This window comes from Benincasa hispida, chromosome 9 (assembly GCF_027475165.1).
Source record: "Benincasa hispida cultivar pf3 chromosome 9, pf3_genome.v1.1, whole genome shotgun sequence".
In the NCBI taxonomy this organism is placed as follows: Eukaryota; Viridiplantae; Streptophyta; class Magnoliopsida; order Cucurbitales; family Cucurbitaceae; genus Benincasa; species Benincasa hispida.
In genome coordinates this window covers 69,575,323-69,647,411 of record NC_143486.1, presented here as the reverse complement: position 1 = coordinate 69,647,411, position 72,089 = coordinate 69,575,323, and the positions used below count along the sequence as shown (strand labels likewise).

Sequence of the window (72,089 nt, the reverse complement as noted above, 5' to 3'; positions counted from 1 at the left end):
CAGGTTCTTCAGTTAAAAAATCTCAACGCGTGGTGCACTTCCTTCAAATCTGAGCCTGTCTTCTCAACAATCACGAAATCAAAATCATCCGCCGTCGCCGGTCGCAATCCCTGAGCCTTCGATCGATTACAGATTCTTCTTCAATTCAATAATCTCTACTTTTACCGAAATCAAAACCATCCGCCGGCTGCCGATTGAGTTCCTACAAATCCGAGCCAGTCGGAATCTTGAGCGCGCATTTAGGGATTTGAGTTGAAAGAAGTGAAAATTGGATGTTAATGGAAATTAGCAGAGGTGGTGTGGAATAATAATGGAAACGACGGTTAGATATGAATGAGTAAGAATCCATAGTCATGGCGATGATGGAGCTTGGATTGTGCAGCTAAATTTGGAGTGGAGGAGAAAGAAAGAGAAAGGGGGCCTCACGTACTTTCGCCATTATTGAATATTAACCACCTGAACCTGAAGCATTGTTGTGTGTGTGTGTGGAAGTTATGGAAGTGACATTCCATTTTCGATTTGACGTTGCTTATTCAACATTTAACATGCATTCTCCTCCTGCTAGCTGCATGGCCCCGTTCTATTGAAGAAAAATACTCGAGTGCATTTTGGGTGGTGTGTCACGTTAATGTCTTTTTAAAAATAGAGTAGGACCCATTAACATTGATGTCTCCTACTAATATTTATGAAAACAATTTTATACTATGAATATAAAGAGTATAGTGCTAGAAGTATTACAATTTCATTTGGGACTGTATGTATGTGCATCCTTCTAATTATTCGATCATTATTTGTGAATTATGAAAGTGGATCCACTCAAGCATTACTTTAGAAAAAATATCTAATTAACAAAGCAATATATACTATGGATGTATAGATATATAAAACTACAACCCAAAATGCGTGTAATTACACTGGGTAACGATATTAGGGATAATAATGAAGTACATAATAATATTATAAAAGAATTACAAATATAACCAAATCTATTAGCAATAGGTGATAGAGTCATATACACGATATGGACTATGACCTCTACTATATAGTTTATTGTGGATAGACTTCAAAAACCAAAACCTACATTTTGCTATATGTGCAAATTATCTTACATTGTGCTATATCTGCAAATACTTTGGGCTAACTACTATATTTGCAACTGTCACAATATTTTTCAATTAACAAAAGGAACAGTTGTAGGTATAACAATTAGACATAAAGTATTTGTACACAACAAAATTCCGATCAAGGTCTCAGAGTCTATTAGTGATAGACCATATCACCAATAGGGGTCTATCATTATAGATTTTGCTATATTTACAATTATTTTAAAAAATTATTGTACACTAATTGTTATGTCTAAAAGTGTTACCCATTGCAATTACCCTTAACAAAATATAAAGGAGTCGTACTTGGATGGTATGTTTTCTTTTCAATTACAATGGGAAAAAGATGTAAAAAAGAACTTCATCGTTTTTATAAAAAGAAAAATTTTGCTAAGTGATAACTTGTGATTGGACACTTTGGTGAACTGCATAAAGATAGATAGATACATCATTAGATGTGCTCAAGTTTTTTTCAATATAAAATAACAAGTTTAGTTCTCAAACTTCAAATTTGTGTCTATTTGAATGTTTAAATTTTGCAAAATGAATAATAAGTCTAAGAAATTTTGAGTTTGTGTCTATTTGACCTATATTTTCTAAAAAAATTTAAATTGTACTTTTAATATACTAAGAATTCTAAATAATGTCCTTCCTCGAAAAAGTTATCAAAAAATATATATTTTTTCCCTTCTAAGTTAAAGAGCATGTGAGATGGTCGTGTAAGCCTTACTTGTTAGGACACTAAATCTACGAGATTTAGGACACTAAATCCAACAATCTCTCACTTGTCCTAAAACGGGTGGAGTGTACAGTATAAAATACAAGATAAAGTACAATAAAATAAATTAGGACATACTTTACACCCATAATACTTCCACTTGCCCTCGAAAAGATGACACATGTAACAACCCAAATTTTCAGGAAAAATTTATTTAATTTTCTTGATTCATATCGTGAAAATTGAGACAAAATTGAGTTAGTGTTTTAATAATTCAATTTTAATTATTTCGTGTGATAAGGGGTTAGGGGTTTGTTTTAAATTAATTGTAGGATTTGGAAAGGTTGGATTTTATTTGAATTTTTAGTAAGTCTTGGTTCAATTGGTGGCTTGTTGTTTGGAATTGAATAGTTGGTAAAGATAATTATATTGCTGGGAATTAAATATGGAATTTGGATTTTGGAGTTTAAAATTTACAAGATTTGAACCTAAGTTAATTTTGGGATTTAATTTAATTGTTAGAATTTTACTTGAATTTATTGTTGGTAGATTTAAATTGTTGAGAGATAGTTGTAACTTAATGTTTAGGGGTTAATTTGAGGTTGGATTTAGAAAGAGTTATGAAATATATATAAGAATATATATTTGAAATTGGACTCCATAGAAGATTTGGATATTAAATTTAAAAAAAGGAATTTATTTTTATATATATTTGGGGGTTCTGGAAATATAATAAATTATTTATTAATATTATATTAATGTATTAATGAAATTAGGAAAAGTGGTATATTTATATTGGATTTTAGGGTTTAACTGGGGAGAATTGTTATAAATAGTTAAAAATAGTTATGTCACCTAGTGTAGCGTGCAGTAAAAAAACAAAGGAAAAAAAAACAATTTCTTTTTTCCCTTTTCTCTCATAAATGCACCTTCAGCCCCCCTCCCCTCGACACATGCCTTTAGACGCGAAGCCCAGACTCGCCATCGCCGCCGTCTCTCTCTCTTTCCCCTCTGTACTATTCCACCGGCCGTTGACTAAGAGTTCCATCGCATCGCCAGGTTCGCCGTCGCACCGACAGGTCCGCCGGTCGTGTCACCAATCGCGCGTCTCTGTTCGTTCGTTCGTTGAAGCCGCCGTCTACAGCCTCGCGTCTGCCGTCGGCCAGGCTCTTCAGTCGTCGATAATCGTCGTTTCTTGCCGAATTTACGATTTGGGATCATAGTTGATTTGTTTTGGACAAGATTTGGGGGTTTTCTTTGAAATCTTTGATGCCCATGGAATTTTTGGCACTAATTGGTTATTGCCCATTGAATTTCAGTTTTAGGTTAGAGTTTTGAAAGGGGTTGAGCTGCTGACCAGCCTTTAAGTTCGGTTTTTGGACGATTTTCCGAATATTTTAGGGTTGGTTGTTGTTGGTTTTGTATGGGTTTTATTTAAACTTGAAAACCCATTGACTTATGCTTTGATTTGCTGTTGTTCATGGACCTTCGACGTTAGACAAGCTTTAGGGGAATTTTGAAATTTTATACTGTCCGACATTATAAAGGGTTAAATTTGGTGACTTGGATAAGTTCTAAGGCTTTGACATCCCTCGAGTTGTTTATTTATGTTTTGATTGGGTAGATTTTTAGGAACACTTTAGAGTGAATTTACAACATGGTTAAGTATCCTAAATGATGAAATAAAATTTGAATACGGTCATTGACCGGGACTTAATCCAAGATTCTAGTCAGGTCGAGAGTAGGATTGAAATGCCTATTATTTGGGTTTAATCGAGGTAAGTGATTTACTACCAATTTGCTTTCGAACCCAAGTTGGTGTTAAGGTTGCCACTGCACTAAAAGCATGATTCTATTTTGTTGGGTTGAATTGCTATAACTTGTTATGATTGAACTGTTGAGACCGTTCTGGAAACTCATGAAATATGTTACTATGATTACTATATTTTTTATGATTTGATATGAACTTGGACATTGTATGTTGCATGTAGATTGATGGTGGTTGTTAACACTCCTATCAGAAGATGTTCATCTCCTGAGTATATTTCGGTGTCCTTATGGGATCGCTACCTATGATTATATTACTGTGTCTTTTCGGAGTCACTGTTTATGAAAATGTGCCTTTGGGTTCGCCCCTTATGCCTATGCCTATGTCAGGATGCTCACCTTTGTCTTAATTGGGATACTAACCTATACACTTAGTGGATCACTTACTAGGTATTTGTGTACTCACTTTCTTTCTAGTTTTTTTAGGTAAAGGAAACGACAAGAGGAATCCGGGCCTTGGGACTTAACATTTGCTTCCGCACTTATTTTCTTGAATTGACATGTTTTGGTTTAGGGTCAACCATTCCTTGTTCTTTGGTCAGTTATTATTTATTCGTTTGTTTATTTGTAATAATTTGTTTCAAACTTGAGTTAGAGGTGCACCGAACAAAGATTTCGTTTTTTTATAGTTTTTATAATAAAATTTATTTCATTCTTTCGAATTTAGTCAAATTTTGTGAAAATGTCATTTTTCACTACCTAGAGTCCCTAAAGTTAGTTGTGTGTGATTATCAGGAAATAGCACAAACTACTTTAAGCAGCAGGCTTCAGAGTCTGGAGGGATAGGCTTGTATACTCATTCAGTGGGAAACGCCACTTGGGGCGTTGTTTGGCTGGCATAGGGACATGTTTTAGATGCAAGCAAGTGGTGCATATAGTTAACCAACGCCCTGGTGTTCAGATTGGAGGTGGTAAGTCTTCAAGTATGCCTCATGGGATTTCGTACAGACAGAAACAGTCGAGTCTATACTACAAGTCAGCTAGAGGCCGATAAGTCAAACACAGTGGTGACAGAGACGCTCCCAATCCTGGGACATTACGTCTTAGTGTTATTTGATTATGACTCATCTTATTCATTTATATCCTTAATGTTTATTAAGCATGTTATGCTAGAACTAGAGCCTTTGAACTATGTTTTATCAATTTCTACTCTGACTGGAGAAATTATGTTAGTAAGTGAGAAGATAAAAGCATGTCAGATTGGAATAGCGAACCATGTATTAGACGTGATTTTGATAGTCTTGGACATGCGAGATTTTGATGTGATAATAGGCATAGATTGGTTGGCTATCAACCATGCCAGTATTGACTGCTCTTACAAAGAGGTGGTCCTTAACCCGTGGAAGCTAGCTTTAAGTTTAGAGGGGTTGGGATCGTCGTCTTGCCCAAGGTAATTTCTGCTATGAAAGCTAACAAGTTGATTAACCAAGGGACCTGGAGTAGCCTGGCCAGTGTGGTTAATACTAAGGGCTCTGAGGGCACTTTGTTGTCCGAGCCAGTGGTGAGAGATTATCTAAATGTTTTTTCAGATGATCTCCTAGGTCTGCCACTGTATAGAGAGATAGACTTCAATATTGAGTTAGAACCAGACACGACTTCTATCTTTAAAGCTCCATATAAAATGGCTTTAGCAAAATTGAAAGAGCTTAAGACCCAGTTGCAAGAGTTGCTTGACAAAGATTTCATACACCCGAGCGTGTCACTAGGGGGTGCGCCAGTGTTGTTCATGAAGAAAAATGATAGTCTGTTATGCATATGCATAAACTACAGATAGTTGAACAAGGTGGCCATCAAGAACAAGTATCTTTTCCTTAGGATTGATGATCTGTTCGACCAGTTACAGAGGTCTACAGTTTTCTCCAAGATTAATTTAAGTTCAGGGTATCATTAGTTGAGGATAAAAGATAGTGACATCGCTAAGGTTGCATTCCGTTCTAGGTATGGATATCACGAGTTCATTGTGATGTCGTCCGATTTGACTAATGCTCCTACGGTATTCATGGATCTGATGAATAGGGTGTTCAAGGATTTTCTTGACACTTTTGTAATAGTGTTTATCAATAATATTTTGGTATACTCTAAAATACAGGTAGAGCACGAGGAACATCTTAGGAAGGTCTTGGAAATGCTTAGGGAGAATAAGTTGTATGCTAAGTTCTCCAAGTGTGAATTCTATATATGGTAGGTGTATTTTCTTGGGCATGTGGCGAAGGAGGGGGTTTCTGTGGATCCCACGAAGATCGAGGTAGTTAGAAGTTAACCTTATCTCACCACAATCAATGAAGTGCATACATTTTTAGGGTTATCAGGTTATTATTGTCAGTTTGTACAAGATTTCTCTCGCATAACCACTTATTTGTCCTTGTTGACTAGAAAGAGAGTTTCTTTTGTGTGGAATAAAGCTTGTGAGGATAATTTTTAGAATCTCAAGCAAAAACTTATAACTGCACCGGTTCTTACAATACTAGATGATTCAGGAAGTTTTGTGATTTACAGTGATACTTCTAGGAAAGGGTCGGGATGTGTGCTTATGCAATACGGTAAAATGATTGCTTATGCCTCCCGCCAATTGAAGAGTCATGAACGAACTATCCTACTCATGAATTAGAATTGGCTGCAGTTATTTTTGCTTTAAAGATCTGGAGGCACTATTTGTACGGAGAGAAGATACAAATTTTCAAAGACCACAAAAGTTTTAAGTACTTCTTCACTCAAAATGAGTTAAATATGAGGTAACGTAGATGGCTGGAGTTTGTGAAGATTATGAATGTGAAATTTTGTATCATCCAGGAAAGGAGAATGTGGTATCAGATGCTCTGAGTAGAAAAACATCCCATTTAGCAGCTCTAATTACTGACAGACTCATCTATGCAAGGATTTTGATCTAGCTGAAATTGTAGTAGCAGTTGGGGGGTTCACTTCACAGTTGGCACAACTAACAGTACAACAACCTTGAGGCGGAAGATTATTGATGCTCAGTGGGTGACCCTTACCTTGTTGAGAAATTTTGTCAAGTAGTGACAAAAAAGGGTAGTGAGTTCTCAGTGTCCCCAGATAATGGTCTTCAATACCAGGGATGATTATGTATTCCTACAGACAGTGATCTTAAGAATAAGGTGTCGTCGATAGAAGCTCATAACTCCTCATTTTTTATACATCCTGGAAACATCAAGATATACCAGGATCTGAGACGGTATTATTGGTGACATGATATGAAAAGGGAGGTAGCTGAGTTTGTTAGTAAATGTCTGGTGTGTCAACAAGTGAAAGCTCTGATGCAGAGATCAGCACGTTTGTTGCAACTCTTGAGTGTATCAGAGTGGAAGTGGGAGCATGTGTCTATGGACTTCATTGTAGATTTTCCAAGAATAGCAAAAGGTTATACAATGATATGAGTTGTAATGGATAGACTCACTAAGCTAGCACACTTTATTCTTGGAAGGTCTAAGTTTTCAGTGAATAAATGGGTGCAATTGTATAGGAAAGAGGTGATAAGGTTGCACGGTGTGTTGATGTCTATTGTATCTGACCGAGAGCCTCATTTTACGTCTAGCTTTTCGAAGAGCCTCGGCAGTGCTGGTACTCGGTTAGATTTTAATACAACTTTTCACCCTCAGACTAATTGTTAAATATAGCATTTGAACCAAGAATTGGAGGATATATTGTGCGCATGTGCATTGGGATTTTTTAAGAGTTGAGACTCTCACACTGCATTTTATGGAGTTTGCATATAATAATAGTTATCAGGCCACTATCGGTATGTTGCCATTTGAAGCCCTGTATAAGAAGAGTTGCAGGTCTCCTATTTGCTGGGATGAGGTCAGTATATGAAAGTTACTAGGAATTGAGCTGGTGTAGGTTACTAACGAGGCAATACACAAAATTAGAGCTCAGATGCAAACAACATAGGGTATATAGAAAAGTTACGTCGATATTAGGCGTAAAGACTTGAAGTTTGAAGCATGTGATAAGGTATTTGTGAATGTGGCACCTGTGAAAGGTGTTTTAAGGTTTGGGAGAAAGAAGATCCTGAATCCACATTTCATTAGGCCATTCGAGATCCTGAAGCAGACCGGTCCTGTGGCTTATCATTTAGCCTTGCCATCTTCTCTTTCTGCGATTCATAATGTTTTTCATGTCTCGATGTTGAGAAAGTATGTGACAGATCTATCCCATATGGTAGACTTTGAACCCTTGCAATTGAATGACAACTTAAATTGAGTTAATTTTATTTAATTTTCTTGATTTATATTGTGAAGATTGAGACAAAATTGAGTTAATGTATTTAACAATTCAATTTTGATTTAGTGCAACAAGGAGTTAGGGGTTTGTTTTAAGTTAATTGTAGGATTTAGAAAGATTGAGTTTTATTTGAATTTTTAGTTGGTTGTGGTTCAATTGGCGACTTGTTGTTTGGAATTGAATAGTTGGTAAAGCTAATTTTATTGTTAGAAATTAAAAATGGAATTTGGCTTTTGGGCTTTAAAATTTATGATAAGTGATTTAATTCAACTTGTGGAATTTTACTTGGATTTATTGTTGGTATTTTAAATTGTTGAAAGATAGTTGCAATTTAAAGTTTGGGGGTTAATTTTTTTTATTTTTTATTTTTTTTATAGAAAAGATGATATTATTATATAACAACAAGGAGGATCCCACAGCCCGGGATCAAGGCATCAACGCAACTATGCACAAGCAAAGACAGGACAACAAAATGCAAACAAAGCCAACAAAATAAAACTTGAACATAACCAAACATAAACATAAAAAAACCCCCAAACACCATGGAGAAAGCCAGAGAAGAGAGACCAAAACCCCATAACTAGAGACCAGAGCAATAACAAGTTCAAAAAGAAGAAAAGCAACCGTAAAATGCTAGATAAGACCAAGAAGATCAACCCGCCAGGAAGTAGTACGGGCACGAACCGTAGAGACCATAAGGTGATACAAAGCAGACACCGACCTCGGACCATCTCCATGCAGCCACCGATTACGTTTCTACCAGATGTAGTAGATGGAAGCATACCAGAATACACGTAACAACTTACTATGCACCCCTTTATCCGACCCCACTCGGCTCAACCAACTCAACTCGACATCCCAACCTGCCACCCAATGTGACGAACAACTGATGCAACACACCAAACCACACCTCTCTCCCAAACCTACACTCGAAAAATAAATGATCCTGAGATTCTATACCTCCCACACAAATATGACAACACACTCCAGCTCCTCAACCAATCCCGTGTACCTAACCTGTTCCTTAAAGCTAACCATGCACATAAGAAGTGGCGCGGAATACCACCCCCGCCCACAAAATACTAGCCCAAGACATCCTAGGATTGTTGGGGTTGATGACCACGAAGTGTTAACGTCTCGTTATATAACACCATTCATGACAGAGACTTCACTTCACTAGGATGATCATAGATAACATGACCTAAATCTTGAGTGAGTTGGGAACTCCTGCCATTGAGGGTGGTCCTTGATTTGTATGGGTGCGAATGGTCAGGTCGCCGATTCAAACCTACCATTTTGAGGATTCGTCTGATTGGGGAGTTGGGAACTCAGCTACACAAGATGAAATTCACTCATTCTCCGAGGCAGGGGTAAGTAGATAGATAACTCCCTTAAGGGCTGATTCCGAGGCTTGAACGATGTGGCGCCACACACCTTCTTATGGCCCGAGAGGTGTTCATACATAGTTGGACTATTTTGTATTGTTCATTAGAGGAATCAGTGGTACTTAAGGAGTGAGATGTAACTACAGGAGTAAAACGGTAATTTGGCTCAGCTGTACTTACGAGCATCTGTGAAGGTTCATCGTACTCATGATTGGTTATATCCGATGGACACAGAAATATATCTGTAGTAAGAAGAGTTCAGTTGTTGGTTTTTAGTAGAATGCCTAACAGTTAAGGGATGGTGGATCTCGTGGCTAAAGAGTTTAGTCAGCTATTTACAGACCATTGGAGCTTCGAGCCACAGGTCTATTAGGTCCCCTGGGTAGCTTGGATAAAGTCGAGAATCAGTGTTTAGGTTAATTTGAAATGTTCAAACTGACAAGAGAAAGTTTGATTATATATGATATAATTGGACTAGTTAATTATATATGATATAATTGGCTAAATGTATGAGATATATTATTATGGAGGAAATTAGATATAAATATGATTTATATAAAGTAGAGGAGAAATTATTATAGTAGATATGTGGTATCAAACTATAGGTTAAAAATATGATATGATTATATTTATCAATATTTTAGTTGGTTAATTATATGATAATTAACCCAAAAATCAAGTTCGGGCGTGCATTAGTTAGAATGCGTCGGTTATTGTAACCGATGAATTAAAATGAAATTGGTTTTCATTTTGAATCGTTCGTTCGGAAAAGAGATAGAAGAGCGCGCTGGTGAAAAGTAATCAATCGCTTAATCTCGAAAGCCTATACGATAGTCGCTCTGTGCCTAGACGTTCGTCTAGAAAACAATCGCACGCTAGTTCCTACACGATCGAATAGCTTCCCTAAACGATCGTATAGTGTGCCAAGTTTGTTAAACGATCGTCTATCTTTTCCTAAACGATTGTTCAGTAAAATCTACACGATCGTATAGTTTCTCCTAAACGATAAGCATCTTGCTATACGATAGCGTCTTTTTCCCTCCCACTTGCTTATCGCCTACATGATCTGTTCTTCCTCCTTCCTCTACCAAATTCACTAAATACCACGCTTTGGGTTCTCACTCCGAAAATACCTAGGGCTCTTTTCTGGTGGTGTTGTCTCTGTTGCTTTCGTGAGTGCTGCTGTAGTCGACGCATCTACTGGGCATTGGTTGATAGGGTAGAGGTTTTCGTTGCGTTAAGTTTCGAATTTTGAAGAACGTCTTCAACTGGTATGGCAACTCTCTCCCTCGATTATTTTTGTTCAAAGCATGCCTTTAATTGACTGTTCGTTTGCATAACTGTGCATTTGAACGTATTTGATGTATTTCGGTCACTGTGAAATTTAAGCGGTCTGAACGCGCTCATAGAAATCTTCGGTAAGAGATTCTTCAAGGACGACGAGGACGCAAACTCTCCCAAGCACTACCGATTGAAAACTGACCAATAGCACCCAACTCCCAAACCCAATAATCCCCCCTCACCCTAGGCCCCACTGCCTGAATAAAACCCCAGATCTCTAACAACTCCCAAGACACTGTAGGCCACCTCCAATCTCCCTTACTATCTAAGAATTGTGATAACTGGGCATCCAAACTACTTCCTGCATCATAAACCACCATAGACCCATATGAATCCATAAATGCACCCTCCAGCAACCAAGGATCCCACCAAACAAAACAATACCGTCCATTGCCAACCATCAAACGAACCAGATGCTTGAATCTATCTCTACAGCATAAGATAACCCTCAAGTACCAAGACTTCCCAACCTCACTCCGAACAGCCACAAAGACCGCCCTCGCAAAACATACGGCTCCACCCACGCCACCCATAATGAACCCGATTTAATTAATAGAAGCCAGAGCAGCTTCATAATAGCAGCCTGATTCTATGAAGCCACATGTTTCATACCCAAACCCCCCTCCCAACGGCAAGCACACCTCATCCCACGCCACCCGCACACCACCACGACTCACCGCACTTCCCTTCCATAAATAACTACATAACAGACGATCAACCTCATGAGTTACACACGCAGGCAACACGAGGATGCTACACCAAAACACCTGAAAGGACTGTAAAATAGACCTAACAAGCTGCAACCTTTCAGCATAATTGAGGGATCGCGTCGCCCAGCTTCTAATACGAGTTGTAATCCTCTGTATTAAAGGCGCACAATCCACAGCCCTCAACCGACCAGCCAATAATGGTAACCCCAGATACCTAACAGGTAGCGAATCAAGAGAGAACCCTATAAACGCAGCCAACTTCTCTGCCTTACAAACTCCAAAGAATCTTTCAGCTGCACAGAAAATAATCAAATCGTCTGCAAAAACCAAATGAGTTAGGCCGATGCGCTCACACCGATCATGGAACCTAAACCACACAGGAGGTTTATTCAACAACCTGGACAAGACCTCCATCACCATCACAATCAAAAAGGGAGAAAAAGGATCCCCTTGCCTCAACCTCTTCCTACTAGGAAAAAAGCTCTCAAGGGAACCATTAATAATCACAAAAAACGTAGGTGACGTAACACAAGCCCTCACCCAACTAACAAACTGAAGGGGCGTACCTATAGGCAGCAACACGCCAAACAGAAAATCCCAGTTGACTGAATCGTATGCCTTCTAAAGGTCTACCTTCAACATACAATGCGGATTCCCTCTGCCCTTCTTGTAGCCCTCCACAAGCTCCTGACACAATAAAATGTTATCGAAAATTGACCTACCAGGAATAAACGTAGACTGATTACCGCTGATGAAAGAAGGCAACCACGACCTCAATCTTTCAGCTAAGATCCTTGAGATATAGTTGTACATAACATTACAACAAAAGATAGGACAAAACTCCTCCATACGTTCAACTGCGCGTCTCTTTGGGATGAGAGTAATAGCAGTAGAATTAACTCCACTAGGAAGATAACAGGACTAAAAAATTTTTTAGCACAACATAACAGAAATCATCACCAACCACACTCTAAGCAACTCTGTCAAAATCCACCGAAAACCCATCGGGCCCAAGAGCCTTCCTAGACTTCATCGAGAATAAGGCCTTCTGAATCTCATCCCGACTCACTAGATGACCAAGTGCCTCCATGAAGGATCTCATATCTAAAAGTTCCATGAGCACGTTCGGATCGTTCCGATCACACAGTGACTGAAATACAAAAATATACATTCAACATACAGTTATGCAAACAAATCTTAATTAACGGCATGCTATGTATAAGAAAATAACAAAGGAAAGAGTTCCATACCAGTTGAAGACGTTCTTCACACTTCGGAACTCCAACGCAGCGGAAGCCCTCCACGCGATCTACCAACGCCCAGCAGCAGCGTCAACAAAAGCAGCACGAACAATCGCACGAACACGAACGCCGCGGGGACAACACCACCCTAAAGAGCTCCGGGTATTCTCGGAGTGAAAACCCAAAGGGTGGGCTTTGGTGAATTTGGTAGAAGAAGGAGAAAACAAAAATCGTGTAGAAGATAAGCATGTGGGAGGGAAGAAAACGCTATCGCATAGTAGAAATACTTATCATTTAGGAGAAGCTACACGATCGTGTAGGATTTACTAAATGATCGTTTAGGAAAAGGTACACGATCATTTAGTAAAACCGACACGCTATATGATCGTTTAGAAAAACTATCAGATCGTGTAGGAATTAGCGTGCGATCGTTTAGGCGCGAGATAGACGATCGTTTAGACGGAGAATGCTATCGTATAGGCTCTCGAAAACATTTAAGTGATCGTTTTGCTTTCTACCAACGCGCGCACTCACAAATTCTTTGGACGATTGATGAATCGGGGCGATTCAAAATGAAAACCTTCTTCATTTTAACTCATCAGTTACAATAACCGACAGATCTTACTAACCCACGTCCAAACGTGATTTTTGGATTAATTATCATATAATTAATCAACTAATTAATTAATAAATATAATCATATTATATTTTTACCCTATAGTTTGATATCACGTATCTACTATAGTATTTTCTCCTCTTCTTGATATAAATCATATTTATATCTTATTTCCTCTAAAATAAAGTATCTCATACATTTGCCACTTATATCATATATAATTAACCAGTCTAATTATATAATAGATAATTGAAATTTCTCTTGTCAATTTGAACATTTAAAATTAATCCAAATACTGGTTCTCGACTTTATCCAAGCTACCTAGGGGATCTAATGGACCTGTAGCTCAAAGCACCAACGGTCTGTGAATAGTTGACTAAACACTTTAGCCACGAGATCCACCATCCGTTAACTGTCAGGCATTCCACTAAAGACCAACAACTGAACTCTACTTACCACAGATATATTTCTGTGTCCAACGGATATAACCAATCATGAGTACGATGATCCTTCACAGATGCTCGTAAGTATAATTGGGTCATATTACCGTTTTGCCCCTGTAGTTACATCTCACTTCTTAAGTATCACTGATTCCTCTAATGAACAATACAACATAGTCCATCTATGTGTGAACACCTCTCGGGCCAAGAGAAGGTGTGTGGCGCCACATCGTTCAAGCCCCGGAATCAGCCCTTAAGAGAGCTATCTATCTACTTACCCCTGCCTCAGGGAAGGAGTGAATTCCATCATGTGTATCTGAGTTCCCAGCTCCCAAATCAAACGAATACCCAAAATGGTAGGTTTGAATCGGCGACCTGGCCACTCACACCCATACAAATCAAAGGACCACCCTCAATGGCAGGAGTTCCCAACTCACTAAGGATTGGGGTCATGTTACCTATGATCATCCTAATGAAGTGAAGTCTCTGTCATGAATATTGTTATATAACGAGACGTTAACACTTAGTGGTCAGGTCTTATATAAACACTCGTGACCATTCCACAAAGCGGGCCGCATTCGTAGCGTTACCAGGATAAGGTTTCCCTTCTATATCCATATACTACAGATCATTTTGGTTATCACTCAAGACATGATCCACTTGTATGTCACCACATATATACTTGAGTCACATACATATGACTAGGGATTTTATGTTTATTCATTTGTGGTAAAGCAAATAAAACAAGTAATCGAGCAAAATACAAGATGTGAAGTAAATATCATATATTAACAACAAAAGCGTTCGTACAAACTGTTTACAAACTACAGGACACGAGACTTTAGGGCATCAACCCCAACAATCTCCCACTTGTCCTAAAGCGAAGTGGGGTGTACAGAAAACTTAGTACAAAATAATAAACTAGGGCATAAAAGCCCAGTACAATAAAATCTCCCACTTGCTCTAGTCCAGCCACGAGAGATCCAGTAGACCCATGCTTCGTAGTTGACCCTCAAACACTGTAGCCGTGAGAGCCTTCGTAAACGGGTCAGCAACATCAAAATGTCCTGGGTTTGATTGATCCGTTTCATCTTCTCAACCTCTTGAGGCGTCTTAGGACACATGTCCTTAAACAAGGTGACTCTATGCTTAAACAGTAGTAGGCCCCTCTTGGAGTCCTGCATCGAGTACTTTAGCAACATCTTGTCAATGTACGATGCCTGAGACAGTGCTAGCACTTTGTTCTTACGATCCTGAAAGATCTGTATACCTAGAACAAACTGAGCCTCTCCCAAATATTTCATTAGGAATTGGGTCGCTAGCCAGTTCTTAACTGCAGTCAGTAGACCTACATCAATCCCAATGAATAGGATATCATCTACGTACAACACTAAGAAGACTATTGAAGTGTTGATGATCTTCTTGTGAACACAAGGTTCACTAACGTCGCCATCCCGGTCAACATCCTCCATTTCCTTCTTATAAGACAACGGATCCTCAACGTCGCCTTCTGCTATCATAGCAAGGATTTCTGTAAAACCCAGATAGCGAACAGTTGGGTTCACAACCCTCCCACTACGTCGAGGTTCCCTCAACTCTTAAGGTGGAACCGACCTACTGAATGAACTCTCATCAAGAACTCTTGCTAATATAGCAGGCTCTTCAACAACTTTTGTTGAAATCTCAGTAGTTTCATTGGAAAGTTCACGCAACACGACTTTACTTCGTGGACTGTGCTCCCTTATATGATCCTCCTCCAGGAAAGTAGCGTTTGTTGAAACAAACACCTTATGTTCCGTTGGATCATAAAAATAATCCCCTCGTGTACCTTTGGGGTAGCCTACAAAGAGGCATAACCTCGATCGCGTTCCAACTTCTTAGGATTAGCCTCAAGCACATGTGCAGGGCAACCCCAAATGCGGAAGTGACGTAAACTAGCTTTACGTCAGTTCCACAACTCTAGAGGTGTTGTTGCAACACTCTTGGAGGGAACACAGTTGAGTATATATACCATTGTCTCCACTGCGAAACCCTAAAACGAGTCCGGTAAGGAAGCATAACTCATCATCGAGCGAATCATGTCTAACAAGGTCCTATTTCTCCTTTCCGCTACACTATTCTGCTGAGGTGTACCCAGCACTGAGAGTTGGAAAACGATTCTATGTTCTATCAAATAGTTTTGGAATGCCAAGTCCAAAAACTCTCCACCTATTTTCGATCGAATGGTTTTAATCCGTCTATCTAATGCGTTTTCAACTTCAGCCTTGAACTCTTTGAACTTTTCAAAGGATTCAGGCTTCCGTTGCATAAAATAAACATACCCGTACCTGAAGTAATCATCAGTATAACTGATAAAATACTCATAGCCACCTCGGGCTCGTACATTCATAGGACCACAAAGGTCATAATGTACTAACTCAAGAGGCTCCTTGGCTCTATTACCTTTTCCAGTAAAAGGTCGTTTAGTCATCTTACCCTTAAGGCAAGATTCACACACTGGTAAAGAATTTTCTTCTAACTCACTTAGAAGTCCATTCTGCACCAATCTCTCAATCCTATTGAGATTAATGTGCCCTGAACGAAGATGCCAAAGTTGGGCATTTTCTTTTGGAGAAATTCGTTGACGTTTTGATTGAGTTACGGCAGTTGAATAATGGCTAACGGCCTTAGCACATATAAATTCGATTCCAGATTTGTTATGCAAATAAAAACACTATCTTTATGAATAAACGCTTTATCCACATTAAAAGAGATAGTATATTTACATTGCAATAAACACTTTATAGAAATAAGGTTCCTCTTTAATAAGGTTCCTCTTTGGTTGATGAACAATATATACATTATTTAAAAAAAAAAAAAAAAAAGAAACCTATTCTGTAAAGCTAACTGAAGTCCTCCCACTGCAACAGCTGAGACGATGTGCCTAGTGCCTTCTCGCATCGTCATCACACCAGCCTCTAACTGTCGCCAAGATCTAATCCCCTGAAAAGAAGAACAAACATGATTAGTGGCGCCCGAATCAATTATCCAGACAGAATCATCATTCTCCACTAAACAAGTTTCAAGCACAAGTAAATCACATTTATCTTTATCGGCCTTGGCCTTAGCCTTAGTTTCTTTCTTCTTTTTCAGATATCGAGGATAGTTCCTCTTTCAGTGTCCATCTTGATTGCAATGGAAACACTTTCCCTTAGCAACTTGTGGCCGCTTACTTAGGGCGACAGGCGGTGGGTGCCTTCTCTTTTCCCTTACCACCCTTTTTCTTCGTTCCTGAGGTCGAACCTCTATGAAATGTCCTAGAGAATGAAGCAACATTCGCCCCACCCTTCTGCCTCTCCTTACTTTTCAGTAAAGATTGGTATGTCTGCAACTCGTTGAGGAGAGTTGTAAGGTTATATTTCACTTTGTTAAGAATCACATTGTTAACAAACTGCAGGAAGCTCTCCAGCAAAGAATGAAGGATTATGCTAACCTGGCTACCCTCATCGATGGTAGACCCATTCAACTCCACCACATTAAAGTGGACCATCATGTTTAGCACGTGTTCACGAACAGAGGTTCCTTCTTCCATTTTGGAGTTGAAAATGTATTTAAGAGCCTCATGCATAAGCTGTTCAGACGGTTGTCCAAACATCCCCCGCAGGGACTCCATGGTCTCACGCGCTGAGACCATAGGCTCATGTTTCTTGGCCAAGACTTCAGAAAGACTTGCCATGATGTAGGCTCAAGCCTTCTCATTCTCCCTTGTCCATCGCTCGTATGCCTCCCGAACACTTCGAGTGGCATTCGGAGCTGGAATAGAAGGACAAGCCTCCGTGAAACCGAACATGAGATACTCGATGACCAGGATCGTCGTGATCATATGTTTCCATGTTGCGAAATTATCGCTAGTAAGTTTTTGAACGCTTAGCAATGCTAACGTGGCTGTTTCCATTTTGAAAATGGTTGCTGAAAATACAAACAAAACTTTATTAGACTTTGCTAAACCACTTTTAAACCAATCAGTTTTGCAAAATAGTTTCAAGTATCCTAAGTTATAGACTTCTATTTTGCAATGATGCTCAGTGAGGCAGGACAAACGCCACCGGTGGGGTGATCAGTTGCCCCTTCGCTGGGATGAGACATTCTCAACCATTAGGTAGAACCAACTCTTGGAACTGAACCTAACAGCCACCATTTTTCAGTTCAGAGTCGTCAACCTTTAACTATTTTGCGTAAGTGTAACCCCTCGCTTTCAGTGCTAGAGTCTCGCCCTAATGAGCCCACCGTAGAAAAAAAGCAGATTAGGATAAGAGACTAAGTTACCTTATCCTCTTACAGGAGATCAAATAAAGAAACGCACAAAACTGCCATCCTTTAAGGGGACACTCCCAGGGTCGTCGATGATCAAGATCATCTGATCATATTTTTCTATGTTGCGAAATTATCTGGCTTTGAGCGCTTAGCAATGCTAACGTGGCTGTTGCCATTTTGAAAATGGTTGCTGAAAATACGAACAAAACTGTATTAGACTTTGCTAAACCACTTTTAAACCAATCAATTTTGCAAAACAGTTTCAAGTACCCTAAGTTATAGAGTTCTATTTTGCAATGATGCCCTAGTGAGGCAGGACAAATGCCACCGGTGAGGAGATCAGTTGCCCCTTCGTTGAGATGAGACATTCTTAATCATTAGGCATAACCAACTTTTGGAACTGAACCTAACAACCACCATTTTTCGGTCCAGAATCATCAGTCTTTAACTATTCCGCGTAAGTGTAACCCCTCGCTTTCAGTGCCAGAGTCCCACCCTAATGAGCTCACCATAGGGAAGAAGCAGATTAGGACAAGAGACTAAGTTACCTGATCCTCTTACAGAAGATCAAATAAAGAAATGCGCAAAACTGCCATCCTTTAGGGGGACACTCCTAGGGTGCCTCGAGCCGATGCGCAGTAACTTTATTCAACCTAACGAGAGAGACCGAGAGATATGCTATCGCACTTCCCACTCTCACTTACTATGAACACTCTTTCCATCCACCTTGATATTGACCTAGCCAAACACCATCCGTTGGGGGAAGATGCCAAAGGTGCCGCGAGGCTGAGGGTAGATCTCACTGTGTGGACTATTTAGGAGAAACGTGAAAGGTTTAAGTGAAGCATCTTATGCCTTAAGTACCTCCCACTAAATGTTCTACCTAGGGATTCATTAACCTAGACAATCCAGTTACTGATTTTAGTCTAAGGCGTCTTTTTAAACTTTGCTCATAAACAATATTTTTCTATGAAATATGAACAAGTTCAAGTAGTCACATTTAAACACTTTAATGGATTGTTCTTAACTTGCATGCATGAATCAAATCTATATAATTCACCTTTCTAGTTAAGTTTCTAAGTAGGGGTATTACGTTTCCGTCAACTTAAATACCCCAGCCTAGACAAAACCTGCCTTAGATAAAAGGTCCTTTATAGATAGATTTGCTACACTTTAACCTTCTATTAGCCATTTAATCCTAATAAACTGATTAAAAGATTAAAGCCTTAGGGTTGCTAATCGTATTAGAACCATGATCTTAGGTTTATGTGATCCAAGTTTTAAACACTTTAAAACCATGAATTAAACCTAAGTGAGCATGCATGTCTTTCTTATTTCTTTTAGTTCTAATTTCTCTTTAACTTTTTAAAAGAAACAACTAAAAGATTTCGCACAACGAGGCATTTATAACATTTATAAACTAACCTATGTGTCATGCTTCATGCAATGTCCGGTCATTACGATACATAACTTTTATATAACGTGTAACAATCAAGCAAACATGCTATCATTTACCCTTATACTATAACAATTATAAGATAAAGATGATGCATGTCAATGCTTTTTATACAAGCATAAATATAACTCTTACATCATATGATGCATGAGCATGCTCTTACATAATTAAATCATGCTTCTCTAAATTATAACATTTACAATAAAGAGATGATGCATGACCAATGCATAATCTAAGGTGGGATTTACTATATGTGCATATCATATGACATATAAAAAAGACACATCACATGTAATAAACTAAGGAATAATGGACCGGGATGAGCCTTTACAAAAAATCGGAATGAAATAACCTTATCTATTACATTTTTCATCAAGCGAACCGGGTCTTGAATTTCCAAGAGGACTCCATCGTGTAGTAAATGCCGAAGGTAGACGATCGGTCAGCGCGCACTAGACAATAGGCGCAAAAGCTAAATGAACGCTTAGACGACAACGAGGCTGCGAAGCCTGATCATCTAGGTGATCGCTTAACGCGGCGAAAGATAAACGATTTACCGTGCATTGCTAAGCGATCGTTTAGTCAGTTACTAAGGGATGAAGCTTGCTGAGCTAAACGATCGTCTAGTGCGCGCGTGTGTTAAACGATATGTGAGCATCTGATAACTTGTAGAAATACAAGTTATTGTGGCTCAAAAGTTGGAACAATTAGGGTCTTTAATGATGAAATCTCATCATTTTTAGAGAAAACGCATGGAATTACTCGAACACTATAAAACTCATACAAAAGAATGTTTATTGCTAAAATACTGCGGCACTAACGCATGATATTGCAGGATCTCAACAAAGTCTAACGTATGATTAAGAAAAGTGTCGCAGGCAAAGTCTAAACGCATGGGGCATGCATTAGAGGGATTCAACGCAAGGAAGATTCATTGATTCAGGTTGTTTATGTCAAATCACCATTTGTAAGCATGGGCATCTGCAGTGGGCGGCGTCTGAAAAGCATCTGAGTGTCAGTCGGCCAACCAGGGTATGGAATTTAATGCTGCCCATCATTAAGTTGAAGAAAACCGACGCTTATAAATAGAAGAAATCTCACCAGATGAACGATCTTAATCTTTGATCTTTAGCTCATTGCATAATTGAGACCATAGAGTTGTGCTGTAGTGACGAGAAGAACAAGAGGGAAGAGAACCACCACCATCGCTGATCAAGGAGTGGAGGAAACTAAGCTCGAGAGAGATATTTCTTCCAATTCTTCCACAAGTGGTTGTACACGAACCAAAATTGAGCCAAAGAGGACTAGAGATTGTACTCCGCGGCTTGACTTCTTTCATTTCATCTTACTTATCGTTTTCATCTTCTCGTTTGATTAAGTGTTGGTTTTGTAAAGACAATCAGTTTCTTTATAAATTCACATATTTGATCTATCATACTTTGCCACTGTTTATTTCTTGTTTATGTCGGATGCATCTATAACTTCATGCAAAATTCTATTTTGAAACGCTTAAACCAACTAAATTAATTGATAAAAGCAGCTTTAGCTTAAATTATTCTAGAGAATAAGTAAGCCAACATCAAGTTAGAAACGCTTAGTACATCTAGAGATAGACGCATTGGTGTTTCATTGCATCCTGTGACTGACACATACATCCTAGAGATAGGTATTGTATGATATTCGCATTGAGAAGTGCCGAATAGTGTCTAACGCATAACGGAGATAAACAAATCATCTCATTCACATCATATTCTTGTTTGTGTATATCTAACTTAGATCGACGCATATCACTTGCATCAAACTCTATTTTTCACATGACCCTTTATCCTCTACTTGACCTTTTTGTATCTTCTTGCACACACACGCAGCAACTTAGTGTAAATAACTCCTTTCTATATACACTTAGGATATTTCTACAACAATTACAATGCAAGGTCTGCATTAGCTTTAATCTGAATCCCTGAGTTCGACCCTGGACTTACCAGGAACCTGAGTTGGATTTATACTTGGATCTGAGTCAAGAAAACTTGAACGTCTATAGAGGAGTGTCATGCGTCCTGTTGCACATCACTAACACATCATCACGTCACTAACGCATCATAATCGCATCAACGCATCATTCACATTTACACTTATTTTTCCAATTACTTTATACAATACACTCCTAAGCTCGAATCACGAAATCAATGACAAGTATCCCATCGTCTACACGACTCGATACTCAGTGATCGCTTACCCCATTGTCTACTCGACACGATCAACCCTTGATCGTCTTCTTCCTCGAAGAATAGCAACCCTTGCTCCGATCTTCTTCATGAACGACTCAAGACTCAAACTGACTTTGAATTACAAACTCGATAACGATTAAAAATGCCCTAAAACACAGGGACCTTTACAATCAATCGAAAATGTAAAAATATTAAATCAAACCGAGGCTAACATCCCGAAAACATCCATTAATCTGCACATCCACAAAAATTTAACGATTAAACAGAGCAGACATGCACCCACCAATAATGTATATGTAATTTGTTGCAACAATGAAATTAGAATATCAGAACCTGGCTTTGATACCAATTGAAGGAACTCTTAACGAAGAGCATCCATGAGCGCATTCAGATCTTTTCGATTTCATCGTGACCGAAATACAACATACACGTTCTAATAGATAGTTATGCAAATAAACACTAATTAACGGCATTCTTCAACCAATAAAACACAAGGGAAATAGTTCTCATACCAGTTGAAGACTCTTTTTCAAACGTCAAACTCAAAGCAGCGGAAGAACGTCTACACGAACTCTATCGCCCAGCAAATCAATCGACTACGGTAGCACGATCGTCTACATGAACGATAGCAACTCGAACAGTCACGAACAAGTAAGAAGCGGGGATGAAACCACCAGTTGGAGCCCTTGGTATTCTCGAAGTGAGAATCCAAAGTGTGGTCTTTGGTGATTTGGTAGAGGTAGGAGGAAAGACTGATAATGTAGACGATAAGCAAGTGGGAGAGAAAAAGCTATTCTATAGCAGGGATGCTTATCATTTAGATGAAGCTACACGATCGTATAAGTTTTACAAAGCAATCGTTTAATAAAAGGTAGACGATCGTTTAGAAAAGGCGACACGCTAGCAATCGTTTAGGAAAGCTAAGCCATCGTTTAGGAAAAGTCGTGCGGTCATTTAGACGTTGGTGTGCGATCATTTAGACGATGAGATACTATTGTATAGGCTCTCAAGCTAGGCGATCGTTTACGTTTTTACACTGATTGCGGATTTTCGAACCTTTTTTTCCAAATGAAAACAATTTTCATTTTATTCATCGGTTACCATAACCAAATGCGGCTGCTCTCACTAATACACGATTGAGGAGAATATTACGGTCAATTATCTTATAATTAATCAATTTAATAATTAATGAATATAATCATATTATATTCTTACCCTATAGTTTGATATCACATATCTAGTATAGTAATTTCTCCTCCACTTGATATAAATCATATTTATATCTAATTTCCTAAAAAATAATATATCTTATACATTTAGCCAATTATATCATATATAATTAACCAGTTCAATTATATCAATAATTGTATTCCCTCTTGTCAATTTGAACATTTCAAACTGACTCTGATTCTTGACTTTATCCAAGCTACCTAGGGGACCTAAAGAACCTGTGGCTCGAAGCAACGGTACGTGAATAGCTGACAAAACTCTTTACCCACGAGATCCACCATCCGTTAACTCAGGCATTCCACTGAAGACCAACAGCTGAACTTTTGTTACCACATATATATTTTTGTGTCCATCGGATATAACCAATCACGAGTAAGATGACCTTCACAGATGCATGTAAGTACAGTTAGACCAATTTACCGTTTTGCCCCTGTAGTTACATCTCACTCCTTAAGTACCACTGATTCCTCTAATGAACTATACAACATAGTCCAACTATGTATGAAATAGGGGTGTACATAATCCGGGTTGGGCCGGGTTGGAAGAATTTTGTGGCCCAACCCAAAAAATCGGGTTGTTTAATAATGAACCCTATCGGTTCATTTTTAAGGGTCAACCTAACCCAACCCAGCCCAAAATTTTCGGGTTAGGTCACCGGTTTTTTTTTTTTTTTTTTAATTTTGAATGTTCTTTTTTGTTACTTCCCGTTCTATTGAACAATTTGATTTTTGTAGGTCAATAAACCTCCATATTTACAAAAGTAAACTAATTCTAAATATATTACCAATTAATAAAAATTTAATACTAAGAAACATGTAATATTGTAATCTATGTAAAATTTTAACATTTACATTAAAATACAACCACCATAATTCAATTCAAATGTTCAAGTTCAAATTCTCTACTCAAAATATTCAAGTCTACATTCAAAATAGAAACAAAAAGTCAAAGTTTAATAATGACTAGTGGCCTATTACATAAAATTCCAAGTTCAATAATAACATTCAAAAGTTCTAAGTTCAATAATAACATTCAAAAGTTCTAAGTTCAATAATAACATTCAAGAGCATCAATGCACCATGAGGCATGATGAATGACTTGAATGAGTTTTCTTCTTCATCTTTGGTCTTTTCATTTCTCATTCTCAATGCCTGAAAAAATGTCAAATATAAACCAAGAGGATCATTTATTGGTAATAAAAATATTTGATCTTATGGTAATAAAATTTACCATTAAAATCATCATTATGCTCCAAATTCAATTCCTTATTTCAAAAGGACAGAAGATGATGGACTCTCTACAAAACAAATCATGCAAAATTAAATATATTAATTATTTGAGCATAATACATGTTAGATATGTACAATAAACAGTTTAGATATGTACAAAAAAAAAATCATTTAATTACCTGACTCAATATTTTCACACGTCTTTAAAGTTGGGGATGGACATCTAGTAACACTGAGCCACCACGAATCAATTTTGTATGCATATCAAGGCCTCCACTGTTTTTTGAGTCAAAGAACTTCGATAGGAATCAAGAATCCTCCCTCATGTACTAAATGTAGATTCAGAAGCGACTGTAGATATCGGAACCGCGAAAACATCTTGAACAAATTTTGATAAAATGGGATATTTGTAGCCATTCATTTCCACCAGTATAATATCTCAAAATCATCTTTATCTTCTATAACCTTGTCAGACAAATAAGAAGTCAAATCATTCTCCACTTCCAATGAAATTTCTTCTTCTTTCAATCTCTTAAAAGTTATCCACAAATCATCTATTTCTTCGTCCATCCCATGATCATCTTCATTTATAGTGACAGTCTTTGATTGTTGAGAATCATTGCTACTATGACTATCTCGAGAAGAAGTATTATGTGATTTGTAAAAGTCATATAGACGATACAAATATAATTTCACACTCTCAACCATATCCTTAACCACATCACTGTCATAAACATTGGAAAGACAATAATTCAAGTACTTTAACTTGTACCGAGGATCAATCACCATAGCCACAAACATCAATTTATTCATTTTTTTCAAGCAAACCCCAATACTTATCAAACTTTGTCTTCATATCCATAGCCATCATATTTAGAACAAGTTGGTATTGTTGCTCCATTTGTTTAGAGCAAACTGAATTTTGTTAATTCCCTTATAACCAATATTAGAAGTCATATATGAAGATCCACTTATTGTTATGGTGGTTTCATAAAATCTTTTTAAAAACTTAATAAACACACCTACAATCAACCAATCTGATGTACTTGGAGGCCCCAATCTTTTATTTCCACGGTCATCTTCCTCGAAGTAATCAACAAAATCTGAGCTCTCTTTCTCCTTCTCTAAAGTTCTAAAAGCCTTCTCAAATTTAATTGCATGTTCAAGCATTAAATAAGTAGAGTTCCACCTAGTTGCCACATCTAAACAAACAAGAGTCTTACACTTAATTTTTTCTTGTTTCACACAAGCTTTAAATTTTTTCATTCTCTTAGGTGATGATCAAACATATCTCACAGCATTACGAACACTGGCAATAAAATCATGCATATCTTTCAGTCCATCATTCACAATAAGATTAATAATGTGGGCACAGCACCTCATGTGTAATAGTTCTCCATCTAAAACAACCGATTTCCAACTTTTAAGTCTTCTCTTAACATAAGAAATAGCCACATCATTAGAACTTGCATTATCAACGGTGATGGAAAAAAAATTTCAATCCCTCATTCCAACAAACAACTCTCAATCATCTACCCAAGTCTCCCCCTTATGATTAGCAACTTGACAAAAACTCAAAATCTTCTTATGCAAAATCCATTCACAATCAATAAAATGTGTAGTGATGACCATGTAGTTCACATTTTGTAGCGAAGTCCATGTGTTGGTAGTAAGACAAACTCTTTGAGAGCTTTTAACTAGAAATGATTTCAATTTTTTTTTTCTCCTCAAGATAAAGTTGATATACATCTCTAGTGATTGTCACTCTCGATGGAACATCAATCTCATGACACGAAACACTACAAAAGTGTCTAAAACCCTCTGTCTCAACAAATTTGAATGATAACTCATTCATAATTATCATCTTGGCGCATGCTAGTCTACACACTTGTTGGCTAAACAATGTCGTCACAAAATTACTAGCATTTACTCCTTTTCTATCATTTGAAGGTACAAGAGTTAGAGTGGTTTGTCCTTTTTGTTCTTCTTTATATGGGTACTTTTTACATTGATGTCCTAAGTGCTTCCATAAAGTACTAGTTCCACAAGTATTACTATCACATGCATAATTTTTACCACAATAGTTACACTTGCACCTAGCTCCATCATTAGCACTTGTTTCCATTTTTGTGATCCCACACAGATGAGCTTGGTTTATTAGGTCTCTTTTGATTGGACTTGGGAGGTAGAGGTGGTATAATTTTAGGAGTTTGGCTAACATTAGAAGGGGGAGGGGGAGGAGGAGGAGGAGACATTTTATTATTAACGGTTCCACTTGCATTACCACTACTGCTGTCCATCTATAAAATAAATGAAACTAGTAAACAACTAATTACACCTACCTATACAATTAAAAAAAAAACAAACAAACACTAGTTTCTCAATTAACTCATAACAATTCATGTATAAAAGATCAATCATCAATCAATCACACATAAACAGTATATGTACACAATAAAAATTAAATTATTTTACTCACAGGGAAGTTTGAAAATGGTGATTCAGCACTGTCTGATTCCGTGTCTGTTGTGATGACTTTGAAGAATCTAATTGTTCTCAAGACACTGCGAGATTGAACAAAAATTAATTTATTAATCAATCGCGGTTGAATAGAATAGCGATTTACAATCAAATGAAAGCTCTAATAATTTACAATTGAATTTGAATGGAACAATTGAATGGCACAAAAAAAAAAACTTGAAACTCCCAAATTTAAGGGGTATAGATTGATATTTGCCCCATTTTTTTTATTTGTTTCCTAGTCTACTTTCAAAAAAAATTTCGAAATCGTGGTCGAATTTAAAAACTAGAAAGAATTTGGTCAAGTTTACTAGAGTGTTTATATATAAGTGAAAAACAAAACTAAAAAAAAAAAACACAAAGTTATGCATAGTTTTTATAAGTGTAATTTTTAAGAAACCAAAACCTAAAAACAAAACTGTCACAAAAAATGGCCTTGGCTTTATCTTGTTGAAATATTTGCATTCAACTAATCAAATGGCTGCTGGATAGCTTCGGGGGAAATGATAAGCATAATTGCTTTATTGAAGAAAATACCAATATGATGAGTCGTACGTAAAGCTTGGAGCAGTAGGCGAAGCGGAGACCGCAAGCTACGAGGGGAATGGCAACTGATTGGCGAGGGAGTGAGGGTTTCGATCGTTTTGAACGGAAGTGGTGAGGGGAACGGCGACTGGCTAGTAAGGGATCAGGCGAGGGTTTCGTTTCTTCGAGTTCGGACTTCGTCGGACTTCAAAACAATTTCTGTTTTATTTTTTTTAATATATATATATATATATATATATATATATATATATATATATATATATATATTCGAGTCGGGTCGATTCGATCCAACCCTGAAATGGAGTTCGACCCGGATTTACTATTTTTGAAATTTTTTAATCCACCCATCCTAACTTTTGCGGTTTGGGTTGGGTTGTCCGGGTTGGTCGGGTTATTGTGTTTTTTGAACACCCCTAGTATGAACACCTCTCGGGCTTGGAATCAGCCTTAAGGGAGCTATCTATCTACTTACCCCTGCCTCGGGGAAGGAGTGAATTCCAACTTGTGTAGCTTAGTTCCCAGCTCCCAAATCAGACGAATCCCCAAAATAGTAGGTTTGAATCGACGACCTGGCCACTCGCACCCATACAAATAAAAGGATCACCTATAATTGCAAGAGTTCCCAACTTACTCAGAATTGAGGTCATGTTACCTATGGTCATCCTAGTGAAGTGAAGTCTCTATCATGAACAATGTTATATAACGAGACGTTAATACTTCGTGGTCAGGTCTTATACAAACTTTTTGTATAGGACGCCCCCGTTTGCATGTTCCCTACATGAATGATCAGGATCAGACCATCTGTGACAAGTCACAACACTTGTGTCCATTTCACAAAGTGGACCGCATCCGTAATGTTATCAGGATAAGGTTTCCCTCCTCTATCCTTATGCTACAGATCATTTTGGTTATCCCTCAAGACATGATCCACTTGTATGTCACCAAATGCATCTTAAGTTACATACGGATAACCAGGGATTTTATGTTTATTGGTTTGTGGTAAAGTGAGCAAAAACAAGATGTGAAGTAAAATATCATATATTATACAACATGAACGTTAGTACAAACATTTTACAAATTACAGGGCACGAGACTTTAGGGCATCAACCCTAACAAATATTACATTTAAATTTCAAATTTGATTGTTTATTGGGAAATATAATGAATATGTTTACATTGAATGTTTAAATTTAGATTATATATGTGAATAATTTGATTTATATTTATTTCTTTTTACTAAAAAAAATTAATTAGCTTTTTAGGCCAAATTTTGAGTAATTATCTTTAAATTCAAATGGTCATATAAAACTAACCATAATAAACAATTTAGTGATAAAGTTAATTATTTAATTAAAATTTGCTAACATTAATGATTTAAATTAATTGCCTTTTTACAGAAAAAAAGGGTTACAGGGAAAAATTCCCTGCGGGGAAACCGATCCCTGCGAATTCCCCATGGGAAATCCTCGCCCCGATCCCCGTGGGGAATTTCATGGGAATGAGGAATGAAATGGGGAGCGGGGACGGGGATAGGGAATGGCATCCCCAGCCCCGCCCCGTAGACATCTCTACCTAGGCCTATGTCAGGATGCTCACTTTTGTCTTGATAAGGATACTAACCTATACACCTGGTGGGTCCAATAGTGGATCACTTACTAGATATTTTTATACTCAATTTCTTTTATAACTCTTTTTTTTTTTAAGATAAAGGAAAGGACAAGACGGTGAATGACAAGAGGAATCCGTGATTGGGCCTTGGGACTTGACATCGCTTTCGCACTTATTTTCTTGAATTGACATGTTTTGGTTTATGGTCAACCATTCATCATTCTTTAGTCAGTTATTATTTATTCGTTTGTTTAAATAATTTATTTCAAATTTGAGTTAGGGGTATCTCGAACAATCGTTTTTTTATAGGTTTTAAAATAAAATATATTTAATTCTTTCAAATTTAGTCAAATTTTGTGAAAATGTCGTTTGAGAATCATGCATGCATATAATAGTGATCTTATTCCTATTCTAGAAAGTCAAGTCGTTACAACACATATCCCATAGACCTTGACTTTCCAGGTGACCCTAAAAAACTTTAGCCGTGAAAGCCTTCATAAATGGATTAAGAATATTGTGCTTTGAAGCGACCTTTGTGATGATCACATATTCTTGTTGCACAATCTCCCTAATGAAATGATACATGCAGTAACACCTCAAAATTTTGTTGTAGTGTAATTTCATTAATTTATATTAATTGGGAATTTTTTTGGAATTTTGGACATTTAAGAGTAATTATTGGAATTTTATTATTGAAGTTGGAAATTTATGTTGGAAATTGATGGCAGGAATTAATTCCAAATTGGAAAAGGAGGGAATTTAAGAAAATAATGGGGATTAAGAGAAGAATAAAATAAATAAAATAAAATATATTATTTTATTTTATTTTTATTTCATTTAATCCTTCCCTTTTCTTTCTTTTCTCTCTTTTCTTTCTCTTTTTCTTTTCTTTCTCTCCCCCTTTCTTCTAGCAGCCACCGAGACCCTCCTCCCCGACCTCCGCTCCGCCGCCGCCTCAGTCACCCAGCCTCGTCAGCCGCCAGATCTGAGTCGAAACTCTCCAAGCCACACCGCCCAGATCGAAAATCGGACGTCTACCGTGCGCCGCGCTTCTGCATAAACCTAGTCGCTCACGTCTGTGCCATCTTCGTCCGATTCTCCTCAGCCGCATCTCTGACCATCGTACCCCGATGGTACCGCTCGCCAGCCCGCGCTGGTCTCCATGGGTTGCAGGTCGTCACCCAGAGTCTCGAGTTTCGCTGTCATTCATGCCCAGATCCGAAGACCCACACCCAGGTGGCCACCACTATGCCTCACTTTTGGGTCGCTCGCCGTCAGTCACACAAGGGTGCTTCAGATTCGTCATTTCTCGTCGTTTGTGCTGCCAACAATAAGGGTTGTCAGAACTTGTGGATTTGGGGTAAGTTTGTGCTATTTTAATTGGATTTATTAGCTAATGGTGTTCTGCTTCTATCTATTGACACATATTTGTTTGGGCCATAGATTCAAGCATTGAAGAAATTTTAAGGTCGAAGTGTGTTGTCAGGAATTGGCAGGATTAAGTTGGGTTCGCAAACGGATTTGAGTTTGAAACTAATTTTGGACCAAGCAACATTTTGGTAAGTATATTAAGCCTTGGAAGGATTGAATTAAAATGTTGTTGCTGGAATTTGTTTGAGGTTCTAACCATTGTCATTGAATTGCTTAGATTAAGGCATTTATTTGAGAGACTGAAGACAATTTGGAACAAACTACACTTTGGGCTTTAAATTCAAGTTTTTAAGAAGTTTTGAATTTAGATGCGAATGACTTGAGTTTGATTCCAACAAAATTTTGGTGTTAGAACTTTGAGGTGATCTTGGTCAAACCACTTTTGGGTAAGTTGTGCTAGTAATTTGGGAATGATTTAATGTTTAAAAATTGAGCTTAAAGGTTAAGATCGATTTTTTCCATGTTCTAGGATCTTATTCAAAAGTTGTGGAAAGCTAGAAAGGAGTTTGTTCGCTTGACTTAACTTTTGGAGATAAGTAATCTTACCATTGGATCTGCCCACGGGCCAGGTTTTATTTGTATGCTCACGTGATAAGTGTAAGTTATAGTAAATATTAGCATGTTGACTGATAGTATGACCTGAATCAAGTATGTTCTGGTACGGGTTCTATTTTGTTTAAAGATACACCTAGGTACTCGATCGTTAGTATGTGATGGTACGTGTTTTCATATGTTGATATATGATCTGCTGGTGTTGAGGCATACTTGCATGCCGTGGAATTAAGATGTAAGGTATACATGAATGTAGTATGATATGTTGTTAATAATCATGTGTATGTGATGGAGCCATAGTATCAAGGATTTTCATGTATGTTCTAGAATTGTACAATGTTGATTCTTAGAACGTTAAGATTGTGTGAATATCCTCATTGATTAGTTAGATGCTCACTAGTTTGTGTTTCCTTCGGGATTCACCAATTTGTGTTTCCTTCGGGATTCACTAGTGTTATGTTTCCTTCGAGATTCACCAGTTTGTGTTTCCTTCGGGATTCACCAGTTTTGTGTTTCCTTCGGGATTCATCAGTTTGTGTTTCCTTCGGGATTCACCAATTTGTGTTTCCTTCGGGATTCACCAGTTTTGTGTTCCCTTCGGGGTTCACCAGTTTTGTGTTCCCTTCGGGGTTCACCATTTTTGCGGGTATACTTAACTACAATAGGATGGGACTCAGTCTCTTGTTTGTTCCATTTCTTTATGTGCCATAGGTGGGTATCTAGAGGACATAGATGCTCAGCCTGACCCCAGTGGTGGGGTTACTTACGGAGTATTTCATGCTCATTCTTTCTTATGTTGATGTTTCAGGTAAGGGTAGAGATGTACCGGCGATGGCGCAGCGGAATTCGTGATCGTGCCACTGGGACTAGTTTTTACGCTTCTGCATCATGACATTTAGAGTCCTTATATTTTTCCCACCTAAGTCTTAGGGGGTCGGGTCGTTACACATGCGCTCGTTGTGCTTTTAGTTCACTTTTTTACCCTTAATCTCAAATTAATTAATTTAAATTAATTAATTAATTAATTAATATTTTGATGATAACAAATCTGCTTTTATTGACTAGCAATTTTAGTGTTTTGAAGTTTCTATTGCTCAGAGCTCGGAACAACAATTCCAACGCAATTTGAATCACTCAAATCGAAATTTAAACGAAGAAGATATGACCAAAACAAAAAAAAAATCCCTAGATGACGTGACAAATTTTTTCTCATCAAAGTGGACCAATTGAAATGTGCCACCTATGAGTGACACATGATGGCTTTTTGATTTTGATGGGTTTAAAAAGGAAAATGAATTTAAAAATAAAATAAATGTTAATATTATTTTATGTTTATATCTAACTACTAGTTTTGGACACATGGTGAACATTTGTTTTTTCTTGGATTTTAAAAGAAATGATTTTAAAAGATATATATTATTAACTTCTTGATTATTTTGGGTTGAATTTATTTACATTAAATTATTTATTAGCAAAAGTGTATTAATTTGCTTAATTGAGCCCACATTTAGAAAAAAAATATTTACTTAGTTTTAATAACCCTATTCACTCTCTCTAGGATTGTCATATCAATCCAATTATTGGTACAGAGCTTGTTGTTCTCTTGTTTGTGATAAATATTTCATAAATCATTTTATATCAATATCTATTGTTTGAGTTTTTCACTCTTACAATTGGTATCAAAGCGAGGAGCTTTTCTAAGTAAATTATTTTTCAAATATTATTTGATATATAAAGTATCTTATTAATATTTTGAAAAATTATTTGAAAAGCTTAAGTGCTAGAACCATGACAACTCTAGAAGATCATTCATTTGATAGATCCCCATCATTTAATGGAAATAGAAATTATGATGTATGGAAAAATAAAATGAAAACATTTCTTGCTATTGATTTTAATATTTTATATGTTTGTGAGCATGATTTGACAAATTTAGAACTGAATAGTGAGTTGCTTACGTTTAATGTCAAAGCTATGAATATCATATATTGTGCATTGGATAGACAAATATGTGACAAAATTTCACATTTTGAATATGCATATGATATTTGGAATTTTCTCTATAATATGTATAGCTTAGGAAATTCTCCTTGTTGTACTAATAATTTATTTGATTTGAAGGAGAAGTATAATTCTCATAATTAAGAAAAGTTTCATGAAGTGAAAAAGGAAAAATGTGATCAAACCTCTTTGTGCTTGATGACTATTTCGGATAAAGATTCATGTGATGAAGGTGATGAAAATGAGGTAAATCACAAATCCCCAACTTAGGATGAATGATATAGATGCATTTGAACGCATGCAATGTGATCTTGAAAATGTTAGATCCAAATATTTAAAATTATCAAAGAAACATAATGTCTTGAGTATTGAGGATAAAAGTTTGTAATGAGAAAATTGTATTGAATTCTTGAAAAAGTGAACGATGATCCCAAATCTTTATCGTTTGGAATGAATGTTTTATTGAATGACTTGAGAAATGAAAACGAGAAATTTAAATTTTGTACTTTGTAATTAAATGATGAAATTGCCAAATTGAACAATAGAATTATTGAGTTGGAAACTAGCAATAGTTCTTTAGAAAAAGATAAATTTTCTCTTGTTGATAAAATTAAGTTTATTGAATGTGACAATCATGAAAAAAAACGATATTTTACATGTGCTTAAAGAAAAAAAATTGCTTGGTACTAAAGAGTTTGAAATTGCAAAAGAATCTATTAAGAAATTGACTATTGGTACACAAAGACTAGATAAGATTATTGACCTAGGTAAATCTTGTATGTCCCAAGATATTTTGCCTAATGTATCTAATGTTGTTGAACCTAAATTTGTGCCAAGGCATGAAAAAATTAAATATATTCATAAAAATTCAAAGTGTGTGTATAAATAATTTCATGCTAGATCAAAATGTGCTCATAATGTGAAATTTGAATATAAGCATAAAAAGGTTAAACCTATGTTTGAAAAATCAAATTTTGTACCCTATCATTTCCATGTCAAAACTAATTGTATGTAACCTATGTGTGCCTAAACATGGAAATATTAGAAATTTGTGCCTATATGTCATTTTTGTGGAATTAAAGGTCATATTAGACCAAATTGCTTTAAATTGAAAAATGCTCCTAGAAATATTTTTTTTTTAATAGAAATAAGGTACGAAATCAACTAGTTAAAAGAAAGTTTTGCCTAATGTTGTATGTTATTCTTGTGGCAAAATTGATTATTAATATTATACTTGTTGTTTGCCAAAGATGAATGATGGTAATTGTGGAACTAATTTGAAATGGGTTAAAAAATCATTGCCCACTAACATTGAAAGACCTAACAAATGGGTACCCAAATCTTTTGGTTGAGTTTTCATTGTAAGTGTGATTCAAGAAACAATTGTTGCTTGGACTTCAAATGAGTCGAGCAACTTTTATGGCTTGTTTGGATCCAACAAAGGAAATGACATATTTAGTAACTTTATATATTTTATTGAATTGTTGAGATAAGTATTTCTATTGGTTTCTTTTGTGAAAATTTAATTTATTGAATGAATTTGGGATGTTTGAAATTGACTTATTGAATTACATTGAGTATGGAATCTAATGCCATGAGTAATATTTGTTTATATATCTATGTAGTATTTGTCTTCATTACTTATTATTTAGCTTTTTGGTCAATTAGATGCTTGCTCTATCCTTGTGTTTTTCATTGAAAGTTTTGAACAAAAGGATATTGAGTTTGAAATATATTGTTTATCCTTGTTGAGAAATTGATATTTGAGCACGTTGTTCGGAAGAGTTGTTAACTTCCTTTTCTTATAGGGAGTAGTTATTGAATAATCCCGATAGGAGGAGTTATACACTTTTATATATGGATTTCATGTTTGAATGAAATTCCCCCTATTACTTTATTGTTGTGTGTCTCTCTTATTCTTATTGTTTATCTAGAAAATTGTAAAATATATTTCTATTTAATTGAATACATTAAATTACTGTTAAGAATAGTTAGAAAAACAAGTTTGTAGTTGAAAAGTATGTAACAAAAAAACCTATAAAATGAAGATTTTTTTCTTCGAACATTTTCTGGCAATTATTAATGAAAAATTGAGATTTGTGTCTGATGATCCTCTAAATTTGAAGGAAATGAAAGTGAAATTGTTGAAGAATTGCAGTGACATTTCATTGGCTGCTAAGATAATGAGAGTGATTCAATTGAAAAAAATCATAACAAAGAAAAATACAGAGCATCAACAGGAAGAAGAAGACGATGATAAAATTTATGGAGAAAAATTAGGAATAAAAAATTTTGATTTCTTTTTTGTTTCGCATTTTATTTAACGATATTCATGCAATAAATGTAGTGGGTTAATTGTTATTCATTACAAAAATAATAAAACAAAAGAAAGAAATAAATAAAAACTTTAAAAAAATCAAAGAAAAAAATTGCAATCCATATTTTATTCGACACAAAAATGGACACAATTATTGAATAAAAAAGATTTAAAACAAAAAAAGCAATCATAAAAGCATATTATTTAGGTTTCATTTGGTAACCGTTTCAACCTTGGTGTTTTGGTTTTAAAAATTAAGCTTATTTCCTACTGTAATTTGCATATATCTTCAGTACAATAGTTAAATTCTTAGTCAAATTCCAAAAACAAAAACGAGCATTTAAAACTATTTTTTTAGTTTCAAATTTTGGCTTGGTTTTTAAACTATTGATAAAAAATAAGTAACAAATGAAGAAATTTGGGGTAGAAATAATGTCTATAAACTTAATTTAAAAAAAAAGAAAATAAATGATTATCAAATGAGACTAAAAAAACTGTATCAAATCCTCTAAATATGTAAATCCAAAATATAGACATATAAACTTAGACCAAATTTGTACATACACGTAGATGTCATATCTAACTTAGTCCCCAAACAGCCGGTTAAGGTCAGTTGAGAAGTTTGGGCCTAATATATTATTGAGCCGTATACCTAACTAATGGGCCGATCCGTTTGAACATTATAATTTCGCATCCGTCGTAAAATTATACGAGCAAACACCTCGACCAGACGATTCTTCCAGAAAACCGGAGAGAGGCGAAACCGAAGTGGGAACTGAGAAAAATCAGAGTAAACTTTTGCGGAGGAAGAAAGGAGAGAGATCGAAATGGCGTCCTTTTTGCAGTCCTTCATCGACCCAAAGAAGAACTGGTTTGCTCGTCAACACATGAAAGCGCTCACCCAACGCCTCCGTAATTATGGTAATTGAAACCCTAATCGTTTCTTTTTCTATGGCGTTGATTTCGAATTTTGATCCGTGGAGATTGATTTTGGGTTGTATTACTATGTTAGGTCTTCGATACGACGACCTGTATGATCCATATTATGATATTGATGTGAAGGAGGCTTTGAATCGACTCCCCAGGGAGGTTGTTGATGCGCGCAATCAGCGTTTGAAGCGGGCCATGGACCTTTCCATGAAGCACCAGTACCTTCCTGATGATCTTCAGGTTTTTTCCTACTATAGATGTTTATCTCTTCATTAGATCGGTTCGAGCCTCGCCGAAAAAACAGAAATGCGTTATATGTTTATCATATCCGAATAATCTTCAGTTTTATTTCTGTATTCAACATGCTCTTAATTTAATTATTGAGCGTGCAATATTCTCGAAATCTAGTATCTTTTTTATGGTTAAATTTCTATAATTTTTCATGGTCATTGGGAACTAACTCTTGACTGTATTGGGTTTTGTTGTTTTTCCCCACCTAAGCACAGGATGTTGAATTCTAAATAGTAGTTAGATGGTTATTAGTTTGAATTATTTCAATCTTTTGGCAGGCCATGCAAACACCATTCAGGAGCTATCTCCAGGATATGCTGGAACTTGTAAGTTTTTCCATTATTTCAGATCTCCCGCTTTATTATTTAAATTGAAAAAAATGTGTGGTAAAAAAAGAGTGAAAAATGTCTGGCTGTGTTCATGGAAATGAGGCAGCTGCTCTATATCGTAGTGTCAGTCATGGTTCTTAGAGTTTTGTATCTTCTGACCCGTATTTGGGAGTTATTGATTTTGATATTATTTACCATCTGTTAGCCTAGATGGTATCTTGCTATGTACTTGCATTGTAGTTGAATTGTTTATCTATTGTAGTTCTAATTTTATCAATTTCCCCTTCGAGATTTCTCGTTCTGTCCTCTGTTGTCCTTTTCGTGATTTCAGGTTTCATGATCTAGATAGATATCAGCTTTTGGGTAATATATGTATGAATCCTGGATGTGTTTTCTTTTAAAGCAAATAAATGACTTGTGTAGGCCTTTGTTTGTGGTTGAATTCTTGTTCTGTTCTGATTGTAACATTATACGAGTTTATACAAGTGATTTTCATGCACTACCATCTTTGTTGTTAATCCTAATTTTTATATTATTTTCAAAAATATTATACGAGTGAAATTGCTTTATCACATGCAAATAAAGTAAAATGTGTTGGTAATTATTATTACTTTTTTGGTTTGATTAGTCGGGATTCTTTGATTTTTATTTACTGGCGAGTATGGAAGGCTGGATAAAAATAAGACAGAGCAAGGTTGATGATTTGATGACCAGTGCAAATTAACCTGCTCGGTTGTTCTACTCGTTGTGTTAGATTGTTTAATATTCATGACTCAGTTTAGGTGAATGAAATTTGTGTTAATTTAAACTGTGTATAGCAGGAAGTAGGGCCGCAGATGCTGCATATGCGTGCTACAACTCCTTTGATTTCTTGTAATACTACTTAGTGAATAGTGTGGGGATTGTGTGTGGCACATCCTACCATTGCTTTCTACTTGATGTCGACCTATCTTATTCCGCTAAATTTCATCCGATGTCTTGCTAGACTGTTGGTACATGGCTTCTTTAGCATTTTCCCTTTGAACTTTAGGTTAAATGACTTTGTTTAGTAATTAAACAATCTCATTTAGTATCGATCTCTGTTGATATTTATCTTTATTAAACTGGAGAAAGCTGAGTGAATGAAGCTAAAGGTCATTTTTCTTCCGCTTTGGGTATGTTTTGCAGGTAAAGAAGGAAAGAGCAGAACGTGAGGCATTGGGAGCATTGCCTCTTTACCAGCGCACCATTCCTTAAGCTATTTCTGCTTTTCATAGTTATTTTTTGATGGAGTAAATGTCGTTTAAGACACAGTTTCTTCCATATGTTGATGGATTGGAACATCTCTCCATCATTTGTTTGTTTCCAACTTTTGTATTTCATTACCAAAGTTTCATTCACCATATGTTTGAGTCATTATTGATATATAATAAGTGCGAAACTTGTTTTATCATCTTGATTGGATTTAATATGAGATTTTTGCCTCCCTTACAATTAATCCTTCTCACAATCTCCAAATATTAAATGCATATGATTTTCTCCTGCAAATTTCATCAGTTTCCCCTAGTGAACTTGGCTGTTGATAATGATGGCAGAGGGCAACGTCCTCAGGAAGGAACAACTCTGGCCTCTTCATTATCCTTCTCGTGAGTCTTTTTTTTCCCTGTCTCTTGCGACTTTTCGCATCTTCTTGAATGATGCAATACATCCCACTGCATATTTTCCGTGCATTTCCTTGCGCCCATCTATTTTGGTTTGTCTCACCGGAGCCCCACTTTTTTGCCCTGTAAAGCCGGACATTCCAATTATGCTCTCTTCTCTTCCCATTCTTTCTTTCTCTCTTCTTTTTCAACACAGAAGATGTTGCCATCTGAGAACTTTGGTAGAGTTGTATATCATGAATAGAGTTCGTCTGAATGCAAAAGAAAAAAAAGAAGGTTTCTATACTTGTTTTCTTGCCCAAGCTCTAAAAGGTGTATAGACTGCTTTTTTAAGTGTTTAGTTGTCTGCGTACTCTCTCTCTCTCTCTCTCTCTCCAAACAAGATCCAGAGAGGGGCTATTCTAATTTATGATCGATTGCTTTTTTTAGGGAGTAATCAACTATGTGGTGCGACTTGACTTGCTTGTTTTCAGCTTCTTGGACTGATCCATACTACCGGGTGACATTTCTTTATATCTCCGGCCTGGCTCTTGGATGATTGGATCATTTTCTGTCATATGTTGAATTTCTTTAAGGACCAAAACTAGAATATACCCATGCTTTGGTAACATCGAAATGATGGTTCCAAAAGTCCAGCCACAAGATAATTTTATCTTATCTCACTAGAAAATAGAGCCTTCAATTTATATTGCAGCTTAGAAATTGAAGTCATTCTCAAACCGCTAGGCTTGCATTATCCATGCTTTTTGCAAGAATATTTTCTGATCATCATGTCAGTTGCATCTTTCCACTCATCCTGTTCCATGAGATCCATGAGCGTTGCTACTGCACATAAAACTATAACAGAGTGTATGGCCGGTGCGCGGTCGGATGATCACGAAGTTCAGGAAAAGGCTCTTCAAAACTTGGTCACCATTACTCAGGTTAGTCCTCTATACAGGAACTTGCTTGTTCAAGTAGATGGATCGATTTCAATTCTTATTGATCTCTCCAAATCATCTTCCTCCACCATCCAATCTCTTTCATTGTCCATTCTCTTCAATCTTTCTCTGAACCATGACATGAAGAAGCTTCTTGCATCAATGGAAACCATTTACCATCTCAATACACTTATTTCCCTAGGCTCGCCCAACACCGTCAAACTATCTTCCTCGTTGATTTGCAGCCTTGCAATGCTAGACAAAAACAAAGCTAAGTTTGGTGTAGCAGGGACAATACAGTTATTGGTTAGAGCACTTTCAGTCCCTACTGTTCCTGCAGCCCATCACCTTCTCTGTTCTTTAGCTGAACTAGGCCAGTTTCATGGAAATTGCACTGTTGCAGTTCGATCAGGAGCCATCCGAGTTCTTATCAGTGTAGTCGAGAGTACTAGCGGAGAGGATCTTGCTGGAACTGCTCTTGTTGTTCTTGGTCTCTTGGCTAGATTTGAGGAGGGGTTGAGAGCTTTGATAAAAACTGATCGGATTGTAAACTCAATGTTTAATGTGCTGAAAGGAAGGTGTATGCTTAGTAAAGAAGGTGCGACCGAGATCCTTTTGCGATTGTTCGATGAAAGCGAAGGTTGTCTGAGAGAAGCTTTGAGATTGCCCGAGTTTTTGGGTGTTGTTGCTGATCTTTCTGTAAGAGGATCAACAAAAGCTAGAGAGAGAGCTAGTTTACTCCTGAATAAGGTCATGAATAGTGACTTTGAGACATATTCAACTGCTGATTCAGTGTATTCACAATGGTCGTGAAGTTAATTAAGGTCTCCAAATTGGTGAACACAATGGTCGTGAAGTTAATTAAGGTCTCCAAATTGGTGTTTGTTTCTTGAGTTTGTCGATTTAATTGCAATAACCCATAGAGGAAATTGTGGAGAACAATATCATTTTATGGAAATCTTATGAATTTGCTTGTTTATTACTTGTAGGTTGAAATACTGTCTTAGCATATAGGGAGGTTTAAATTTGAGACCACAAATGTCTAATTGTACTCTTTTAGTTCTTATAAAATTTTAATTTAGTCTTTAGGGTTGCTTTATTGTTGAATTTTCTCAAAATCCTTTTATTATCCATTCACATATTTGCAATAAATTGAAAAGTATATTCCTATAGTATTTTTTCATAAAAATTATTATTATTATTTAATAAAATTTTAAAAGAAAAAAAATTAGAAAATTTTATACGTGCATCTCACTAAATTGTCTTATCATGATATTACATGTGGCAAACTATTTTTATTTGTTTTTAAAATATTTTAATGAGATATATATAAATATTTGCGTGAGTGAGGGGAGAGGAAAAGCACCTAAATGTTACCCATTTCGAAATATAGGTCCACCAAATAGGAAAATAAAATAAAATATCCGTATGTGTTAGTAAACTGCGTCGTTTAGAAGAGAACCGGAAGGTTTATCATCTTGCCGTTTGATATTGGTCGAATCGAAATCGAACACGGTGTCTGTCGACATAAATCGACCGATGTTTCTTTCAGCGCCGGTGAAGGCACCGGAAGCTCTTCCAGGTTCGCCGTCGATTTCTAGCCGAGATAGCTTCTTCTTTTGCCGGCCCTTTCCATCCTATTCTAGTCTTCTGCGTCTTCCTCCGGTTCGTCACACTCTATCGCTTACATTTGCTCGCCGTCGGAACCAAAATTCATCAGTCAGTTCGTCTTCATCGTCTTCGAAGAAGAAGAAGGTAGATATCTATAAATCGTAGTGATCTTATTTTGAATTGTTTGTCTTGCACTGGCATGAGTGTGGAACTAAGCTTATCCTAAACTTCAAATTTTTGTTATTCTACTCTATTTTCTGCAGAGAAATTTGATTCCGAAAGAAGCTAGGGACGAGGAGGAGGAGGTAGAGGAGGATGCTCTTGAGTTGTTGTTTAGGCAATTGGAAGAAGATCTCAAAAATGACGCGCCTTCCATGGATGTCGGTGAAGAGGATGAGTTTAGCGAAGAGGACCTTGCCAGACTAGAGCGCGAGCTAGGGTTAGCACTTGGAATCGATGTTGATGATGAAGAAGAAGAAGCAGGAGAAGAAGAAGAAGAAGAAGAAGAAGAAGAAGAAGAAGAAGAAGAAGAAGAAGAAGTTTTCGAGGATACTGAAGAAGAGGAAATGCCTGTAAAACTTAAGAACTGGCAACTTCGACGACTAGCCTCGGCTTTGAAGAAAGGCCGCCGTAAAACTAGCGTGAGTTTCTCAATCCTTCAGCCTTTTATGCAATATAATTCACCTGTGGTTTTCGTTGCGACTGATTGGGAAACTAGAAAGCACAAAAACTTTTTGAATCAGTTCGGTTTGGAATAAGACGCATTTTGAATATTTTGACTGATATTAGATAACATGGTGTCAAGTCACCCGCATTTTCATTTTGGTGAGCCTTGTGTATTTTATTAAGATGGTTAGGTTCCTCCATTTTTCAACATGGGATCTTCAATACGCCCCATTTTAAGATGGTGCTTCGTTGAGTCGTTGAGTTCACCGTTCTTGGATCGGATCTCAATTTTTGTTTTTGGATTGAATGATTGTTTGGACTTCATGGACTTTGATACTGTTTTAAATTAGCGGTTGACCCAAAAGCTCAAGATTTATTATTATATCAATACTCTGACAATAGACCAAATGATTGATACCTAAATGAGATTTTAGTGTACCGAGCCTTTTAGCAAAAAATAGGGAGCTAAAAGTGAGGGAAAATAGGGAGCGGGAGTGAGGACAAAATAGTCAAATAGAGAGCGAAGGGAAAAGTGGGGAGCATGAGCGAGAGCGAGAGGAGGGAACATAGGAAGCGAGAGCAAGATGGAAAAAGGGAGAGAGCCCGAGAATAAATAACACGTTCGATGATGTCAGAAAAACTTATTTTGTGAAACCAGTCAAATATCATCTCCACATGACTTTTTAGTTCATCCATATAAAAAGACTCGTGTACTCAACGTAGTGTTTACTTTACTGACGAAGAGTCTTCCTAAATGTTAATGCAGTGTTTACTTTGCAAATCTATCTTGCTGACGGCTAATGCATTCTTTACTTTGCAGATCAAGAGTCTTGCTGCTGAGCTTTGTCTTGATAGGGCCGTTGTTCTCAATTTGCTTCGTGAACCACCACCTAGTCTTCTAATGTTGAGTGCTACTCTTCCAGACACTCCTAAACCAACAATTCTAGAAACTAAGACATTACAAACTACTGATGAAGAACCCATAGTAGTGGACACTGCAGAAGAGACGGAAGGGGTGAAGGTGCCTGTTCATGTCATGCAACAGAGCTGGGCTGCTCAAAAGAGACTGAAGAAGGTTCAGATTGAAACTCTTGAAAGAGTTTATCGAAGAACAAAGCGGCCCACTGTAAGTATAGTTTCCTCCCGTAGTTGTGCCTCAAAGGAAGTTGGTAAAGTCTTTACATTCTGAGTATCTGATTCCTTTGCCAGTTTTATGGAGAAAAGAATAAAGGAATTTTGAATCTTGTGTTAGATCTCTTGGTAGAGCTCCTCACATTGCCTTTAAAAAGTTTTGTTGAATGAACATGATTATCAAATATCGAAATATCCTGAGATGCTAGCTGGATAGTAATGTTTGAAAACGGTTTACATTTTTCTTTCTTTCTTTCTTTCTTTTTTTTTTTTTTTGATAAGAAACATTTCATTGATAAATGAAATAGGAGAAACTCCCACACCTATATGTGATTACAACATCTAAGCCGTTGAAACGAGCAAAGATAAGATAGACTAAAATGAGCAAAAAGGTGCTTAGTTTTGCACCAATAGAAAGCAGTAGACAACATCGAATCCATAAAGTAATCAGAAGATGAGAAAGAATCTCTAAACAAATGGCACTCACCCCCAAAGAGTCCAAAAGAATGCATGCGTAATGGCTATCCAAATCATCTGTTTAGAACCATCAAAAGGATAACTCATCCAAAGGGATGCAAGGATATCATCAATGTTGTTAGGACACACTGGAAACGAACCAATGGTTTACATTTGTATCTTTGATATATATTTGTATGTGTGTGTGGATGCATGAAATCAGTTAACACAACTCTAAGAGCTGGTTTGGATTGACTTCTTAAAAAATGTTTTAAGAACTCTATATTGGGAATACCAAATGGTCTACAAGTTGAAGGGCATGATAATGAACACTAATCAAGTCCTAGGGACAAATACCTCATCCCAGCCTTAGGTTGAAGATCTTTGGCCTTCTCATTAAACTTATTCTTTTTGTGCGTGCTCATGAATATTTCCTGCCTTGCTTAAACTTATGACTTGTTTTGTATCCTCTACTTTGCTTCAAAAATCTCATAAATTTACAAAAACATAGGTTATAACGGTAGAATTTAGCAGTAGTGAAAATTTTGCATTCTATAGCATATTATTTCGAACCCAACAATTGTAGGAGTGGGTTGGGATGGAGGATCAAACTATCGATCTTCAATATAGTTATAGGTCGAGTTCTATTTAGATTAATACATTAAGTTGCATGTTATTTTGTAGGTGTTATCTAACTTTTTCATCTTTGAACAATCGATGCAGAACGCGATGATTAGTAGCCTCATCCAAGTGACGAATCTGCCTCGCAAAAGAATAGTGAAATGGTTTGAAGATAAGCGAGTCGAAGATGGGGTTCCTGATCAACGCATGCCTTATGATCGGTCTGCTCCTAAATCTGTTTGAACTTCTTCATCTATCAAACGCCTTAACGGTTAGCTCTCTTTATTGATTTAGCACTCATTTCGAATATATTACTTCATTTGTGTTCTTCTATTACTCAACGAGATGGGGAAAAGATGAATGTATTATAGATTTCATTCTTTCATTGGCAGTGTGTGTGAAAGGTTGGCTTTTGTTTGAATGCCTAGCATGGATCAGAGAAAAGTTCGAATTCTAAATGCGAGATAGTCACATTGAACAGTCCTTTTCTTTTTTGGGTTATGCGAGAACTAGAAGTCACTAATTGGCTACTTTTACCCTATTAGATATTCAAGTGATTAATTGATAATTATATTTTTAAAATCATATATCTAGGTGTTATTCTGATTAGTTGATAATATTAACTGAGAATTTTGGGGAAGGATTTCTGTAAGACGTTTCATTATTAATGACAAAGGAGCATATTTTTGTTATATTACTCGTACTTGTACTTGTTATGGTTTTGGTTGGGTATACTATATCTCATATACAAAGGAATCATTACCCTCAACATATTAATGGGAAAAAAAATAGTGGTAAACTATGTTTTATGACATGAAATAATTTCCTTTGTTGCAATGTATTCGCAATAGGGTTATTATAATGGGTGTCACTTTTAGGGCTAACAATGAGTGTATAGCAACATTTTTAAAGAATTACAAATATAACAAAATTTAACGGTGATAAACTCTATCACTAATAGATTCTTATCAATGATATAGTCTATCTATCACTAATAGATTTTGAGAGTTGGATTTAAATTTCACTATATTTGCAAATTCTTTTGATTGTGCTATATTTGCTAATACTTTTAGCTTGCAATATTTGCAATTGTCATATATATATATAGATATATATTAGTTGAATAAAGTAGGATGATTTGAACCACAGTCGGTAAGTCAGTTTGGTTCTTAAATTAATTGTTTTATAAATACAACTTTTAAAATTTATGGATTGAAAGGAACCAACAACCTTTCAATCCGGTCTTAACTATTATAGGTTGGTCTAATGGTAAATAAAGGGCGTTGAATTTGATAAAGAACTAAGAGATGTTGGATTCAATCTACCACCCACTTTGTTCTATAGCTGAACTAGGCCCGTTTCATGGAAATTACACTATTGCAGTTCAGTCGGGAGCCATCCGAGTTCTTATCAGTGTAGTCGAGAGTACTAGCGGAGAGGATCTCACTGGCACTACTCTTGTTGTTCTTGGTCTCTTTCTTGATTTGAGGAGGGGTTGAGAGCTTTGATAAAAACCGATCAGATTGTAATCTCAATGTTTAATGAGGTGTATGCTCAGTAAAGAAGGTGAGATCGAGATCCTTTTGCGATTGTTCGATGAAAGCGAAGGTTGTCTGAGAGACGCTTTGAGGTTGCCTGCTAATCTTTCTTTAAGGGGGATTAGCAAAAGTCAAAAAGAGAGCTAGTTTACTCATGAATAAGGTTATGAATAGTGACTTTGGTACATATTCAAATGTTGATTCAGTGTATTCACAATTGTAGTGAAGTTAATTATGGTCTCCAAATTGGTGTTTGCTTCTTGAGTTTGTGAATTTAATTGTAATAACCCATTCCTCTTGGAGAGGAAATTGTTGGAGAACAATATCATTTTATGGAAATGTTATAAATTTGCTTGACTTTGGAAGTATTAAATAGATTGTTTTTTTAATATAAGTATTTTAATGGATTATTGAATTTTTAATTATGTGACATTTTTTACATATTTAACATATATTTAAAATTAAGTTAATATATTTATTAGATATAAAATTAAATTTCATTAATAGAACTCTAAACTTTGAATTTTATATAATATAGTAGTAAAATTTGAAAATGTCGAATAGGTGGAGATTTATAAGACAAAAAATTTCAAAGACTCAGCGAAGCAAAAAAAATTGAAAGCTTAAAAATTTATTAAACCACCATTTAAAAGTTTAGGGAACAAATTTAAAATTTAACTTTATTCAAATTGTAAATTTAATCCCTATGATTTGATGATTTAAAAAATGGTTTGAAGAAAGTTAATATTTAGTCCCTATAACTTATAATTAGAATTTAGTACATACGATTTGATAAAATTTTCATAAATAATTTATACGAAAAAGACTATTTATGAGGATTTTATTAAATCGTATAGGCTATTGATAAGGACTATTTGCAAGGATTTTATTAAATTATATAAGTTATTTATAAGGTTTTATTAAATTATAGATAATAGATTTTTTTTTTTTTTTTTTTTTTTGAGTTTGCATGATAAGTTAATTCAGCTCTTGATGATTATAGTGTAATGTAGCCAACATCAATATCACTGCGAGATTTAGAATAGACGTAAGGAATATTTGTATGGATGCCCAAAAATTAAGCCCAAAATGATAAATGACCCAAAATTTAAAGAAAAAATGTTAAATGACCTTTTGCTGATGTCATAGATGATTGAAGTTACAAATTTATCCTTTGATCTTTTATTCTTTATTCTTGTTCTGCCGATGATGCTCGCAACTTTTCTCTGACCAATTTCAATAAAACCAAAAGTTGATAACACTAAAGAAAGCGAGAGAGAGAGCGAGACCGAGAGAGAGAAAGAGAGGGAGAGCGAGAAAGAAAAAGAGAGCGAGCGAGAGAGAGAGTGAGACCAAGCGAGAGTGAGATACTTTTCCGTGTGCGCACAAGTATATTTTGGTAATTTCACCTGGATTTGACGTCAGCAGAGGGCGATATTTTTTTTTCAAAAATTGGATCATTTGATATTTTCGGTCCAATTTTTAGGTCATCCATATAAATTTATCGGATATAATGGGTGAATAAAAAAACATAAGTATTTGTTTACTTCAGGTAGGCGAACTCTGCTCAAGGGCTACAATTTCCGACACTATAAGTTTCTCTTCGCTTGATTTCGTTAATTTTCGTATCAATCTTGTAATTCCGGTAACCAATCCTCGAGGTTCTCTCTTTCAATTTGGTCACACAAGGATTTCAACAACCCAGATTCTCCATTTTCTTTTCTATAAGGGTACACCCTCCAACTGTTCGACAAAATGCTGCATTGAAGCTCCAGGCTATGGCAGACTGAAGCTATAGCTCGGAGTTCCACTAGGGTGTAAATTCATGAAGTGACTTTCGAGTCATGATTATGGCGTACAAGAATTTGCAGAGGCTGTTCTTCATCTCTCGCCTAAAGCATCTCAATAACACGAGATTTGGAGCTTTGAAATCAAATTCTATGTTGTATCATTGCGCAGAGCACTCCTCCGCCGATCAAGAGGTGTTACCGTCTGAATGGTACGAGAATGCTTTTCGGAAGATAAAGAAATTGAGCTGCTCGTTGAAGAATGTGGATTTGATCGATGGACGACTTGTTAATGTTAATGATGATTCGACCATTATCGACGAGCTAATTGAACAGAGAATGCGTACTTTCAAGTCCCTTGTAGGAGTCTTGATTGGTTCTCCAACGGCTCGGAGGAGAATAACAGAGATGGCTGTATCGAGTTCTATAACCTGCCAGCCTCACGCATGGTTCAGAAATTTAAGTGAACGAGAGCCAATGATTGTTGATTCACTCACCAAGATCAGCAACTTCCTCAACGTCTCTGCCCAACAAAGGAAACTGGTGCGCCACACCATATGCCCACAGGTTAGTTTGAGCTCAAAAGCAGAGAGCCTAGGAAATATTTAGCTTGGTGTATGTATGCTTATTGTTTTTCTCACATGTGAGCTTGAGTATGAATTTGGTTCGTGAAGTTAAATGCATAAACTGTTGATATGAATTGAGTTATGCTTACTTCAACCAGTTTCATAGAATAATCGCAATGCTTGACCGTATAAGATGATCCAAAAGGAAAAAGTTAGTGTTAGAGTATTGGTATAGCATTAAATTTACCTTTACCCTTTAGTTTATTTTAAGTTTTTGGGTCAATTGGTGATTTAACATCTATTAGAGTAGGAGGTCCTATATTCAAAGTTCAAATCCTTGTAATGTTATTTCTTCTCCAATTGATATTGATTTCGACTTATTGAATCATTTACATATTTCAAGTCTACAAGTGAGAGGGAGTGTTAGAGTATTAATAAAAAATCAAATTTACTTTCACTCATTAACTTAAGTTTTTGGGTTAATCGATAATATAATGACTATAATATTATCCTCGGTGAGTGGTTGCCCTGAAATTTAAATCGATCCTTAGGCTCAAAATCTCCAGACCCCTTTAAGCCAAGCCATGGTTTGTTTTTGATATTGGGATAAATCACTATGAAACCCAAAAGTTAGGTTAGTGTATGTTTGATCTTTAAACAGGTTACACAGCATCATATTTGGACTGGTGCATTGGATCATATGCTGAAAGAGTTAAATTTGGAATTGGTTCCATTATCTCGTCAGTCAACCAACAAAGGGATCAAAATGGGGCATCAGATAGTTTCAAGTTGCCTAAAGTTTCTGGATGATGCCACCAATTCAAATGCTCACTTCACTTCATGGATGCGGCCAGCGCCATTACGAGCCGCCGTTGTCGATTCATCTGCACCGCCGAGATGGGAAGACATGCTCGAGATGTTCACCGATCTGATTGACTGTCTGAAAGAAGAGAAGTGTTTGGTTCATTATGTGACAAAGCTTAAGGTTATGAAAGAGGGGCTTTCCCAGATCAAAGATGTGTTGACTGATAAAAGTATTGGATACAAGGAAGCCAGTCATCAAGAAAGCTTGGTGCAGAAGAAGCTTTCAAAGACATTGGGCCACTCATCCAGGTGCTTATTCACTCTTTTACTATACTATATTTTTGGGCATTTTAGGGATATTGAAGTGGATCTTTGTGGTGGGTTGTTGAAGGCTGATGGGAATGACAAGTTTTTGTTGTTCATGGGGAGGGTTTTGAGCTCTGATGAGGAGAAAATTGTTTGGAATGGAATGAGGCAGCTTGATCGAGTTATGGGGCTTTTTAAATTTGTTTGGGAAACAGCTGGAATGAAGGGACAATTGGAATTGCAAGGCCATTTATTTTGTGTTGGGACCGAGGATAGGCAGCTTAGTTATAAAGGAAATGCTTATTTATTGCATGAGATCAATTTGTAACCAACATCTCTCTTCATTATTTTATTTCCTATAGGCCATAGCTTTTGTTCTGAAGAAAATAATAATACTAAAAAAAAAAAAAGAAGAGCTCTTCTATCTTCATTTATGTTGTTTTATGCTTTGCTAACTATTGAGCTAGGAGAGAACTTTTGAGAGAGATGTTTTTGGGTGATTTATATATATATATATTACCAATGCTCGTGATAGTAATGGTTTCAAGTAGAAGTAATGTTTTTAGGCGAATCATTGTTTTATGGAAAATATTTGGGTGTTCCTGGACTATATCTCCAAGGGAGTTGCTCGATAAGAAACTGTCATGTGACAATTTTATATTTTTTCAATTTGTTTTTTTAAAAATTCCTTTATGTGTATAAAAATGGGGAATACGGGATTAGGACCTAGGTGCAGTTAATCATTACTCTTATTTTATAAGCACTTATTAAATGTAGTGTTTTGATTAAAATATTATTTTGATCCTAAATAATTTGGAACTTTTCATATTTTAGTCCGAGCACTTTAAATGTTCACATTTAATACTCTTATGATTCAATAAATGTCATTGGGTCTTTGGGGTAAAAAAATATTATTAATATTTTACCAAATTAGATAAAAATTAACTTCAAACTAATAATAATTAATATTTATTAAAAAAAAAACAGAAACTATATATATATATATTAATAATATGCAAAGTCAAGGAGTTGAACTTTTGACTTAAATGTTCGATAACTATGTTAGTAGAACTATATTCATTTTCGTATGCTAAATAAATACAATATCCGAAAAAAATATTTGAACCTTTTGGTATACAGAATTTTGTGATTTGTTTGCAGTAGCTAAATTGATTGAGACATGTTGACTGTCTTGCCGACTAAGTTGGTTGATGATTATTTGTTTATTTTTATTTTTATTTAAAAAAATATTTTCTAAAAAAAAATCATAATTTATGCACTAATTGAGATTCTATGGCATAGTGAGCCGACACGTTCAAATCAACCCAACACGAAAAAAAGATTACTCACTAAATCAATAAAGCTTCAATCAACAGCGAAACTTCAACCACCAGTGATCATCGATTGATTTTGATCGATTGCAAGAAGAAGATCAATATTCATCTTTGGCATTGACTGGCAACGACCTGCATTTTCTTTTCCTGACGCTTTGATCACCCTTCCATTAGTAAAATGCAATGATAGGTCTTCTTTTTAGGCTGCAACAAGTTTAAATTGATGAACCTAAGAAATGGTCAAAGTAGTTTAAAATCAAGGCAATACAACAAATGTTTTATTATGTTTGTGAATTTTTTACTAGTGTTCGATCTAATGTAGGCAGGTTAAGAAAGTGGTTTTTGGGAAAACTTGGTGTTTTGGCGTCTCCAGCTTTGCAAATGTGTTTAACTCTGTTTCTTTATTTGCAGAAAAAAAAATGTATCAAGAGATCAAAAACTAGTGAAGCTCCTTTTTGTTTTTTTCAAAATTAGGAAAGCTTGATAGCTAATCTCATTCTCTCAACAAACTAGGAAGTCCAATGATTAGAATGAAATTTAATACAAATTTGAAAAGTGTCTGCCTATAAATCTAAAAATATAGTCTCTGAAATGTATTTAGATGGTTCGAACTCATAAATTGATTTTTACAGCCTATGGGATATACGATTTAAGGCCATTCGTGTTGTGGATCATACGCGTCTCTGATAGTTGATGGTCAATCAATCAGCGATGAACAAAGAATAAGGTTTCTTTCATTTTTTCTTGGGTTTTGTGCTTGTGTTAGTTGTTTTTATGGCTTGAATTGGTTTGTTTTCCCTCTTTTCTTTTGAGACAATTTAAATACAAATCTAATCATCAACTTGGTCAATAAATCATGTCAACGTTTAAGCAATTTTGTTGATGATGGGACCTTTTAAACTTATTATTGAAAATTTAGCAACTAAAAATGACTTTGAAACTTCAGGAACCAAACATACATATTCCAAAAAAACTCAGGGACTAAAAATGTGTTTTTCTCAAAATATTAATATTTTGTATTATATTTGAAACTTCTTGAAATAACGGGCTACTTTTCAAAAAAAAAATTGTGGATTATGATTTTAGTCCCTAAAATTAGAATGGTTGTATGTTTTTCTAATAAGAATTAAAATATTATTTTAGTCTCTATATTTTAGGACTTATTAAATTTTAGTCCATATATTTTCAAATGTCTAATTGTACTCCTTTTAGTTATGATAAAATTTCAATTTAGTCTCTATGGTTAGTTTATTGTTTAGTTTTCTCAAAATCTTTTTATTATCCATTCACATAATTGCTATAAATATGAAAAATATGTTCCCATAGTATTTTTCATAAAAATTATTATTATTATTTAAAAAATTTTGAAACAAAAATATTTAAATACATCTTGGAGAGCCCTATATTTATGTATTTCACTCAATTGTCTTATGTTGTTATATGTGGCAAATTATTTTTATTTATTTTTAAAATATTTTAATTAGATATATATATCTGTAAAATTTACCCATTTCGAAATATAGGTCCACCAAATAGGAAAATAAAATAAAATATCCGTATGTGTTAGTAAACTGCGTCGTTTCGAAGAGAACCGGAAGGTTTATCATCTTGCCGTTTGATATTGGTCGAAATCGAACGCGGTGTCTGTCGACATAAATCGGCCGATGTTTCTTTCAGCGCCGGTGAAGGCACCGGAAGCTCTTCCAGGTTCGCCGTCGATTTCTGGCCGAGATAGCTTCTTCTCTCGCCGGCCCTTTCCATCCTATTCTAGTCTTCTGCGTCTTCCTCCGGTTCGTCACACTCTATCGCTTACATTTGCTCGCCGTCGGAACCAAAATTCATCAGTCAGTTCGTCTTCATCGTCTTCGAAGAAGAAGAAGAAGGTAGAGTTCTATAAAGCTTAGTGATCTTATTTTGAATTGTTTGTCTTGCACTGGCATGAGCGTGGAATTAAGCTTATCCTAAACTTCAAGTTTTGTTATTCTACTCTATCTTTTGCAGAGAAATTTGATTCCGAAAGAAGCTAGGGACGAGGAGGAGGAGGTAGAGGAGGATGCTCTTGAGTTGTTGTTTAGACAATTGGAAGAAGATCTCAAAAATGACGCGCCTTCCATGGATGACGGTGAAGAGGATGAGTTTAGCGAAGAGGACCTTGCCAGACTAGAGCGCGAGCTAGGGTTAGCACTTGGCATCGATGTTGATGATGATGAAGAATAAGAAGAAGGAGAAGAAGGAGATGAAGAAGTTTTCAAGGATACTGAAGAAGAGGAAATGCCTGTAAAACTTAAGAACTGGCAACTTCGATGACTAGCCTCGGCTTTGAAGAAAGGCCGCCGTAAAACTAGCGTGAGTTTCTCAATCCTTCAGCCTTTTATGCAATATAATTCACCTGTGGTTTTCGTTGCGACTGATTTGGAAACTAGAAAACACAAAAACTTTTTGAATCAGTTCGGTTTGGAATAAGGCGCATTTTGAATATTTTGACTGATATTAGATAACATGGTGTCAAGTCACCTGCATTTTCATTTTGGTGAGACTCATGTATTTTATTAAGATAGTTAGGTTCCTCCATTTTTCTAACATGGGATCTTCAATATGCCCCCTTTTAAGATGGTGCTTCCTTGAATTTACTGTTTTTGGATCGGATCTCAATTTTTGTTTTTGGATTGAATGTTTGTTTGGGCTTCATCGACTTTGATACTGTTTTAAATCACTGACTGACCCAAAAACTTAAGCTGATGAGGTAGATTTATTATCATTATATCAATACTTTGACAATAGACTGAATGACTGATACCTAAATGAGATTTTAGCATACCGAGCCTTTTAGCATCAAATAGGGAGCTAAAAGTGAGGGAAAATAGGGAGCAAGAGTGAGAACAAAATAGTCAAATAGAGAGGGAAGGGAAAAGTGGGGAGCGTGAGCGAGAGCAAGAGAAGGGAACATAGGAAGTGAGAGCAAGATGAAAAAGGGAGCGAGCCCCAGAATAAAAAACACGTTCGATTTAGAAAAACTTATTTTGTTAAACTAGTCAAATATCATCTCCACATGACTTTTTAGTTCATCCATATAAAAAGTCTCGTGTACTCAACGTAGTGTTAACTTTACTGACGAAGAGTCTTCCTAAATGCTAATGCAGTGTTTACTTTGCAAGTCTATCTTGCTGACGGCTAATGCATTCTTTACTTTATAGATCAAGAGTCTTGCTGCTGAGCTTTGTCTTGATAGGGCTCTTGTTCTCGATTTGCTTCGCGAACCACCATCTAGTCTTCTAATGTTGAGTGCTACTCTTCCAGACACTCCTAAACCATCAATTAAAGAAACTAAGACATTACAAACTACTGATGAAGAACCCATAGTAGTAGACACTGCAGAAGAGACGGAAGGGGTGAAGGTGCCTGTTCATGTTATGCAACGGAGCTGGGTTGCTCAAAAGAGACTGAAGAAGGTTCAGATTGAAACTCTTGAAAGAGTTTATCGAAGAACAAAGCGGCCCAATGTAAGTATAGGAAATCCAGTAAAAGAATAAAGGAATTTTGAATCTTGTGTTAGATCTCTTGGTAGAGCTCCAACATTGCCTTCAAAAAGTTTTGTTGAATGAACATGATTATCAAATATCGAAATATCCTGAGATTCTAGCTGGATAGTAATGTTTGAAAACGACTTACATTTTTTTTTTTTTTTTTGGATAAGAAACATTTCATTGATAAATGAAATAGGAGAAACTCCCACACCTATATGTGATTACAATATATAAACCGTTGAAACGAGCAAAGATAAGATAGACGAAAATGAGCAACGAGGTGCTTAGTTTTGCACCAATAGAAAGCGGTAGACAACATCGAATCCATAAAGCAATCGGAGGACGAGAAAGAATCTCTAAACAAACGGCAGTCACCCCCAAAGAGTGCAAAAGAATGCATGCGTAATGGCTATCCAAATCATCTTTTTAGAACCATCAAAAGGATAACTCACCCAAAGGGATGCAAGGATATCATTAATGTTGTTAGGACACACTAGAAACCAACCAATGGTTACATTTGTATCTTTGATATATTGTACGTGTGTGGATGCATGAAATCAATTAACTCAACTCTAAAAGCTGGTTTGGATTGACTTCTTAAAAATGTTTTAAGAAGTCTATTGGAAATACTAAATGGTCTACAAGTTGAAGAGCATGATAATGAACACTAATCAAGTCCTAGGGACAAATGCCTCATCCCAGCCTTAGCTTGAAGATCTTTGGCCTTCTCATTAAACTTATTCTTTTTGTGTGTGGTCATGAATATTTCCTGCCTTGCTTAAACTTATGGCTTGTTTTGTATCCTCTACTTTGCTTCAAAAAATATCATAATTTTACAAAAACATAGGTTATGAGGGTATAATTTAACAGTAGTGAAAATTTTGCATTCTGTAGCATATTATTTCGAACCCAACAATTGCAGGAGTGGGGTGGGATGGAGGATCAAACTATCGATCTTCAAGATAGTTATAGGTCGAGTTCTATTTAGATTAATACATTAAGTTGTATGTTACTTTGCAGGTGTTATCTAACTTTTTCATCTTTGAACAATCAATACAGAACGCGATGATTAGTAGTCTCATCCAAGTGACGAATCTGCCTCGCAAAAGAATAGTGAAATGGTTTGAAGATAAGCGAGTCGAAGATGGGGTTCCTGATCAACGCATGTCGTATGATCGGTCTGCTCCTAAATCTGTTTGAACTTCTTCATCTATCAAACGCCTTAACGGTTAGCTCTCTTTATTGATTTAGCACTCATTTCGAATATATTACTTCATTTGTGTTCTTCTATTACTCAACGAGATGGGGAAAAGATGAATGTATTATAGATTTCATTCTTTCATTGGCAGTGTGTGTGAAAGGTTGGCTTTTGTTTGAATGCCTAGCATGGATCAGAGAAAAGTTCGAATTCTAAATGCGAGATAGTCACATTGAACAGTCCTTTTCTTTTTTGGGTTATGCGAGAACTAGAAGTCACTAATTGGCTACTTTTACCCTATTAGATATTCAAGTGATTAATTGATAATTATATTTTTAAAATCGTATATCTAGGTGTTATTCTGATTAGTTGATACTATTAACTGAGAATTTCGGGGAAGGATTTCTATAAGACATTTCATTATTAATGACAGAGGAGTATATTTTTGTTATTATACTCATATTTGTACTTGTAAGTCAGTTTGGTTATTAAATTAATTGTTTTATAAATGTAACTTTTAAAATTTATGGATTGAATGGAACCAACAACTTTTCAATCCGGTCTTAACTATTATAGGTTGGTCTAATGGTAAATAAAGGGCATTGAATTCAATAAAGAACTAAGAGATGTTGGATTCAATCTACCACCTATTTAAGATTTAATATTCTAGGAGTTTCTTTCATCCAAATGTTATAGAGTCAGATGGGTTGTTCTATGAGATTAGATACATAAATTGGTATGAGTACTACGAATATAAAAAAAGAAGAGGGAAAAAAAAAACCAACAATCTCTTTTAGTTTTGGGCATCTTTTTCTACTTGTAAATTTCATTCATATGATCTACCACAAAAACAAAACTATTTTTTCATATGTTAAGCAAAATTTGCTTGAAATGACCACTTTTTCAAATAAAAGAAAAACGATTCATGTTGTTAAGTAAATTTATCATCAACAAAAAAATTTAAAAAGAAAAGAGAATTTAAACTTTCTAATTAATATAACTAGATTTTTTTAAAGGAAATATGATCTAAACTTTATATATATATATATTATTTGAGCTCAATAATATTGGGTGAAAGATGTGAACCTAACTTTTCAATCTAAAGTATGTATTTTGGGTTGGTTTAGTCATGTTTATCTATATCTATAATCTATAATTTATAATATATTAAAAAGTGAGGATCACAGGGGAAAAAAATGATCACTTTTATCCTTTCCTTAATTTACTTATTCATAAAAGATGCAATTAAAGATTAGTTATAAATAGTATATACATAATTAATTATTTGTTATCAATGTAGTAATTAATTATTAATTGTCAATAATAAGTATATTAAAGTTCTCCTAATTTATTTTTATTCATTAATTTAATTCAAAAATAAAAATTTAATAGTTTTAGAATTCAAAAGGTTTTGTATTATAAAAATGAGTTTTTTTTTATCACCATTCTCCACCAACACCTAAAATTTTAATCTTTCTTTTTTTTTTTTCTCTCTATGCATTATTCTACAAGTCTCTTCAATCTTCAAAGCATTAAAGATGTTGCTAGATTTAAATGATGTACCTCCACTTTGATAAATTCGAATAAAAGTGCTTATCTACCTAAGGTTTTCTTTTTCTTTTGTAATTGTCTTTTTATTTGGGTCTTCTATATTCAAAATATTTTTATTTAAATATTTGGTGAAAAAAATTAAAAAAAATTAAAATCAATGGTTTATCAATTTTGAGGAATGTGTATAGTTAGGATCTTGAATTTTATTGGTTTATTTTCGTAATTGTTTTTTCATAATTAATATATTATTATTTTTATCTAAAATGGTATTGAGTTTTATGTCTTAAAACCTGTAGTTTGTAAACAAGAAACATATTCTAATTTCAATAAAGGTGTTATTGAATATATAAATTGCACTTGTTAAGATTAAATCCAATAAACTTAAAGATTCGTGACTATTGTATGAATACTTGAACTTTATGTAGAGGCATAAGAGTGGATCAAGTTCAGTAAATAGTCAAAATGGTCTATAGTATTCGAATAAGGTTGGGTACCTTATTCTGATAACATTATTGGATGCAATCTACTTTGTAGTTGTTACAATCGTTGTAAAGTGCTACAAACGAAGTGATCCTAATTCGTTTATGTGGAGACATGAAGAGTGGGGGCGTCCTATGCAATGAGTTTACATAAGATCAGACCAAGAAATAAGTTACTCTTAAGACTGACTATTTCAAAGCGATGATCTATGTAACTTAATCTTAATCCTAAGCTAACTATGAACTCCTGTTTATTCACGATTATCTTTAAATTTGCATAGGTAAAGGTTGGCTCAATAAGCCTCCGATTTCAGGGTAAGACCGGGTAGATAGCTAGGGACATAAGGTGCAAGATGGAATTCACTCATACTCGACTTTAGGGATAATAGAGAGGTTGTTCCCTTAAGTGCTGACTTCGGGAGTAAAACAACTATTGATTCATCTATTACTACGAACAAAAAATAGCTATTGATTCATCCGTTACTACAAACAACCTGTGAAGGGTTAACTTACTAATCATGGTTATATCGAGTAGACACGATATATCTATAGTGAGGGAGTGCAACTACTGGACTTTAGTGGGGTGACCCCGTAGTTAATAAATGAGGGTTAATTTAGCCAATTAATCTCGGATCGTTGGAGCCCATGATCTGTAGTTCCATTAGTCCCCTATTAGCGAGACAAATGAAATAAGTCTTAGAATAGCGTGATGAGTTAATTTGAAACGTTCAATATATGTGATATAATTGCACGTTTAATTATGGAATTAAACGAAATTGAAAAATAAATTAATATTTAAATATGATTTAAATATTAATTTCATGAATAAGGATTCGTGGTTGTGGAATTATTAAAGCATTTGATAAGGATAATTAATAAGGTCGAGATCGAGTGCTACTTATAGAATTGTTATTAGGCCTCCGCCTACTAGTAATTCCGATAAGGTTTTGACACGTGTCCCAATAAATAAAGATTACATAATCGAAAAATTCCAAAGGTGGTTGACAGGACAGGACCCCTGACTGGCATTTTATCCTTTTGGAATCTTTTTTCTTTTTGAAAAAGATAAGATTACGATAAGATTTGTCGGTGGGACAAGACCCCCACTTGACCTTATCTCATCATAATGGGAAAAGTAATAATAAAACAATAAAGCACAAAGCAATAATAAAGCAATAAAGATAGATAAATGGGATATGTCTGCATTATCTTCAAGCATGCTTGATAAGATCTTCAATTGATAGCTATTGATGATGTCACCCAGTTTCTCCTGAATGACCTTGATTGGAACGACTATTGAATATATCTACCATATCAACTCTTTTGAGATTGTGATCCAGGGACTTACTCTTTCGGCTACCTCGCCTACTTTGATTGCCCAACGTAATCCTTATGAGTTAATGGGATATTATAGTCATTTCTCTCACGGTGATCTGTCCGAGCTTTCCAATCTTCAGCTAACCGATGTGGTCGGTGGGTGGTTAATCCACTTCAGAAACATACTATCTCCATCATCTCTGCCTCAAATGTAGGTTCTTTTGAACGGCGATAATAATTGCAGACTAATTACACACCTTTGTACAAAAGCAATTTAAATAATTTACATAATTTTAAATTTAAACAAATATTTGAGTCACCATTTTTTAGACTAGTTTGGTTGTGAGTCTAAAAATGGGTCATTGATGTTGTAATCGGCGAAGGGGTCATAATCATCTTCGCCATCTTCGACTTCATTATTTACAGATGCAGAAGAGTTTGCATCTTCTTGAGTTTCGTCATGGTTTGATAACTGCCTGACGACTGTATTGAGAACTGAAGTAAAATCAACGTGTGATCCTACTCCAGCGAGAGAACTCGTGATTGAATTTTTCGTCAAAGGAAATTGTTCATCTTCTTGACGAGATAGATTTTGTAGATGAACATTGACTTTGAACCAATCTTTTAGCTTTGACGCTTCTAGGTGAGAGTAGTCTTGATCCTTAGTGCTTTGCTTAAGGCTTTAAAATTTCCATATGGTTCTAGTTGGAAATTCCAACAAAAGATCCACGAAATTTGAAAATATAATGAAAATCTAAATGTCTTTGAAAGAGGAGATGCATAGATGCTATTTTGAAAATGGTGATAAGACCTTTGGACTTCTATTGGGAAGATTTCTTCTGATAGTCCAAAATAGTTCCACCATGATTGAAACAATTTGGAAAGTGCATTTTGTAAGCTTACTTATAAAATGTCACAAACCAAGAATGGTTGTATGCTTGAAACCAAAAAATATCATACCATGCTCGCATGTAGTCACGGTATGTATATGTTTGAGGTTTAAAGGGTTTTGAGAATTTCTTTGCTACAAACATCCCTTGATTCCAATAGGATGGAGTTAGCACTTTGAATATTCTCAATTTGAGTATACAATTTTTGAATGATTGGAACGATCCAGAACATGAGTAATTTCCACGGATTTGGTGACCACCAAGATGAATTCGTAGAAAGTTCTTGTTTTTTATACATCTTCGGGAAGATAGTTGAATCCGTGCGGGAATACTTGAGAATAGACTTCTTGAATGGATGGTTCGTCAAAGTCTGGCTCGATCGTTAGATCGACCATTGTTGTTTTAGTGAAATATCCTGAAATTGGTGGCCTCGGTTGGAAAACTTTTGACTTTACCACTTGGGAAAATGTTGATGGGTTTTAGGGAATTAAATTTAAAGATGGCCTCATGTGTCTCTTATTTGAGTTGTTTGCTCCTGAAGGACATAACAGTGTTGTTGAAGGTTGAGGAGGCAGACTTAAGGATCCTGACTATCTTGAAAGCGCCTTTTAGACACTGCCTTGACGCCTTTTAGACACGACTTCAAAGTCGGTGTCCATGGCATAATTGTCTGCACTCATGGGAGATGCTGCAGAAGATTGAGAGATGGGTTGTTTGCCCTTTGAAATACTAGCCTTGGAAGGGCTAGCCTGAACGCTCTGCATCACGAAGGCCGCCTTGGTGGCCGAGGACGGCCGGGAGGTTCCATGAGCTTTTAGGGGTTTTTTAGGGAGATATTTTTTAGGAGGTTGTTCCCTTGAGAGGCGTTCTCTACTTAAATAATCCGCAAGAAAGTTTTTCATGCCTTTTATAGGCTCAATTTTGAAATCAAAGCAAGATAAGATTGTCTGCCATCTTGCAAAGATTTGCTTTGAAACTAGATTCTTCACATCCTTTCCAAAGATGAATTTACTGGCCTTTGAATCCGTTCGCACCAGAAAATCTTTGTTGATAAGATCTCCTTGGAACTTTTGAATGAAATTTACTATTGTGAGAATCTCTTTTTTACTGTGGAATAGTTCTTTTGAGCATTATTCCATACTCCAGAATAATAACGGACTACTGTTTCTCTTCCGTTAATTCCTTGTTTGAGAATGTCGCTGTAACCAATGTCAGATGTATCAGTTTTCACAATTGGATAAGTTTTTTCATCCATTAGCGATAAGCATGAGATGTCTTTTGCTAAAGCTTTTATTGATTGGACTACTCGAGTATGCTCGTCCGTTCATGGTTTTGGGTTCTTTTTCAATCTTTCATAAAGAGGGAGACAGATGGTACGAAGGTTTTTGATAAAGTCTCCAATATAATTTACACATCCAAAAAAGTGTTAGAGCTGTGTCTTGTCTTGAATAGTGTCTGGAAACTTATCCATGAAATCTAACGATCTTTGGATTGGTTTGATTATTCCTTGATTAATGTCGTAACCAAGAAATCTAATTTTCGTTTGAAACAATTTGATCTTTTGATCTTTGGTAAAGACATCACAAGACCATTTGTCTTAATAATGTTGAAGAACACTTGCAAGTGCTTAAAGTGTTGTTCAATTGTATTTGAGAATATCAAGACATCATCTATATAGACGATAGTGAACTCTTGATATTTGTTGAATATGTCATTCATGACATTTTGAAATTCTAAAGGAGCATTTTTTAATCCAAATGGCATGACGTTCCATTGGTATTGTCCGAATGGGATGTTGAAGGTAGTTTTATATCTGTCCTTTGCAGATACTTGGAGTTGCCAAAATCCAGATTTCATATCGAACTTTGAGAAAACCTTGGCTAAGGTTATTCTTTTTAATAAATCTTGTTGATTAGGAATGGGATACCTAATCCATTTTGTTAAGGGGTTTATAGTTGATTACCAATCTCGAAACTCTTTGTTCCTTCTCGGCTTGATTATTGATGTAAAATGTCGCACATGACCATGGGCTTTTTTATGGGCTAATAAGCCCTTTTCGAAGGAGCTCATCAATTTCTGCCTTACAGATTTTGATTAGATCTTTTGACATTTGAATAGGCCTGGCCTTAGTGGGAATTTGGGCTTCATCAAATCCATCGACATATGAGAGCTCAACTATATGCTTTTTGCGGGCCCAGAAGGCATTTGGGATGTCCGAACAAATTTCAACTTCAATTTTCTTTAGCAGATACTAGATTTCTTCTGGACCAAAGGTAGCAATTTGGTCAGCAACCTTCTTATTCTGAATGTCATCTTGAAGGAACTCAATTTGCTTATCTTTCTTAGAAATCCTATTGATAAACTACTGGATTTCTTCTTCAATATTTGAAATGTACTTAGGAGTTATCGAATGATAGAACTCAAAAGTTATTATTTTTCCAAATTTCTGAGATGATAATCCTTTCTCAGAAACATGAAAAGGGTATAATTGAGTAAGGAAGGGTGTGCCCAAAATAACTTCCTCCGATAGGTCTTTGACTAAAAGAAATGTGTTAACAAAACACACATCTCCTTTGCAAATATGCGCTTTTGCCACTTATAACTAATTTGAAGTCTCTGATTGTTGGCTCCTCTTAGAATGTCCATTATTTTTTTCAAAATACCTTGAGGTTATTAATCCTTCTTGGATGACGTTTTGGTCTGCTCCAAAATCCAGTAAGGCAACTGCTTCAAACTTGAAATCCTAGACCTTAATGGTGACCTTAGATGACCATTTTTTATTGTAGACTTTATTGATATAGTTGATTCTCTCTATATCATCACTTTGGACTCCTGAAGTTTCTTCTGGGGTAATCGCTTTTGCTGATTGCTATTGGAAATCACTGAATGCATTTTCCAGGATCGACAGTTGTTACTTATTGATGGCGACTTCCTTTTTTAGTTTTTTGACTTCCATGTGGAAGTAAGGGTTCTTGGAATGACTCATTATTGACCCGATTAAGTATTTCTTGAAAGGAATATTGAATTGGCTCCAAGACTTGAGGCTTCGTATTTTGGCCTTCTAGAGACATTCGAAGTTTTAGGAAGACCGTTTTCTGAGATATTTCATTAGGAAGCTCTTCTATTAGATCAAGTCGGTGTTTCTGGTCTTTTGTTAAAACATTGACACATCCCGTGCAAGGGACAACCTCTTCTGAAAGTTGAGAGGAATCGGAAGAATATCCTTCAGAGGAGGAATCTTCAATAACTTCATTGATTAGTCTCTTGGAAGATGATTCTTCTGAAATAGAAATTTCATCTTCAGAACGGATGGCAAAGAGAATAGATTGTTTTAGGTCATTGTCAATCTCTAGGCTATTGATTTTTCTTATCAAGGGGCATTTATTAGCATAGTGACTCTATTTGTTGCAACGGAAACAAGTGGTTCCTTTCTTTTTGGAATACTTCTTGTTTCTATTGTAGTATTTCCTCTTTTGGGATTTTTCTTTGTCTTTCGTTCGTCGTCTTTTGCTGTAGGATTTCTTAAAAGATTTCTTCTTTGTTTTTTAAGGCGGTAAATCTTGTTCAACATCGTATTGTTTGCAGAAAGTCCCTAATTCCTTTCGATAATTTGCATATTTGATGATTCTTTGATTATGTTTGTTGTCTTTACAAAGCATAGTGCTTGAATGTTACTGGTAATGTCTCCGTAGGTGGAGAGTTCCAGTTGATTTGATTTCCTTCGAAGATCTCAGACATCTTCTGATAAAAATTTTCGACAATATAAGGAGGTAATCCTTCTACAAATTTTCGTTTCCAGATTTCATCTCCGCAGGACGTAAGGTTATAAAGTCGCGCCATAAAAACATCCTTGTACCATTTGAAATCACTCATCTTTCTACAACACATCTTGAGAAGTGTTTCAGTAGCTTGATTACTGTAGATGAATATTCGTCCTACAAAGTGTTTCATTGTAGTGTATATCAATGAGTTAACCATATCTGGTTCATTTTGCATTATCTCCATTAGGGCAATTCTTGCTCCTAGATTTCCTTCTTGCTTTACCGTAACTGTCTTTGTGGCAGTTAGGATAGTCTGCCTTTCCTGTTCAGAAAGTTGATTATGCCACCGGCTCCTCAAATTTCCTGTCAATCCTGAAATCAGAATGTGAGCGGTGCTTAAAACAATTTTTCTAATGCTATAGGCGGTAGCAGCTAGAAACATTTCTTGGAAAATATTCATCATTTGCTGATCGGAACATTCGTTAATGTTCCAGCTTATAACAGAGGTTCCATCATAATTCTTTTGATCTAGACGAAAATCATCCCATTCTAGATCTGGAGGAGAGGGTTTTGCATAATGATTCTTCATTTCTGTGCTATAAGAGACAATAGGAAGGATTTTTGTATAAGATGCAGAAGTCCCTTTGGACTTTTTATCATATTAACAACTTTGGAGACTCCGGTCTTCTTTAAAGAGTCTGCTTCTCCTTTGTCAATCTTGAATACTGACAATTTCTTATTGATCTCAGCTAGAAGTTCCTCTTTGCCTTTTAGATCTCCAATGGGAAAGGTATTTGGTTGGAAGATTGGTCCGTTTGGATCAATCTTTGGTATGCCCTTAAGGCTTGAACTTGGGGTAGCTTTTTTATCCTTTATTTTCTCAATTGTCTGAGAGAGGGTCGTTAGCATTTTGTTTGAGTAATTCAATTGATGTTGGATGTTTTTTTATTTTTCGTACTCCAACTTTCGAGACTTTCTCTTCATCAATGGTTTTGTACGGAGAGGATACCATCTTAATGGCTGGGATGACCGGGTGAGAAAAATAGGATTCTTCCTCAGGCGGATAGTCTACAACTATCTCTTTTCCACTGGTCGTAATCCAAGTGGGGCTTTGTTTGAAAGTGAAACAACGACATTCTGCCACTTCATCTCTTTCTTTCATTCTTTTGAAGAAATCTCCTTTCAAAATGAAAGCTCTTCTGGTCTCTTTTGGTTGAGATATATAGAGATCTATATGTTGATTGTACTTTCACTTATATCTTTGCTCAAGAGTCTCATAAGTCGATAGTACATTAATTTGATTGTAAATTGGTTCTGATCTCCTTTCCATGTCGGATTGAGTAGGAGACAAAGAACCTTCGTTCCTTTCATACTGATTGTCTGGAATCGGTCTTTCAAAATCTATGGGCATTCTCATTGACCTAGATCTGGGGGATAGATCTGGAAGTGTGACTAGTTGGCCGTGTTTCGGAAGAAATACTTGACCTACTATTCATAATTTCTTGAATCCTGGGATATCTTGGTTCTGAATAGAACTGAACTTCAACATCCCCGTTAGGATGTTCTGTGATCGTAGCATTCTCATTTTTTTTTGTAACAGGAGTATTCGCTCCTAGAATTCTCCAAACTGGATTTTGTGTGAGTTCACTCCATTGTAGAAGCTTTGGGACAGTCATAGAGGATTTCTATATATTGACTCCCATAAGCATAGTGCTTCCTTTAGGAGATATTCCTAAAGCTCTCAGCAATACATTTGTATGCATTAGCTTGAAATATACACGATAACAGATGGCAAACGGGAGGGATCCATCTTTTAATTCGAGGCTTTGAGAATAGACATCGAGGTTGAGGGCATCTCAGAGATTTGTGTCTTAAAGGGAAACAGTAAATCTCGGTTTGCATGTGAAGTAAACTGGTCCTCTTTCAAGGTTAGATTGAACGACTCCTAGAATAAAGTGTGAGAATCGAATATGCCTCTTATCTCTGAGGGCAAGATAGACTGGAACGTCTAATCCTTCTCTGAATAGCGGTTTAAGGGCCACTTGAACACATCCGATGTGTAAATATTTGAATCTATCTATGGCTTACTCTATAGATTCTCTTAAAAGAAGGTTGATTTCGGTAAACTCATCCTTCATTGTGAGATTTTTCTCATTGATGACAATGACGTCAGTTTGAGAGAAATTGAAGTTGTTGATCTTATAGATCAATTTTGGATCCAACTTAGGAATAATCCAATTTTTTAGACGATCTTCAACCTTAGCAATTTCTGCTTCGGCTGAATTGTATTTTTGAATGATACTTAGGGGATCATCAATACTTTTATTGATTTTATAATATATAGTGATTTATTAAATAAAATATAATGTCTTACTATAAAAGAAAATAAAGTGAATATATATATATATATATATCATATTGTAGTTTAAATAAAAAGGTATATTATTATAAATATTAATTTTTACTTGAAATTTAAATAATAAAAATATTTCTATGAACTAAAATTAGCAATTTAATAATAATTAAATAGTAATATATTATAAGAACATATAAAATGAATCATAACTATTTCAAAATAAATTTATTAGAAAACATTTTATGAGATTATTTTTACAAAATATATATTTTGAGACACACGTGCACTTGCTCGTAGTAAAATACTAGTATATATAAATTGAAAATATAGAACATTTTATTACCATTTTACATGTCATGTCTATCAATTAATTTTGGATGCTCACTCATCGTCACACATATTCCCAAAATGTCAAAAGAAGCCAAATACTTTGTAGGACGATGTTTACATATTTTTTTTTTAAAAAAAAATCATACTTATCTATTATAATAAATTAGTAGGTCCTACTTTATCGATGACACCAAATAATTTTACCAAAGTAGTATGATGCATGTAATTTGTCTCAACCAGCATATTTATATCGAGTTTTATTTTGAATTTGGCAAGATATATCAAATTTTATCATAAGACTTTCAATTTAATCAAACTATGCCTTAATATAATGTGTGTTTTGTTAGAATAATGTTGGATAACAAATTGAACTTTTAACCTTAAGAGAAATATTAGTTGTTAATGAATATAAAACATTTTTTTTAAGTATAATGTTAGTGAATCTTTAAATAAGAAGAATTTGAAGTTCTGTAGTAACATTTATTAAACCGTGATTATGTGCATTCGTCGAGTTTAATTTTGTGCTTGACTTTTTTTTTTTAGTTAAAACTACTTTTTGTTAAAATTATTCGTTGAATTTCAAGTAGGAAAACATGATAAATATTACGATACATTCGCAAAATTAAAATTTTATGATGAAAATTGATACAATGAGTTCATCGGTAAAAAAATTGTTTTTCCTATATTTTTTGCACTATACATCTAATAAGTAATAACCAAAATGGTAGTTTATTTGAGGGATGCTATAATACAAAAAGGGTCACATTAGATCATTTAGAATTGATTTTGGGAGAAAGAGAAGTCCTTAAACAAAATCATAACCATTTTTTATCTGGTAAAATAAATTATGATCAAATCACTAAAATCACTCATAAACGTAATCTTATTTCATGCATTTTTCTAAAATAAGTTATTTACTAGCTTTTAGATACTCCAAAAGCATATGTAATATTTAATAAAATTTCATTTTTAAATTTATCAATTAAGATTAAAATTTATTATATATATCTATTTTAAACAATTATCTATTTCTCATCTTTTAACCATTTCGTTTTTAATTTTTTGTTTTTGAAAATTATACTTATTTCCTCTCATTTTCTCACCATGGTTTGTATCAATTCTAAGTATAAAAGTCACATTCTTAGTCGAACTCTAAAAACAAAAACAAGTCTTTAAAAAAAAAATAGTTTTTTTAATTTTGATGTGGTTTCTGAGTCATGGATAAAAAATAGATATAAAAAAAAAAAAGATTTAGTGACAAAAAGGTATGTATAAGCTTAATTTTAAAAAACTAAAATAGTTATAAAGCATGACTTCAATAATTATAAATTAAAACATAATATTAACTCCATTTTAGTTATTATCACGACAATTTTGTATTTATCTACCAAACACATGTAACCAAGTTATTCGAGCATAAAGTTGAAATTTACCAATCACTCATATACTTTATAATAAAAATTAATTTCACAAAAACACCGTTTCGATCGATTATTTTAAAAATTACATCAATCTCAAACAAATTTCAAGTCATATTTAACATTGGTTTGTTTTTTCCCCCTTATATTCACATTTGACATTTTTTGTTTGAATCCCACATTTATTTAAATTTCTCGTCATATATGTGTATATTCTCAAATTTGAAAGTTCTTGGTATTGAACTTATTGCGGTGTTTATAATTCACAAACTTAAAAGACTATAAAATCAAATAATTATTTTTGTTACTTTGTTCTTTATTTTTGTTGTCAATTAATTAATAGATAGGTGATGCAATTATGAATATGTATATTAACATGTCAACACAAATATGCATTTTAAATTAAAAAATATTTTAAATCTCTTAGTCCCGTTAAGTAATCATTTTATTTTTTATTTTTTGTTTTTAAAATTAAAACTATGTACACATCTACTTTTCATTGATAGTTTAAAAAATCAAGCCAAATTTTAAGAACTCTCTAAAAGTAGCTTTAAAAAAGTTATTGTTACTTTTTGAATTTGGCTAAGAATTCAACCATTGTGCTTAGAAAGATGTAAATTATTATATGAAATGTGGATGAAACATACTTAATTTTAAAAAACAATAACAAAAAACCAAATGGTTATCAAACGAGACCCAAATATTTGTAAAAATACTAATTTACTTTATAAACTTTAGTTAGACCATTTAGTTCATCTACTTTCAGATTTGTAACAAGATAGTCTTTAAACTTTAATAAGTAATAATCTAGTTCGCGCACTTCATAGTTGAAAATGATTTAGTCTCTATTGCGAAAAAGTTTATATAATTTATTAAAAAAGATCTATGTGTAGACCAACAAACTAATTTGAGATCATGTTTTTTAAAAAAATATAAATAATAACTGGTTACCCGAAAAATATGACATTTGTTTTTTATGATATTTTTTGTGTTAGGTACTAAATCATTATGAATTTCAAAGTGCAAGAACTAAATCATTCACTAAAATTTGGAGACTAAATTGTTACCTATTATATTTCATGAACTAAATTGTTAGTTCCATAAATAAATCTAATGTGCTTTTTGAATGTACATTTTACTTAAAGAAAACACAAGCATATACTAAAAATTACAAAGACCGATTGATTTTTGTATTAGAATGATGCGACGTTGATGATGAATAACGAAAATAATCGTTTAAGTTATTATTTTCAAAACTGAAAATTTTAAAAATTGAATAGAAATTATAGACTCAATTTGAATATCGACCATAATGAATTATTTGGAAAAAATTATGGTACTATCGTGAAAATTCTTTATATTACCTCAATTTATTACCATAATAATTCCATTTAAAAAAAATGGATCATGAAAAAGAGCATTAAGTACTGTAGTCGTGTTAAAAATTTCGATTTTTTATTCGAATAAAATTTGGGTGCTTCTTTTTAATATTTTTCAATGTTGCGTATATGGATCTGCAATTCTAAAAAATGTACCTAATCGTACGGCTCCAACATACTCCACGCTACCATTTTTACAGCCTTTGATCGATCTCACTTTGTAATTGTAAAGCTCATCTTCGTCCACGTTGATCCACTATCAGCCGTCAGATTGAAAAATTAATTGAACGGCCGGATTCAACCGAAAGCAACTAGCTGTCCTATAGAGGCACTGTTACCTAACTTATCCCGCCTTTTTCTCAGTCTTCCATTTCTCTCCAAGCAACGTTTTCTGTCTCATTTTTCTCTCGCACAACAATTTCTACGGTGTTGATTGTTCGCCGGCGTAATGAAGGAACGAGCCGCCGCCGCCGCTCGTCTGCGCTCGAGCAGTGAAAGATCGTTGAGCTCCGCTTTTCAACTTGACGTTAAAGAAGGTTCGATTTTAATTCCTTTCGTTTTCTTTACGATCTCTCGCGGAAAGATTAGACGTGAAGTAGTGTAACCGGATATCGTTTGGAGTAGTTGTTTTTCTTGTTTTTCTGATTGATCGGAGACGAGTTTATTTTGAAAATCAAATCACCTGGCTGGCTATGAGTGTGGTTTTATTAGATTTCATTTGATTCATTGTTCGTTTTACTATTCTGTTTCTACGGCGAAAAATATTCTTCACCGATCACAAATTTGACAGTTTCTCCTGACCTAAAATAAAGTAGTGTATTCGATTGAAACATATTCTTCTGACCTAAAATCGTAACAATTTGACAGTTTCTCCTCTACGATTTTCCTTCTGTGTTCAAGCTTGTGAAATTTCGTTGACGTGGAACCGTACATATAATCACCGATCACAAATTGCCTGGAATAGCATCTTGTTTTTGTTTCGTTTGCTGGAGAATTACGTTATAGAATTTCTTTCTTTCTTTACCGAAGATATAGGAGCGGAGAGTGATGAGGAGGAGATAAGCAGAGTGCCGCAGATCTGTGGCAACTCCACCTCCGCCGTCGGCGTTTCAGCGTCAGGTAAAGCGCCTGCGTCAGATAGCGTAAGGAGCAGAGGACGAAGCGCGGCTGAGAAAGAAAGCAAGATGCTGAAGAGGTAAGGTTTGTGGGTCTAGAACAGGGACCGAAGTAGCTTTCAATTGCAAATTTCTTCCGTGGTAACGTATGTGGAGAGAGTACTGCATGTCATTTTCGTGACTGGTTAATCATCTCTCTCTTTCTCTTGAAAGATTGTTAAGAAACAGAGTTTCAGCACAGCAAGCAAGGGAAAGAAAAAAGGTGTATTTAAGCGACTTGTAAAGGAGCAACAAACTTGGAGAAAAGAAACTCGGAGCTTGAAGAGAAGCTGTCCACGTTACAGAATGACAGATGCTTAGACATGTACGTCAAACTAACCCCCCTCACTACCACTCTCTCTTTTAAGCATCATCATTGCATTTTCTTTCTCATCACAAATATATGAAGAAATTAGAAAAAAATAAATATTTTTTAAAACAATAATGTCATGTGACAGTATTTTATGGACTATATTTGAGATGTATCAAGGGAGTATCTAAGTTTTTCTGGATAAAAAAATACTTGTATCTCAAATAGCATCTATTTTTGTACATCCCACTAATTTCTTATATATAGGTTAAAGAACAAAGTTATTTATTTCTTTGATTCGTGCCAAAATGAATTTAGTTCAAGATTATACTAGGTTGTTATTATTAATCATTGGTTATCGAAGTCGGTAGGTTATAATACTTTAAGTGGGATTCAGATTATTTTAGTTAGAAATAATGAACTCTATAATAAAGAGAGATTATACTAAGTTGTTATTATTAATTAGTGGTTATCGTAGTCGGTAGGTTATAATACTTTAAGTGGGATTCATACTATTTTAGTGTGAAATAATGAACTCTATAACAAAGAGGGAAAGTGGAGATGAGTAGGAAATAGTAAACATTATAAAAAAAAATATCGAGATCGTAAATACGATAACAAATAAGGACTTGAAATTATAATATTAATTTATTTTTTTTTAATGATAAACATTTAATACTTGGAATTTAAAAACTTATATTAATAGATATATATAGTCAAACATGAATGGAATACTTTATTTGTAACCTGAATTTCTAGTTGGCTTTGTCTTTCAGCTAACTGTCATTTGTCTCTTCCTGTCAAACTAAGTCTAAGTTAGCTAATACATTGGTACTTTTTTTATAGTTTCAGGTTCAAGTTCTCCCTCTTTCATAAACTCTTAAAAGGGAAAAAAAAAAAAAAAAATTGTTTATCTTTTACTCTGTATCAAATTTGCAAGCTTGTCTTCGTATATATTTACGTATTTTAGAGAATGAAGATTTAGTATTAAATTTGCAAGCTCAGTATCTACATTTGTCCATATATGCTCTCTCTTTGGAGTAAAGATGTCCATAACCAAAACATTCTCCCTGAGGTAAACAGGAACAGGGATATTCTCCATCTCCATCTTCGCCCTCGTCTCGTTCCCCATCCCGATTAACTTCTATTTGTTTATTTAGTATAATATTTAACGTTATGTTGTTGTTATTATTATTATTATTATATAAACATTATTTTAAGTTTGATTGTTTATTGGTCAAGATAATAAATATGTTTAAATTGAATATTTATATTTAGATTAGATAGGTGAATAATTTGATTTATATTTCTTTCTTACTAGGTTTATTAGTTTTTTTGGGCCAAATAAAATTAATCATAATAAACAATTTACTAACCATAATAAAAAAATTAATAATAAAGTTTACTATTTAATTAAAATTTACCCACGTTAGTTATTTTAATTAATTGGGTTTTTTTTTTAAAAAAAAACAAAACTAACTGGAAAAAATAAATTATCAGCACGAAACCTTATTTCCACGAATTCCTTGGGATGGAAAAATGAAATGGGGACTGGGGATGGAAAATGGCATTCCTGGGACATCTCTACTTAAGAGTGATTTCAAAATTGTAAACCACACATTTAATTGCTACTTTTAAATACAAAAGTTATATCATCAAAATTGATTTTGAATGATTAATTTCGAAGTGAATTTAAAAATGATAAAATTTTATTTTAACCATTTCAAAATCACTCATAAAAATATCCTTATTATTGCTTACAATGTCTCATATTGATAATTGTGTTATAGTAAAGGTTAATTTTATGATGTAAACTTCATAGATTATTTCTCCTTTCTGTTACTTTTTGCATGATCAAATGATAATTATACTACTTTCGCCATTTCGATTTAAGTTATTTACTGGATAATCTTGACTTAAATTTAACATGCTTAAGAACCCTTTAATTCACTTGTTAATGATTTAATACAGATTCTAAAGAACACAACAACCAACAAGAGAAGTGATGGCGACACCGCAAATTAATGCAAATGGCAAACCAATCTATATTGCTGGTATGACAAAGTAAATTAATTATAGTATGTGTACATACTGTGATATTAATGGGATTGACTTGAAGGGAATGAAAAGAATGATTATGGTGTAGGCTTTCATGCGGATAAATTATTTAACATGACTAACACAATAGTTTAGTCGATATACTTGGCATTTACAAAAATAGAAAGATAGGTAAAATTATTTATATAAAATAATAAAATTTAATCTTCTTTGATAAAAGTTGATAGAAGTCTATTAGTATTTATCAATAATAAAAATTAATTATTAATGCAAATCTATCATTGATACTATGTGATAGACGTATCAATATATATATATTTATTTATTTATTTTTTTACTATTTTTCTGTTCGTAAAATTTTTTCCTTTTATAATGTGGAAATTTCTTTCTAGTCACACAC

General features: G+C 35.0%; 5 protein-coding genes and 2 pseudogenes across 8 annotated transcripts in view; 6 read left to right on the top strand and 1 right to left on the bottom strand.

Annotated features, from left to right (window-relative positions):
• LOC120085826 (potassium channel AKT1-like) overlaps positions 1-648 on the bottom strand; it is an 8,354-nt gene extending 7,706 nt beyond the window's left edge. Inside the window, exon 1 of the mRNA XM_090318179.1 lies at positions 1-648. This exon is cut by the window's left edge and continues 243 nt beyond it. The gene's annotated coding sequence lies outside the window, so the exon portion shown is untranslated.
• A 34,991-nt stretch (positions 649-35,639) lies between these two features.
• LOC120085706 (Cytochrome bd ubiquinol oxidase, 14kDa subunit) lies at positions 35,640-38,016 on the top strand. Its single transcript, XM_039041859.2, has 4 exons — positions 35,640-35,955; positions 36,047-36,204; positions 36,534-36,581; positions 37,752-38,016. The coding sequence occupies exons 1-4, from the start codon at positions 35,862-35,864 to the stop codon at positions 37,818-37,820; spliced, it is 369 nt and encodes a 122-aa protein (XP_038897787.1). The 5' UTR covers positions 35,640-35,861; the 3' UTR covers positions 37,821-38,016.
• Positions 38,017-39,027: 1,011 nt separating this feature from the next.
• LOC120084845 (U-box domain-containing protein 8-like) lies at positions 39,028-39,957 on the top strand. Its single transcript, XM_039040662.2, has one exon. It carries the CDS (start codon positions 39,028-39,030, stop codon positions 39,955-39,957), a length of 930 nt encoding a protein of 309 aa, XP_038896590.2.
• Positions 39,958-40,489: 532 nt separating this feature from the next.
• Positions 40,490-45,540, top strand: LOC120085705 (protein OVEREXPRESSOR OF CATIONIC PEROXIDASE 3-like). Of its 2 annotated transcripts, none has more exons than XM_039041857.2 (5): positions 40,490-40,899; positions 41,019-41,396; positions 42,242-42,547; positions 43,732-43,900; positions 45,018-45,540. In XM_039041857.2, exons 1-4 carry the CDS (start codon positions 40,684-40,686, stop codon positions 43,870-43,872), a joined length of 1,041 nt encoding a protein of 346 aa, XP_038897785.1. In that variant the 5' UTR covers positions 40,490-40,683; the 3' UTR covers positions 43,873-43,900; positions 45,018-45,540. The 2 variants fall into 2 exon arrangements, with proteins under 2 accessions (XP_038897785.1, XP_038897784.1); XM_039041856.2 differs by having other exon boundaries at positions 45,013-45,540.
• Positions 45,541-46,677: 1,137 nt separating this feature from the next.
• Positions 46,678-49,164, top strand: LOC120085101 (exosome complex exonuclease). The gene is made up of 2 exons (XM_039040960.2): positions 46,678-47,521; positions 48,182-49,164. Exons 1-2 carry the CDS (start codon positions 47,012-47,014, stop codon positions 48,956-48,958), a joined length of 1,287 nt encoding a protein of 428 aa, XP_038896888.2. The 5' UTR covers positions 46,678-47,011; the 3' UTR covers positions 48,959-49,164.
• A 2,335-nt stretch (positions 49,165-51,499) lies between these two features.
• On the top strand, positions 51,500-54,925 carry LOC120085030 (protein OVEREXPRESSOR OF CATIONIC PEROXIDASE 3-like; annotated as a pseudogene). Its single transcript, XR_016532429.1, has 4 exons — positions 51,500-51,847; positions 51,966-52,310; positions 53,159-53,464; positions 54,548-54,925. The product of XR_016532429.1 is annotated as a protein OVEREXPRESSOR OF CATIONIC PEROXIDASE 3-like (transcript).
• Positions 54,926-68,516: 13,591 nt separating this feature from the next.
• Positions 68,517-71,776, top strand: LOC120085325 (transcription factor HY5-like; annotated as a pseudogene). Its single transcript, XR_016531762.1, has 4 exons — positions 68,517-68,703; positions 69,197-69,362; positions 69,496-69,646; positions 71,603-71,776. The product of XR_016531762.1 is annotated as a transcription factor HY5-like (transcript).
• Positions 71,777-72,089: the final 313 nt, after the last annotated feature.

What these genes read in the sequence shown, in the direction of transcription:
- LOC120085705 (XM_039041857.2), top strand. Translation starts at nt 40,684, where the DNA reads ATGTTTCTTTCAGCGCCGGTGAAGGCACCGGAAGCTCTTCCAGGTTCG. An exon ending in CGTCTTCGAAGAAGAAGAAG is followed by an intron (nt 40,900 to 41,018) that starts GTAGATATCTAT and finishes TATTTTCTGCAG; the next exon opens with AGAAATTTGATTCCGAAAGA. An exon ending in GAAGAACAAAGCGGCCCACT is followed by an intron (nt 42,548 to 43,731) that starts GTAAGTATAGTT and finishes CAATCGATGCAG; the next exon opens with AACGCGATGATTAGTAGCCT.
- LOC120084845 (XM_039040662.2), top strand. Translation starts at nt 39,028, where the DNA reads ATGAGATCCATGAGCGTTGCTACTGCACATAAAACTATAACAGAGTGT.
- LOC120085101 (XM_039040960.2), top strand. Translation starts at nt 47,012, where the DNA reads ATGATTATGGCGTACAAGAATTTGCAGAGGCTGTTCTTCATCTCTCGC. An exon ending in GCCACACCATATGCCCACAG is followed by an intron (nt 47,522 to 48,181) that starts GTTAGTTTGAGC and finishes ATCTTTAAACAG; the next exon opens with GTTACACAGCATCATATTTG.
- LOC120085706 (XM_039041859.2), top strand. Translation starts at nt 35,862, where the DNA reads ATGGCGTCCTTTTTGCAGTCCTTCATCGACCCAAAGAAGAACTGGTTT. An exon ending in CCAACGCCTCCGTAATTATG is followed by an intron (nt 35,956 to 36,046) that starts GTAATTGAAACC and finishes TTACTATGTTAG; the next exon opens with GTCTTCGATACGACGACCTG. An exon ending in ACCTTCCTGATGATCTTCAG is followed by an intron (nt 36,205 to 36,533) that starts GTTTTTTCCTAC and finishes ATCTTTTGGCAG; the next exon opens with GCCATGCAAACACCATTCAG.